The sequence below is a fragment of the Chenopodium quinoa genome, unplaced genomic scaffold (genome assembly GCF_001683475.1).
Source record: "Chenopodium quinoa cultivar QQ74 unplaced genomic scaffold, ASM168347v1, whole genome shotgun sequence".
Classification (NCBI taxonomy): domain Eukaryota; kingdom Viridiplantae; phylum Streptophyta; class Magnoliopsida; order Caryophyllales; family Amaranthaceae; genus Chenopodium; species Chenopodium quinoa.
Window position 1 is genome coordinate 958707 of NW_018744072.1, and position 72089 is coordinate 1030795.

At 37.2% G+C, this 72089-nt stretch overlaps 7 protein-coding genes across 7 annotated transcripts; 4 read left to right on the forward strand and 3 right to left on the reverse strand.

The window, feature by feature from the left end:
* The first annotated feature begins 6432 nt into the window (after window positions 1–6432).
* Window positions 6433–7594, forward strand: LOC110691204 (protein GLUTAMINE DUMPER 2-like). The gene has a single exon (XM_021868115.1). It carries the CDS (start codon window positions 6621–6623, stop codon window positions 7137–7139), a length of 519 nt encoding a protein of 172 aa, XP_021723807.1. The 5' UTR covers window positions 6433–6620; the 3' UTR covers window positions 7140–7594.
* A 7543-nt stretch (window positions 7595–15137) lies between these two features.
* LOC110691205 (PKS-NRPS hybrid synthetase CHGG_01239-like) lies at window positions 15138–17676 on the forward strand. Its single transcript, XM_021868116.1, has 2 exons — window positions 15138–16867; window positions 16956–17676. Exons 1-2 carry the CDS (start codon window positions 15334–15336, stop codon window positions 17570–17572), a joined length of 2151 nt encoding a protein of 716 aa, XP_021723808.1. The 5' UTR covers window positions 15138–15333; the 3' UTR covers window positions 17573–17676.
* A 67-nt stretch (window positions 17677–17743) lies between these two features.
* On the reverse strand, window positions 17744–18731 carry LOC110691206. The gene is made up of 3 exons (XM_021868117.1): window positions 18511–18731; window positions 18015–18431; window positions 17744–17930 (listed from the first exon to the last, which is right to left on the reverse strand). Exons 1-3 carry the CDS (start codon window positions 18523–18525, stop codon window positions 17790–17792), a joined length of 573 nt encoding a protein of 190 aa, XP_021723809.1. The 5' UTR covers window positions 18526–18731; the 3' UTR covers window positions 17744–17789.
* A 3378-nt stretch (window positions 18732–22109) lies between these two features.
* LOC110691286 (uncharacterized mitochondrial protein AtMg00810-like) lies at window positions 22110–22985 on the reverse strand. The gene has a single exon (XM_021868208.1). The coding sequence runs from the start codon at window positions 22983–22985 to the stop codon at window positions 22110–22112; it is 876 nt and encodes a 291-aa protein (XP_021723900.1).
* Window positions 22986–27244: 4259 nt separating this feature from the next.
* LOC110691207 (zinc finger protein CONSTANS-LIKE 4-like) lies at window positions 27245–29148 on the forward strand. Its single transcript, XM_021868118.1, has 2 exons — window positions 27245–28282; window positions 28565–29148. Exons 1-2 carry the CDS (start codon window positions 27491–27493, stop codon window positions 28889–28891), a joined length of 1119 nt encoding a protein of 372 aa, XP_021723810.1. The 5' UTR covers window positions 27245–27490; the 3' UTR covers window positions 28892–29148.
* Window positions 29149–32758: 3610 nt separating this feature from the next.
* On the forward strand, window positions 32759–33750 carry LOC110691209. Its single transcript, XM_021868120.1, has 3 exons — window positions 32759–32983; window positions 33063–33479; window positions 33564–33750. Exons 1-3 carry the CDS (start codon window positions 32969–32971, stop codon window positions 33702–33704), a joined length of 573 nt encoding a protein of 190 aa, XP_021723812.1. The 5' UTR covers window positions 32759–32968; the 3' UTR covers window positions 33705–33750.
* A 68-nt stretch (window positions 33751–33818) lies between these two features.
* LOC110691208 lies at window positions 33819–35806 on the reverse strand. Its single transcript, XM_021868119.1, has 2 exons — window positions 34627–35806; window positions 33819–34538 (listed from the first exon to the last, which is right to left on the reverse strand). The coding sequence occupies exons 1-2, from the start codon at window positions 35777–35779 to the stop codon at window positions 33922–33924; spliced, it is 1770 nt and encodes a 589-aa protein (XP_021723811.1). The 5' UTR covers window positions 35780–35806; the 3' UTR covers window positions 33819–33921.
* Window positions 35807–72089: the final 36283 nt, after the last annotated feature.

Below are 72089 nucleotides of genomic sequence, written 5' to 3' on the forward strand. Positions count from 1 at the left end.
AATTGAAAATTAGATTGTAATCGGTTTTACAATATAGTTCTCATTTTTATTTGTATTTTGGTCTTTTAGTCATTTTTTTTTACTATCAATATCTTCATTTTTACGTATTATAACAAAGTTATAAAAAATTATTATAAAACTACACATGAGACCATGTTTTTGTGTATATAACAATGAGAATCTTTAGTCAAAATTTTCAAAGTTCGACCATAAAATAGAAATGGTAACTTGCACCATAACTCTATAAGTCGTAACTATGTTATGGGACGAAAGAAGTAAATTGAATTGAACAGTTGTAGGTCTTGTTTTGGATCTGATTAGACTTCTTAATATATCATTTTTGCAACTATATTTCACTTATACTATTGATGAACTTAAAAACAATGATGCATGCTAATTTAGACAACATGTAAACTTAAAGACAATAAGAATTTAAACATATTAACGCTCAAAATTGTGCATTGACAAGCATAAAAGTTAACATGGTGCAATGAGGAAGCACATATTCACAATATAATGCATAGACGATTAGTGAATCAGATTCTTCTAACGCCAAATTGCCTTTACAACATTCTTGTCAATATAACCTCATAGTTTTTGTTACACTTTTTTAATCTGATAGAGAAAACTTTATTAAGTTACCATCATTTAAAATTTGTAATAGTGAAGTATTTTACAAGCATGTTAAATAAGGTCAATAGCTACAATTGTGTAATGTTTCTTATCAATTTGGGAACATATGCGCTACTTGTAAAGTTGTAAGAAGTAAGGATAATGACATATATAAAGGAAGCTAGTAAGCTCTAAAAATCAAAATTTATACGTAAAATGCATGGGTGGTTAATTTTGTTGGTACAATTAAAAAATGGAAGAAACTTCCATTAGAAAATACACAATTAATGAAGATTAAAAATAAAAGGAATTAATTAATATTGTTACTTAACAAAATTGGTAGGTCCAAGAATTAATTGACAAATGGGTGAGCCTAAAAATATTTTCTCCAATAAAAGCATCATATTCTAAAATGAAGCCTCAAGCAAGGAAGATAGAGAAATTGATTGGATTAAGACGGCATCAAATTAGACATACAGCAATGACAATATCTCACATCAAAAGTAAGAAAAAGAGGGCATTTAGCTAGCTAGAGTGCGTAATGGAATAGGTATAAATATAATTTATAAGGCCAGGTATACACCTTTGAATATTGCTATCAACTTTTATCTTCTTTTCTAGTCTTGTTTCCAAATGCTATTACTTGAGTAAAACAAAAGCAAGTGACAAACGTGAATTCAATACTACTAAACTAGATATAATTTAGGGTATATGGATAATTTAAAGATGACTTTTATCATTGCACTAAATTTGCAACTCTACACTCATTTATATTCTACTCTCTGCATGCTCTTGTGAGTATACAAAAAAAGAACGTGAAAACTTAGAAGGTATAATTTACACTCATTTAGATAGAGAGAAAGGGAAAGGGCGAAAGTCGGAATAGTTTTCTTTCATAATCACCATTTTATCAAGAAAATTGAGGTTAGTTTATCGATCTTCTACTTCTTATTTATCTACCCAAACAAATTAAAGTGTCAAAAGATTATAATATTATTTACATAATTAGTTAGTTTAGACTCTTTTTATTACCAAAATCTTATGCTTCAATCAATATTATTATTGAAAAATAACCATGTAGTCCATAATTTTTTTAAGAAAAAAAGGAGCGGACAATAGCTAGCACATCACATATATTGATATTTATCCTTGAAAAGGATTATTATATTCACAACATAGTTGCAACCATATTGGAGACAAGAGAATCTATGGTTAATAAGTTATTGCATCATAAATTTTTTCATACATCTTCTTGGCCCCCTTTTTTCTATTAATCCACTATCAAATGTCAAACCTAAGCAGATACATATTATATGTAAAATATATGCCATCACTGTTAATAAAAAAAGATACGGTACTTAATCAAATTCCATATGTTATTTTTATTTGTCTTAGGCTTATCCATTATTTATTTATAAGAATATTTCTATATATTCCATATTCATTTCACTTGATCATATGAAATGACTTCATACTAAGCTTCAAGATAATGATGATGGAATAATTGCCAAACCATCTTTTAGGAGTATCCAAATGACATAATTAATCTATGTTGTATAGATTTAAACTCCAAATCGAACCTTTATTGTATTGTCTAATCAAGGATTAAAACTAATAAAGTTATAAATGCTTCATATGTAATCTGATTAAGGTATAGTTATTTTTATATTTATGCTATCCAATTGTATTAGTCAATAAAACTATCAAATGATGGTTGAATTTGGTGCTCACGGCCCCCAGTGCTGATTAATCCTCCAATCAATTATTATAACAATAACTTTAATTTCATATTATACATATGGCCCCAGTAAAATTAAAGTAAAAGAGATATGATTATGTGAAATAGCAAAATTAATCAATATAAAGCTTAGGTCACACATCACTACCTGAAATAAACTAGACGAAAAATATGTAGCACTAGCTAGCTAGCACATCGTTTATTTTATGATGGTATCTTGCTCAAAATATGGAATATACTAGATTTCAACTAATCTGATATCAAGTAGCTAGGCTTAATTCTCAATTCAAGAGTTCAATTCACCTCGCACATGTTAAGTTGCGTTTTCAGATTCAAAACAGCTAATTAAGTCCGAATAACTTTCTTATCAGTTGATCATCATTTATATGATATATGCTAGAAATAACTAATGGGTTATAAATATGTAAAAAGCATATAGTTTTTTGTCATGATGTGCATTGAAATTGCACTAAAGGGGGAGAACAAATTGTTGTTGTTACTTTACCCACCATTCTATTCTTTATACATCTTCTTTGCAGGTTAATGAGTATGTATTGGATGATATCATCTTTGTTACTTTGCCCCCAAAACAGTATTTGAGTGCGTTCCACTATAACGTTTGAAATGGACTCGTGGGGGGAGATGATCAATCAAAGTTATAATATTGGAATCCGGATAAGATTTGCACCTAGCGTATGCTATACCTTTCATTTTTTTTAAAAGTACTTATGGATAATAGTTTGATTTTTGACATTATTTACAAATTCCATTGCTAATTACTACGTGGTAATTTATACATATAAAGATACATATACATTTGTATATATGAGGCCTGGTTGAATTTTTCTTAGCACTCGTATGCATTTTCTGAATATCAACTTTTTATAACTATAATATACATAAATACGTAATAGAGATAAAAATAATCAAAGTTTTTATTTTAACAAGCGCGAAAAGCAAGTGTTAAAAACTTTTTACTAGTAGATAGAAATGGAGTTCCTATACTATATATGGAGTAATTAAAAAAAATAATACTTATGTATATAATCTTTTATTCTTTCTCATTAAAAGTGTTATTGCTCTTATTGGTACATCTTGTACCTATATACATTATCAACATATTTTATGATGAGGCCCATTGTATATAATTAGTGGCGAATATGAAACTAACTGTCCTTTTAAGTAGTCATTAACAAACAAATATAAATTAAGGAATTTAAATATAATTATCTTACCATATAAGTGCATATTAGTTGTTAGGTTTAGCATTTTTATCGAATTAATAATTATGTGATTACTTCTGTTAAAATTGGCATATACCACTATTCTTTAGAAACTTCTGCAGAATGAAACACGTACTTATTATTTAATTTGCTAAAGATAACAAATCATCTTCTGACATTCATGTAATCACTATTTATGTGGTGAAATGATGAAACAAAAAAAGATATACGAATCAGTTCATGTGGCTAAGTTTCATACATTTAGTAATTAACAGAATAAATTAAAGTTAATAGATAGTAGTACTGTAATTAAAGCATGTTAAGTACACCTTTTGAAGCTTAATCAATTGGTTTGAAAAGTAACTAATAAGATATATCTATTGCTAGAAGTATGTATTGTATACACATTATCTTCACATTGTGGATGTCAATCAATGCATGGAAACTTTAGAATTTTTTAAGAGACATAGTTTTTAATAGTTAAAAAGTCATGTTTATCGGTCGAAGAGAATGAAAAAAGCCCGATTTAGGCTTTTAGTTTATTGGAGGGTTACTAACCAATTTAATCCCGTACATACGAGGGGAAGGGGATTAACTTGGACCTCATGGTTAATTATTACCAACTACGATCCTATTTATATTCTATACGATTAGATCAAATTTGCAATTGTTAATAATCATATGCATCTGAATTGGTATGATCTGATCATTATTTTATGTACTATCAATGTAGCTTGCGACATAATAATTTACTTTAAGCATCCTCATTTATGAATAATTAGTTTGCTAACTTAAGTGTTGAAAATTTAATTATAGGAAATTTTAGTTTAAGTTTTTTTGTAAAATAAAAAAAAAAAAAAAAAAATTAACCAAAACAAAACAAACTTGACATAGACGTTTGTGAGGAAAGTAAGGATGGTTGATTTAGGTGGTGTGACATTATTGGATACACAATCAAATTAATTACGTTGACATCACTGAGAAACAGAATAAAACATAAATGACGATGATGATCATGGTGATGAATGTATTTATCGGCCATATCATATGGGCTATTCCTCTTTGCAGATAAAAAGTTGTCATCAACGATCACACTGTTAAGTGCTAACTAAATTTGAGATAATTGACATCATAATTCATAAAATTGTTCATATGATGCCCATCCTAAACAAAAACTCTTAAAACAAATACGAACAACGTAGAGGATACGCAATATTTAATTTTACAATAATCTAAGTATAAAAAGTAGTATTTTCTTGTTTTACTACATTATATAGTACGGAATAAACTTTATTCATCTGAAAACATAATATTTGTTAAGAAAATAATTTATAAAAATCTCATAAATTTACAATTGCAAAAATTTAATGTTTGTTACGTAATAAACTCAGGTTTTTTGGAGCATTTTTCTAAAAATATCGCCTTAAGTTGCGAAATTACAATATTTTTTTATGTCTAATTAGGAAAAATAACAATCAAATTTTCAATATCAAATGGTGCAAAGGTTTTTTTTTAATGGAGGGGATATACCACATATGTATGCGTACATATATATTCTATTATTTGAAAATTATTTTGGCAAACAAGGTATTGCTCTCTATACTTTACAACTTTAGCATCGATTCTCTAGTTGTGTTCATCAACATTTCTTTTGAGTTGAGAGGCCTATAATTATATTAAATACAGAACTAACACTGTCTTTATTCTAATTAATTATAAATTTTACAGTCAATTTTATTGATTTCTTTATTTGTAGCTGTATGAAGGTATGGATTTTAGTGAAATCAGATAGTTAACGATTGGTATGGATTTTAGTGAAATCAAATAGTTAACTATCACTCGAGATTGAGTTGATTCGATTCAAAAGCAATTAAAATCATCAAATAATGACTTATAGAGTAGTTAATTAGTAATATAAGTTGAATGAACAAGTCAATACGATTGTTTTAAAAGCTCAACGAGCTAACTTGTATTTATGTGACACACACAGGCACTGAAATCATACACATTAAATGAAAACTCATAAATATACAGTACAAATATATTCACCTAATTGTGTATGTATAATTTCGACTCAAACTTGTCTACTTGTCTTAGTTAATTTGATCGTAGTAGAACACTAGTACGTTAGTGTGCATGCTCTGGTGGGACTTGGAGGTCTCTTCTTATTGTCCATTACTCGCACTCTAGTAGTCGTAGTAGTAGGTTGCCAAGCTTGCATGCAAGTGGTGAGTGAATCCCAATCTATTGCACCACAACTGATAAATCGAGGTATTGTTTGGTTACACAACTGATAGGTCAAGGTATTGTCGACTATAGAAAATTAGAATTCTGATGGAAAGATCTACTAAAGGGATTAATAAGGTAATCAAGTCACTTATGTCGTCTTGTAGGAAGTAGCACTGCCTACAAATTTAGACTTCCTATGCCCTATAATATACATGTCGACCAAAACATACGCCTCGATCATTTTTTTTTTTCAACTTCCGAAAAATTTAATTTTTCATGTATTTGGATGTCAACCAAACAACCACCAACCATTATAATAAATAACTATGCTGTTAGTGACCTGTAGTAGGGTGGAGACCACCCGTCGAAATCATTAGCTGAGGTATACAATGGACCTCCTATCATCTTTCACTAAATTGACACCATCTTGGTACATACATAGGTATACAAGATGGAATCAAAACAAAATTAAAAAGTTCCCTCTCAAATTAGTTTTAATTTTAATAATTTAACTTTTTTAGGCTTCTTTTGCACTAGTGCCCATCCTCCTAGGCTAGCTAACTCTTTCCAACAACATAACATCACTCTATCTGTGATCTTTTTAATTACTCCCTCAAATTATCTCTTTCATTTCTACTTTATTTTCTTTTCCTTTCTCCTATAAATACACCCTCACACCCTCATCATCCACACTCACATTCATAACCCACCACCTAACATTTAACCACAACATAACAACAACATCAACAACAACAACCAAAACAAAAAAAATAACACCTTTTCTCTCCTCTGTTATCTCCCAAAACCAATACTTAAAAATGAGGATGACAACTACCTTACACGCCACCCTAACCCCGGAGAAGACCTCATCATTTTCCATTGCCCCGGGAGCGACAACGGTGACTCCAAGATCGCCTTGGCACTCGCCGGTGCCTTACCTATTCGGAGGACTAGCGGCGATGCTCGGCCTCATAGCCTTTGCCCTCCTGATATTGGCTTGCTCTTATTGGAGATTGTCAAGAGATAATGATCCTCAACAACAAAGCAATGAAGGAGGTGATTTGGAGAGTGGTGAGAAAGGTGAAGGTGTTAGTAAGATAAATGGTGCTCCTGTTTTTGAAGAAAAGATTGTTGTTATTATGGCTGGCAATGATAAGCCTACTTTCTTGGCTACCCCTGCTTTAATGCTAATGCCTAAGAGCAATTTTAATGATGATCATCATCTTAATAAGGTTGGTAATAATGTTATTGCTAATGATGAGAATACTAGTGTTGGAAATGATGATGATGATGATGAGAAGCCTAAAGAAGATGAAACCTCTCACCCACATGATTAATAATAATAAGTCCATTACACCAAAAAAAAACGTACCCTTTTTTTTGGTGACACGGGTGAGGATTCTCTCCAGTTACTAGATCGTCGAGTTATTAGATTTAGAGAGTGGAAAAAAAAAAAGAGAATACGTGTGCCAAATAATTAAGCCTCCTCAGCTCTTAATTACCGATTACTGAAGCATCTGGTAACTTGAGACGAATCCAACCCATCAATTTTGAAGTTAGTTAGATAATGACCCATAATTCCATATAGATATATTCTTGTCCTTTACAATCTTGTTTTCCTTTTATTTTTTTGGTTGCTTTCTACTTCGTACATGGTAGAGTTTTGGTTTAATCTTGCGAGAGATGTATACAAGAGGAGAGACTATCATCGACTCCATTGTGCAATATTTCATGTCTCAGTTGATATATGGAATTATATCTTCATTAATTACTTAAAATGACTTGTTTTGTTCTTGATTTTCTAGCTAGCTCATATAGCCTTGAAAATAATCTTCTCTACTTGGAATTATTATATCAAATTAGAACCACTTCTAAATAAATGAGATTAATTAAAAAGAGTAAATTATTTATACAATAAGTTGGGTCCATGAAATGTATATGTAATCGTTAACATTTATATTGAAAGACGTAGCTTATGTTAAAAAAAATAAATAAAATGAAAAATAAAAACTTTTGTACCCTCTTGTATTAAAAGAAGGAAAAGGACAAATTATCACAAAACTAAATATGTAATTCCAATAATTCATTTCTTGGAAAGTAAGTTTGTTATGTAAAGTCAAAACCTAAGGCCATATATTTTAGCCTTTATATCTACTCATTGTACAAACCCTTAAAAGGGGAGAAGAAAGGAAAAAGGTCACAACAAAAATTACCATTTTTATTATATTTTTAATTATAAAATAATTATGAAACATATCAATAAAATTGAGAATTTCTTTATACTCCATATCCTACATACACGGTACTTAAAATATAAGAGTAGCCCATGTATCCTTAAATAATTTACTCATAAATCAATTGGTGCACAAAATAAACTCATAAATTTTTTAGATATTGGGTAAGTGGAGAATATATGTGTGCATTTATTTGTCTAGTGATTGCTTGAGTGACTGATTAGAAGTGGGGAAAGAAGGAACATATTCTTAACGCAATGAAATGAATAAAAGTAGTGTAAAGAAGCCAATTTGTGTTTAACTTTGCTGGGAAACGGATAACACACTGGGGGCGAAGAATTACGGGCTGGGTGTTGCGGAACCCCGACTGCCGGTAATAATATACGGAGTGCCCATTAGTAAGACTTGTCTAATAGAAAGATTTGCATGTTGAGGTGAGGGTTCTCTTACCCTTCTTCTTAAGCCACTCTCGTCTTTGTTCCTCTAAATTTAGATCAGGTTGACTCGCATAAAATTCCATTTATTTACGAAGTACAATTTGAAATACAGGTTTTACTTTAATTACAAGTTAGCACATCAATAAAAACATAAGCCCAAAGCAATACTAAAATTAAAGCCTTCGTAATACTGCAGTACAGCACTAAATATTTGTCCAGTGTGTTAATATTAAAGTAGGATTGTGGAGCCACGAGTTGAGCTCGTCAAACTTTAGTTAGAAAGCATGCCAAAATAAACTACAATCAACTTGTAAAAATTAAATTTTAAGTAAAAATTAATATTTTTTTTTTTTAGAAGTAAAAATAGTTAGTAATTTCAATTAATGTGTCAAATCTATATTATGGCTAAAACTCATGTTATGTGTTTAATTTTCCCTATTATTTTACAACATAACAAAAAATTAAGGTTCACAAATTTATAAAAGATTCAATACAAACTTTTAACAATCTACATCAAATACGAAATAAAAAAACATAATTAAAAACCTTAATTTATCTCTTAAGTATATATCCTTAGCCAAAGACACGCAAATAAGTCAGAAAGGTGCAATCCAACTAGATATCAAACAATAGGTATTGGTTTTTGTTATGGTACGAAAAGCGTACTACTACTCACTCAAGTACTCAACGAGACCCAACATAATGGAACACGTATGACTCAGCATACTTGCGGTCTTTTCATGGACTCCAAAATAAAACAAATATTAAAATTAAAAAATAACCTAAACTAAATTAAATACAACACACTGTCGGTTTTAATTTTTTTTTTTTCTCCATAATTAGTAGTCGATCACTGCTTCGTACTTGATACGGAATATAAATAAATTGTTCCATGACATAATATAATATGCATAATGTTGACAAAATAGTCCACGCTTTTACTTATTGCTTGGTAGGGATTATGGAAGATATGATTATATGAAGATATGAGAATTTCCCCTATCGTTAATGTATATAATCCTAAAACATCCAGTTGCAAGAACACACAGTATTTCTTCTGTTTCTTGTGCATAGATATAACAATATCTTAAGGCCAGGTTTACTCAAATATTCTAAAGAGGATTATAATAATATAAGAAATGGAATAATAAACTATATGTTGGGCCCGGGTCATCCAACAACTTGTTGAGTCGCATGCTCGTCTTCATCTCATATCATTATGATATTATCCGCTTTGGTATAATCCACAAATTTGTTTTTAGATACCTTTTCAAAAGACCACATATTAATGGAGTAAGTGGACGCTTAAGGTCGTCTGTATGTTCACCTTATTTTTACTATGTTAAGTCTAATAAAATTCAGCTAAATTCATATAAGATAAGTTTAGAAATATATAAGTTATAATAAGGATTACTCACGTTCAAGTTACAGTTAAAATAAGATTTAATAAGTTCAGATAATTAGTTGATATAAGTAAAAATTAGGTGAATAGAACACACGTACTGCACTCTTATAAGGAATGTAACCCATGATATTCTTATTCTTTCCATGTGGGACTTAAATTATATACCCCAAAAAATTTAAGAAAAATGGTTTCCACTTATGAGGAAAGTGTTTAGAAAAATGGAGAAATGAAACCTACATTAACCGGCTATTGTATGTGTTGTCTAAGTGATGTCCCTTGTTATTACTTTTGAATACAATCTTTAAATATACGTGTTTAATAGACGAGTTAGGCCCTTTTTAGTTCACCTTAAAAAATAATATTTAGTAAAAATAATTTCAGTTTAGTAAAAATAAGTTCAATTCAGTAAAATTAATTTCAGTTTAGTAAAAATAATTTCAGTTCAGCAAAAATCAGTAACTCTAAAAAGAAATATAATAGAGAATCAGTAAAAATAATTTCAGTTCAGCAAAATTAATTTCAGTTCAGTAAAAATAATTTAAGTTCAGCAAAAATAATTTCAATGCAGTAAAATTAATTTCAGTTCAGCAAAAATAAGGTGAAGTAAACGGGGCCTTAGTCAGATGATTTTGCAGACTTGAAATCATTTAACTTTGCTTGTGTGTATAGATCGAGTATATATATAGATTGCATAGGTTCATATATACTACAAACCATTTATACGTCCATCATACTATTTGTACGTCGTGGTTGATCGAATTTGAACACCTTATAGCAGATAAGAGATTAAGCTAAGAGTTTAGGCTCCGCCACATATATGAATCCGAGATTTAGAGTTTAGGCTCCTCCGCGTATACAAACCTCCATCCAACCTCCTCAAATTGAAGAAAATCGATCTCAAGCAAGAGATACTCGATCAATCATCAATATTTATTTTGGGGTATAAGATTCAATTCAATTATTCGTTGCATTTGCATATATGCATGATGGTTATGATGGGTAGGGCTTTGAATCTTTGATGTGTACAATAACTTATTAAAGAACATGTAATTTTGCAAGTAACATATGAATTGTAACTATCCATGTACCTTGATAAATAATATTTCCCCAAAACTTTGGACACTCTTTTCTAGTGGCTTATAGTGGTGGATAATGACGTGCACTTTCCTAGTATCCTGGCAAGACTGCTTTGAAAGATATGGGCAAACCTTTGAGAGATTAAGCATATATATAATTAACTTTGAGAGATGCATGTTTTTATTCCACTTCTTATATTATTATATAATCCTTCTCAGAATATTTGAGCAGACCTTAAGATCTTGTAATATCTACACACTAGAAACAGAAAATATATTGTGTTTTTGCAACTGGCTGTTTTAGGATTATATGCATTACAATAGGAGAAATTCTCATATCTTCATATAATTTACCAACCAACATATAAAAGCGAGGACTATTTTGTCAAATATGCATACTTTCATTATTATTATCAAATATTATCACCTCTTTGGCCTCTCTTGCCCCACATATTTGATAAAAAGAAAACATAATGTGAAGGTTTGGTAGTTTTGAATTGGCAGCTATGTTTCAACGCTAAAAGTGGTAAATTAAATGAGTTATTCAGAAGTATATATATATATATATATATATATATATATATATATATATATATATATATATATAAACTTATTGGCCTAGCTTGATCAACCACCACTTTATCATAGGGGTTCTACGCAACTCAATAATAATAAAATAGAGTTGGGGTTTTGATTTATGATCCAAATCAAAAGTAGAAACTGGACTTCCATTATTATCTTAAGGGGTGCATGAGAGGAAAGGAAAAAAAAATCGAAGATTATAAAATCACATGACACTTAAACACCATAATGCGACCAATTACCATTGTGTCTGAAATTTTTAAGTTAATTTACATACGGTCATTTATGTTGTAATTACTAATAATAATCGTCTTTATTTCTTATTATATTTTAGGAACCTTATTATTATGTGTAATTCATCTATTAAAGTCGGCAATGGAGTTGTCAAATCAACTAAATGATCCATTTATTCCATTTTCGGTGGCATCACACAATCCATGACTTTAATCAAGGAGGAAAAAAAATGCAAGAACAACTTGATAGCTGACAAATTCTATGTTCTAATAGTAATATAATCTAAGTTATCAAGTTATGTATACCTTTATACTAACGAGTAACCAAAAAGTCAACTCTATCCATGCTGATGAATCTAAATCCTGGAGTTGGAAATATTGGAATCAATACATGTTAGTAGATGCGACCTTTCATGTGTATCTTGAAACATAATACGATACTACAAGTTTACGTATTGCACTTTCAGTTACATTTCCACACTTTGAACAGGCATGTTAGCTCTTTTTAGTGCATGGCAACGATAATTGATTGTAGATTTTTTTTTTGGGGTTATCATGTTTTCAAGATAAAGATTCTCTTATGATGAGTAGTTATGATTCTCTAGCATGCTCACTCTTTAAGAGCTTAACTGGTATATAGTTGTAAATCATTGTAAGGAGCGTGTATGAAAAAAGTTTAGGAAAGATATACAAAAAGAATAGAAAGCTAATTAACCCCTTAATTAGATTTACGTGATTGAATTGGTTTAACCATATTGGCCCCTTCTTTACAACCACCACCACCACTACCACCACCCTTCCCCCTCAATCAAACCTGCCTCCAATCCCCTTATTAAATTCAACAATAACAACTTATTGTGAATTTAAATTACACATTTAATAAAAAGGACGACATATCACGTATGTTTGGATTCTAACTAGTAATTTTGATTTAAGTTAAACTTATACAAATTGTTGAAATTTATTTAGTATCACTTGTGAATGCCCCATATTAGAGTAAGAAGAGAGAAATTTTAAAAATTTGATAAATCACAACTTATGTGATTTATCAAATTTTTAAAATTTCCATTGGAAACGACATATTACATATTTGGTTATCAAAATTTTAAAATAATTTATTTGAAAAGGACAGTACATATCACAGATTTGGATACTAGCAACTACTTTGTATGATTTAAGTTGAAAGTCATATAAAATTAATTTTAGTATTAACAATATTTATAATCAAAGATGTTAACTGTTTTAAGGCCCCGTTCACTTTACCTTATTTTTACTGAACTAAAATTAATTTTACTGAACTTTAATTATTTTTGCTGAACTTAAATTATTTTTACTGAATTGAAATTGTTTTTACAGAACTGAAATTAATTTTGCTGAACTAAAATTATTTTTACTGATTCTCTATTATATTTCTTCTTTAGAGTTACTAATTTTTGCTGAACTAAAATTATTTTTATTAAACTGAAATTAATTTTACTGAACTAAACTTATTTTTGCTGAACTTAAATTATTTTTACTATTTTTTTTTAAGGTAAATTGAAAGAGGCCTAACTTCTAAACATGGTCTCGTGAAAAAAATGTGTTAAGACTATTGCAAATTTGCAACAAAAGGGAGTAACTTATTTATTCAACAAATTATTTGGTTTATTAATAGATTATCCACCTACTAGTATAGGGGACCAATGTCATGTATGCAATGACTTTGTAAGCCCAATGTATCGAAGTCCATAAACCTCAACCTAAACACTTTTTCCCTTTGAAGGACTATGGTAATAAATGAGGCTCACCCTCTTTCTCCTCTTCTCACTCTTATTCGACCTAACATGATATCATTCAAAAACGAACAAGATTATATTTATGGATTTATAGTTGATTAAATAAACTACTAATACATGATGAACATATATGAAATATATTATTTTTATATCATTTAAAATTTAGAATACTATACTCTGATTACTTGATTTCAACTTCTCAACATAAATAAATACTCTTTCCGTTTTTTTTTATCCTACCCACTTTTTATTTTAGGTTGTTCTTTTAAATCCTACTGACTTTGTTTTAATCTATTTATGCCATTTTTTTTAGCATCTTACCCCTCCAACCTCACAATAATTACACCTTTTTATACTATAGCTCTTATTTTATTCATTTTTTCTTATACAAACCCACCTTTTTACATTCATTCTCTTTTCAGATTCTTTAATTTTTAAATTTTGTGTTTATGGTAAGTGAGTAGAATATAAAAAAACGAAGGTAGTATCTATTTCCATTTTTTTTTAAAAAAAAAAAAAAAATAGAACAATAGCACAAAGAGATGGAAAGTTGAAGTACAATAATAAACCAAAAACAAAAGAATGTAAATTCTAATGAACATAAACTAGCTCCAATGAACATAAAATTATTTTAGTTATAGTTCTTATGTTTAATTAAAGTTTTATATTCATTGGAATAAATGTTTATGTTATCTTGATGTTCACTATGTACATAGTGAATATATATTGTGCATACGCCAACACTATCATACTTGCGGTTGACGAATTTGGTTTGATATGCGAAGTTAATGAATACCTGTATTCTCTTCAATTCAGCATAATTTTAAGGGACTTGTTATTCATCGCCCGCAAATCTCTACATAAAGCCCACATTTTATAATTTTTTGACAAATTTGCCCTTTTTATAATTTTAACGGAAGATAAATTTTTCGCACTAAAAAAATGTGGAGCAGCACCGGATCGCCGAGGATCACCGGAGAATCGCCGTCGTCATCGGAAAACGAGGTTCGTAACGCATCGTAAGGACGAAATGGTGGCTGGCGCCTAGCCAAAAGGCCATGCCGTGGTTGTGGCGCCTAGCCAGGACGCCGCCACCGTGGTCACGGCGCCTGGTGGAGAAGCCTCGACCATAGTAGTGGCGCGTGGCCAGGACGCCGCAGCCACGGCCAAGGCGCCTGGCCAGGACGCCGCCACCATGGCGGCGGCGTCCTGACCAGGCGCCCCGGCCGTGGCTCCGGCGTCCTGGCCAGGCGCCAGTAAGGGAATATTTTTTTTTTTTTTTTTTTTTTAATTTAATCCCTTTTTTTTTTTTGTTTGTTTTTGTTAATTTAATCTTGATGTAATTATATTTATACGTTATATGTTATTGTTACAGGATTATGGTGGAGACGGAAATGATTACAGTGGGATTTTTGTACATGATGGCCTGTTCGAAGATGCTCAACAAGCGATTGATTGGGCAAAACAGGTTGCAATTAGATCAGGCTTTTGTTTAGTAGTAGCAACTCATAAATCTCAACGGGATGGTAGAATGGATCGCATTTTGAGATGCGACCGTTATCGCAAAAGAGAAGAACGAGATTTCAGTAAAGCGATTCGGTTTGACTCAAAGCGGAAAGGTTGTGGGTGTCAGTTCCGAGTTAAGGTTCGACAACATCAAAGGCGTGACGGTTGGGAAGTGAAGGGTTACGGCAAATGGGGATATCACAACCATGAGCTGATAGCATACAAAGTGGGGCATCGGCAGTTAAGCGGCCTAAGTCCAGCTGCGAAACTAGTTGTAAAAGAAATGAGTGATGCTCAAGTGAAGCCCGCTAAAATATTAGCGTCTGTGTTAGAGAAATTCCCCGAAGACCAGCCAAACCGAAGACACATCTACAACGTCAGACAGAAATTGAGGTTTGAACGGTCAGAGGGAAGGAACCCTATACAGCAGCTTCTGCACCAGGCACAAGCACGTGGTTACCTTTACTGGTTTGAATCTGACGAAGACACATCGGAGGTAACTCATTTGTTCCTTGTCCATCCTGATTGTGCTGATATGATTTCGTCTTGGCCATCTGTGATTTTGATCGATTCAACGTACAAGACAAACAAGTACAAGTTCCCACTGGTTGAGATGGTTGGGATGGCTCCAACGAACCAGAACTTTCTGATTGGTTATGCAGTCATGAAGGATGAGACGGCTGCGAGTTACCGTTGGGTGTTGGAAAAGTTGAGAAACTACATCGGCCCAAATGTACAGCCATCGGCCATCGTAAGTGATTGTGAGGGAGGTCTTTTTGCCCCTATAGCGGAGCTGTTTCCGGAGTCGAGCCATTTACTGTGCACATGGCACATCAACAACTGCGTGAAAGTCAAAGCCTACAACCTTTTCAACAAGAACTTAGATTCAGCAGAGAGATTGGTAAATGGTAAGTGGCGGAAGATCCTGCAAGCTACCACGGAGGCAGAGTACGATCGAGCCTTGGAAAACTTAAAGGATGCGTACAAGTGGTGCCCGCCAATCGTAGACTATGTGATGCATCAGTGGGTACCTCAGAGGGAAAAGTTTGTCAAATATTGGACGAACCAAGTTCTTCATTTTGGGAACACTACGACATGCAGAGTCGAGAGCGCTCATAGAGCTTTGAAGGACTGGATTGATTCTTCCACGGCTGCTCTGGATACACTGTTCGAGAGAATAAACAAGGCTATTGATACTCAGAGGAACGGCATCAAGAACTATCTCGAGGACTCCAGACGACGACATGGCATGTTGTATGGCCATTTCATATTTAAGATTCTCCACGGTCGTGTGTCACACCACTGTTTGGGGTTGATTCTGAGCGAGTATACCAGGATGAGGGAGTTGGGCGATGAAGTGGCTATTCGGTGCGGATGTGCTATATCAATGACTCATGGATTACCTTGTGCATGCACCATTCACCGCGTAATTACGCAAGACAGGGCGTCGTTACATGTCGATCAGGTTCATCCATTCTGGCGGACGCTCGTTATCGGAGAGCATGCTGTTCCGCATACGGTTCACCGTGAACAGGAGGAGTTGGAGCAGTTTCAGATGATGTTTGACCAAGTGTCCTCCAGTCACCCTTCGATCATTCGTAGTGCTACACACATACTTCATGACATGTTCAATACATCGTGTTTGGATACCGAGGAACCGGAAGGGGTCGAGCGACCTAGGGGTCGACAACCACGGCGGAACAAGAGTGCGTTTGAGTACATTCGCGGTCGTGGCCGTGGCCGTGGCCGTGGCCGTGGTCGTACATCCTCATCAAGTGGCAGCCAATCATCGTCGTCGGTGAATATGCCCGGCACCGGTAAGACATTCGACTTCAATTTCTTTTGTTGACTGTTTGATTAGTTTACTGTTGACTTGTTTATTGTGTTTATTGATGTGTGTAACAGGGAGAATGGACATTGAACATTTTCCATATAAGGACAGGATCCCTAATATCATGATGCCATTCTTGGACGGGTGGAATGATGTCATTGCAGATGGTAACTGCGGATTTCGGGTTGTGGCGGATGTGTTTCAAATGGGTGAAGACAACTACGGTTTAGTGCGGCAGTTGATGTACAGTGAAATCGCATCAAACCGAGATGTGTATGGCCATGTGTACGGCGAGGACTTGGATAGGTCTCTGCAGCGTATCCGGTGGGGAGGGGGACCTTGCGGTCAAAATCATTGGTTCGATGCGCCACTTGATCTCTTTGCCGTTGCAAACATCTACAAGTGTGCAGTCATGCATTTCGGCCTTGGTTTACATAGTCGAGCCTATTATCCATGTACAACGGTTCTGCCCTGGTGTTCGCGCGAGACCGTCACCAGACCGGTAAGGGACGTTGCTATTGGATTTCTTGGGCCGTCATACAGACATTTTATCCGATTAGACATGTCACCCGATTTTCCGGTCCCAAATATCATACCGAAGTGGTATGAAATTCGTAGAGCAAGCGTGGAGGGTTGGGATGCTTTGTACCATGCTCGCGTGCAACAGTGGAACAATTTAATTGCCATGTAGTTTTTGTTGATGTACACCTACCTTTTACTATGAGGCCTTGTATTGTCAATACTATGTCATTTCTATGTGTTCATTTTTAAAAGATAATGTTTCATTTTAAAAACTAACAACAATAATTTCAAATATTACAAACTAAAAAGATAATATTGAATTTTAAAAACTAAGAACAATAATTTCAAATATTACAAACTAAAAAGATAATGTCTAATTTCAAATATCAGTAATCCCTCTGTGACGCCCACTGCCACTGCTCAAGGGTCCGTTCCAGATCGTCAATAACAGCTCTGCCTGATGCACTCGTCATGCAGTCCCTTTCCTCAAAAAGTCGGTGTCCCAACTGCATAATCTTGCCCATCCACTACACAAAACATAAAACATGAAACGACGTATTATACATATATATATTAAAATAAGAGAACAACAAATAAAAGATGAGACGTACCGCATAAGAGGCAGTGGCAGGTGGCACATCGTCATCATCTGCGTCGTCGATGTCTTTGATCAACCTCGGGTGCGAGTGCCGGATGTACCATTCCATGTAGTGCTGGTCACACATGGCAGTCACCCCACTTGGCGGCCGCTGCAGCTCCGCCGTCCATAGGCGGGCAACCATCGGAAACTGCTCCCACATGGATATCATGTTTGACGGCCATTGGACGACGTACTCCTTCGACGACGCAGATCGTACCGCCTTACTGGGCCATGCCGGTGGAGGTGGGACAACTTGGACAAATCCAAGCTGGCGAAGACAGCGCTGCGGCATGTACGCCTCTACGATCTCGCGATACTGAATCAGTCCAGTGTAGAGGGTCCTGGGTACCCTATTACTAGGGTTCTGGCCGAAAGGCATCCAGTTCACCTGCACATTATTTAAAATCAGTAACAGTCATAAAATAAAGCATCAGATTGTAAAAGTAGAAATAATTTAATCACTGTACCTCTAAGGGGGACATCCTGTCAAGCGATAACCGTATGGAGCGCAGGCGGTCAACGGACTTCTTCTCGACACGCGGACTCCACGCACAGGCACGTGGCTGGCCATCACCAATGGGAACCGGGTCGCGGTGTGGTCGAAACGCAGGAAAATACTCGTATATCCAGGTCTGTAACAACGTCAGACATCCAGTGATACCTGCTGCATCAGCCCGGCTCGAGAATCCTAACTGGCGATACAGATACGCCAGCGTAGCCGACCCCCAAGAAAACTGGCCTACTCTGTCGGGATCACACGCGTCAACTATGTCGCGTGGCCTGAGCTTGTTCCCGCTCTTATCCGGAAACAAGGTACACCCGAGAAGAAGAAAAACATATGCAGCCAGCTGTGTGTCCTGCGTCCTACGTGCCGTAGGGTGCAAACATCGCTGCAAGACGGCTGCGATCTTAACGCCGCCGTGATCCCACACACCAAGTGCCGATGTGTACAGCGCAGCCCTATCCACCGCCAACAGCTCCGCTAGTAAATCTGCCTGATCCGCATCAGTGACGACAGATGCTCGGTTTCCCTCCACGGGAATCCCAAGGATGGCCTCGACGTCATGCAACATGATCGTCATCTCACCGAACGGAAGGTGGAACGAGTTCGTATCCGGCTGCCATCGCTCAACGAAAGCCGTGATCAGCGTCCAGTCAATCCTGTCGTGCATGGTGGCAGGAAGGTGACTCACTCTAGTGGCCCTCAATCGCCTGACCATCTCGCTCTCCTCCGGCCAAGCATCAGCCCAGCTACACAAAAACCTACAAGTCTTTTCCCGGGTTTGGCATTTCAAAATGCCTGTATCCAAAGCCCTCTCCTGGTCCTCCCAAATACGGGTAGCGATGTGTCCTAAAAAGCTAGGAATCACACTCCCGTCTATAGGTCCCCCGGCCACCTCACCCCTCACCATCCAAGAATCATTAACGGCCCTCGACCGTTTTCTGCTACCCGCAGACACAGTGGACGCAGATGATGTGCCAGATCTACTAACAAACCTACCATCTCGACCCTTACGCACATCTACCCTATGCGTCTCATACGTATCATCAAGTCTCTGACTGAATGGACCGTAATCATCATATGGTCCACTCTGATCGTCGACATCCTCATCTGCATCATCCTCGTCCTCGACCTCCTCCTCCTCGACCTCCTCCTCCTCCTCCTCATCATCATCATCATCATCTTGATCGTCCGCAGAACAGTGCACCCGTTCTCTGCGGGCCGATGCCGAAATACCACGGGATCTAACGTGTCTGGGCCCCGAGCTCTCCATTGAGTAGATCGTACTCCTCACGACGTCAATACTCTTCCCCGCACCAGGTCTAAATTGCGATGCCTAACTCCAAGTAAATAACGAAACATAATAACGAAAACAAATTAAAAAAAGTCGAAAATAAACACAAAAGCAAATAAACAAGTCACGGAAATAAAATTATAAACATAAAAAATATAAAATTAAAACAAATAAAAAAACAAAATTTAAAAAAAAAAGATAAAAAAAAAAAGGGAACATACAATTTAAAAAAAAGAAAAACAAATTTTTTAAAAAAAAAAAAAAAATCGAAAATAAAATTTAAAATTAAAAAAAAACAAAAAAAAAATTTAAAAAAAAAAAAAAGAACGAAGCGCCTAGGCAAGGCGCCCGTACGGTGGTGTCGGCGCCTAGCCCAGACGCCACTACCACGGCCGTGGCGCCTAGCCTCTGCGCCGCTGCCGTGGTAGTGGCGTCTGGGCTAGGCGCCGCCACCACCGTACGGGCGCCTTGCCTAGGCGCCTCCTCCGTGGTGATGGCGTCTCGCCTTGGCGCCCCACCGTCGCCGGAGGTTTTTTTTTTTAAAAAAAATTACAAAAATTAAAAAAATTACCTTCTGGCCGGCAAACCGCCTTCCGCCCACCGCCGGTGCCGCCACTTCCTTGCCGGGCCGCCTCGACATAGCTCTGGAAATAATTTAGAGAGAGAAAGTGGAAGTAGAGAGTAGAGAGAGAAATTGTGTGTTTTTTAGTATGAGGGCAAAAGTGTCATTTCACTCTTATTTTGTGGGCTTTATGTAGGAATTTGCGGGCGATGTTTAACAATTCACAATTTTAATCCCATTTAGAATTTTTTGACTAGTAAAAATAAAAGGAAATATATAAAATTTCTCTCTATATATAAGAACAAACATAGTCATATGAGATCTATTTTTATTCGTTTAGATGAATACATTATTAATATTTACTTCCTCCGTTCGTAATAATCGCAATAGTAAGGAGGACACAAAGTTTTAGGAAATCATAGGGTAGGGACCAAAAGGAGATTTTATAAATATAAATCATAGTTAATGGGGATATATTTAATTATTATTATTGGTGTTCCATCCGCTTCACCTTTTGAGCTAATTCAGATTCGGGGATCAGTTCTGGGTGGTTAGGTTCCAGTCCCCTCCCAATTATTGTTGCGGGGGATCGAACACGCGGTCCTCCCTACCAAGTGTAGTCTCAATCACCATCACACCAACAGCCAATTGGTATATTTAATTATTAATATGAGAGAGAAATCATAAAAAAGTAGTGTAAGTGGGGTTGATAGGAAAGAAACATAATAAAATAATTGTAGAGTTTTACTAAATAAGGAAGTGTTACAACTATTATAAAACAGATGAAAAAAAAAGTGTTGCGACTAATACGAAATAGAAGGAATAATTTTTATACTAATTTTATTTCATATTATTTGCAATGTTTTAACATTAAGTATGAGTAAAAAAAACTATCTAATTATTACAAATAATATAAACAGATATAGACATTATTGCTGCCGTAAAACGGGGTATTTGTTAAGCTTAACACCCATCATTTTACGAAACGAAACTCAAAAATCGAGGCGGGACCCACAGTGGATAATTGAAATGATAATACAGCTCCTTCAGTTTTCGAAAGGCCAGCCCAAACAAATGAGCGGCCCAAAGCCTCTAACTTCAATTATGTACGTATGTATCCCGTGGTCTCCAACCCTCATCCTTGTCCCTGTCAACTGTCAACAGCCATTCCCAAAAATCTAGTACCAACTACTGTTATTACTGTACTAATACACGATGCATTATTTCCATCATTACTTTAGACCTTGTTTGGTTGACAAATAAATTCATAGAAAGTTTGATTTCTTAGGAAATGAATATATACATACTTGTTTGGTTGACAATAATGTAGGAATTGGAAGTCCTTAGGAATTTCTACTTCCTATAAAATGGGGGAAATAACTTACCTAGTCTTCCCTAGGTAAGTGAAACTTTCCATGAAAAGTAGAAATTCTTACATCCAAACAAATAATTTTTGGGAATTCCTAGGAATTAAAATTTCATAGGAATTGAGATTTCATGGTGATAAATTAGATATAAAATAGAATTGAATGTCCTGAATTTCTCATTGATCGTAATGTCAAATATATAATATTTACACCTCCTAACAATAGACTTAAAAGATATGCTAGAATCCTAGGAAGTTAACTAAAATACAATAGATAATATTTGCCAAAAGATATCCTCACAAAAATATATTATACGATATCTCATTACCCCCTTCCCCCCCTCAAGTTGGAACGTGAGGATTGGAAACGCCCAACTTGGAAAGAAGATAATCAAACTGAGATTTGCCAAGAGACTTGATGAAGATATCCGCGAGCTGTGAGTTGGTTGGAACATGAGAGGGAGAGATCAAGCCTTTAGTAATTGCATCTCGAACAAAGTGACAATCGACTTTAATGTGCTTCGTTTGTTCATGAAAAATCGGGTTCTTAGCTATGTGCAGAGCTGACTCACTATCACAAAATAATTTAATTGTCTTCGGATGCTGAACACCTAGACTCAACAGTAGAGCTTTTAACCATTTAAGTTCACAAGTAATAGCTGCCATGGACCTGTATTCGGCTTCTGCCGATGATGTTGACACTATGTGCTGCTTTTTAGTTTTCCATGAAATAGGTGACTTGCCAAGAAATACTAGCCACCCAGACAAAGACCTCCGCGTAAGAGGACAGGTGGCCCAATCTGAGTCACACCAACCTTGCAGATTTAAGTCACAATCAGAGTTCAAAAGAATACCATGTCCCGAAGTGGCCTTTAAATAGCGCACTACTCTCAATGTTGCTTTCCAATTTTCACTACGGGGTTCTTGCATAAATTGAGATAGTATGTGAACTGAATAGGCTAAGTCAGGTCGTGTTACCGCAAGGTATATCAGACGACCAACCAGCCTTCTATATTGCTCTAGATCCGAAAGTGGCACACCACTTGCTAGGCCGAGCTTGTGATTTTGTTCCATCGGAAACCCACTTGGCTTTGCACCCAATAAATCTGATTCAGAGATGATATCCAAAGTATATTTTCCTTGACTTAAAAATAAGCCTGCAGAGCTACGAGCAACCTCAATACCCAAAAAATATTTCAAAGGACCAAGATCCTTCATCTTGAAACAATCACTAAGATAAGCTTTAAAAACAATAAGTGCAACGGAATTATTCCCAGAAATAATGAGATCATCGACATATACTAAGACATTTATTTGAATGTTAGTCTTAGTGTATGTAAATAATGAATAATCAGAGTAGGATTATAGGAAACCATATTGTTTCAAAGCCTTGACAAGCTTTGTGAACCAAAATCTGGGAGCTTGCTTCAAACCATATAGGGAGACTTGCGTAATCTGCTACCCAAGTTGGGATCCTTACTTTCAAACCCGGGAGGTAGCTTCATGTATACCTCCTCATCAAGGTAAAAAAATTTAACCTGCTCTGATACCATGATAAATTAGATAAAAAATAAAATTGAATGGTTTGAATTTCTCATTGATCGTAATGTCAGATATATAATAGTTACACCTTCTAATAATAGAATCAAAAGATATGCTAGAATCCTAGGAGGTTAACTAAAATACAATAGATAATATTTGCCAAAAGATATCCTCACAAAAATATATTATAAGATATCTCATTACATGGGAATTTCTACTTCCTACATCCAACCAAAAAAGGTCTAAATTACCTTTTTTTTGCTATAGGGTACTATAAAACATTAATATTCGTGCTCCATACTTGTATAAATTAGGAATTACAGTGGACCATTAATATAAATGATTATATGGAGTACGAGAGGTGATCATGTTTAACCCGAGTATTTTTCGAATCGAGTTAGGCATGATTCAATATGGTGTACTATTATGTGTATTACAAAATACATTTTTTTGAATTTTGACATGATTCAAAATGGGTATGATAAAGACATTTTCTGTAAATTTGACATATCTTATCAAATTTTGTAACATGTAGGCTGTTTGATTTCCTACTCTTATTGCCTCGCATACAAAAATTGTTCAGGCGACACTAAATATAGTAATAAACTAATAATTATAAATCTTATGCTATTGATTATATTGAATTTCTCTTTAGTTTGTGGTTTTATGCACGTTTAAAAGACCAATTGAATTGCCACTATAGAATAATTACCATGGTACGAGGAGGGGACGAACGAAGGAGGCCGATGAAGGGGTAGATGGTAATATGGTATGCACACAAAAGTTTGAAGATAAATTCAAAATCCAGTGAAAGACTCATCTTAAGAAACTTGTATATTAGTCGAGATCTGTATTTGATTTGGCTTATTAGAAGCATGTAGCAGGCAACATGCCAAATCTATTCATAAATTTGCTTGTGCTCAAAAGAAAGAGAGAACACGTTGTTGGGGGCTAAAAGCTATAGCATATACCATGTGACGAAATTCATACCCTAGAAAATGTTACTATCACCAGAATCTTCATATCAATTATTGCAAGATTTGCAGCTTTATCAACGTGTGTGTATTTCGTATGTATTAATAAACAAAGAGGGTTATAAGTGATCAAAGTATGTAGTCCAAATAAAAATCGAATTTTTACTATTTACATGTACTCCATATTTTGATATTGTGCTTGTAATATGGTAATGAGGATCTAAAACGGAGGAAGTATATAGCTTTATTAGCTAATTAAGTTAAATTTTAGTTATATGATTTAATTAATATAAATTCTTGTTTGCTAGTTAAGTTTAAAATAATGAGCGAATACATGTTGTTACACCCTCATGAAATAAGTGAATAAACCTTGCTTAGCTTCACCCTCATGTCTCATCAACCGCATCCATTAATTCTTTGTATATTATTGTTAATGTCATGCAACAATCGATCCCAACACTTGCATGCAATGCTAAGCTAGAGCCTGGCCTCTCTTCCTGAACGAATTTTACCTGAGCAAGTTAGTGAGTTACTAATCATCCACTGTACGCCTTCATTCAAGGTATATATGTGCAATGCTAGAGCCTCTTCCTGAACGATTTTCACCCGGGCAAGTTACTAATCATACGTGCGTGCCTTCATTCAAGGTATATATATGCATCATATCAATCAATACAACTATACATGCTCGTGGAAATTAACACTTTGTTTGGATAGAAGGAAATGAAAGGAAAAGAAAGGAAGAGAAAGGGAGGGGGACAAATTCTTTTGTTTGGGTAAAGGATTGGGGAAAGGAAGGGAAATGAGAGGAAGGGATCCATTTTCCCTCTCTCTTTAATAAGCATAATCTCTCCAATTTGGAGAGATTTGGAGTAAAAATGGAGCTCATCTTTCCCTTCCTTTCTTCTCTCTTCCCTTCCTCTTCTATCCCTCCCCTTCCTTTCCTTTCTTGTTTCCTATCCAAATAAAGCGTAAAGTAATTAAGGTTTTCATAAAATTACTGAAAACTTACGGATTGGAAAAAGTCTTTGCCAATAACTATCATTGTCCTCTAGAAGCCCACATACTGGTTAAGGTGGTCTAGGTTACTAATCATAAATCGAAACACCAATGGGACACTATAATCTATACTATTGTTATAGGTTACAATTCCAATAATCATAATAATAATGATAATAAAAATACAATTCCTTAGTTTTTGTTTTTATTACAATACTTAGAGTTGTCTTGATATCTTTGATTTTTAATTATAAAAAAATATAAAATATTGATATTTTGACTATATGTATTCAATAAGATTAATTCAACAAAAATTTATGTAAAAAGTCACAAGTAAATAAATTATTAATAATTAGAACTAATTAACTCAATAAAATATTAGTGGTCCCTTGTCATAAAAGGTAATGATAATGTCTAATGCTATTAATTAACTTAAAATGGATCGGAATATGAAACGGATTATAAGGCAGATAAGTTGTCAATTATTGTGAGATGGAGGGAGTAACGACTAACGTAATGACTTGTTGCCGTTGTGTGTTAAAGATAACAATAAGAGCTTAAGTTTCTTGTTTTAATTATACTCAAGTTTCTTGTTGTCATTGTGTATGTGTATGTGTTAAAGTTAATAATAAGAGATTAGGTTTCTTATTTATAGTAGATCATATTAACAAAAGTATTGAGTTTAAGAATTGTTACCATAATCTAGTTTTGCTCTTTAATTTTTTTCAATACATACAATTATATCTAATAAAGATTTAAATGATGTAAGATAGTGTTAGTACATTATAAAATGTTATACGAGTACTTTTTTTTTAATTGTAATTGTAATAAATTAATTTATGTAGTGGGTAAAGTTGAGCATGGGTTGCACTGATACAAGAATCAATCATGATTTACACAAAAATGGTTTGAATGGAAGGAATTTGTCACAAATGCAACACTGCGTGAGAGACAACACATGCTGGTGGCCTAGGCCATGGGTCGTGCTTGGCCGCATATACATCATTTCCAAAATCTAGCACAAGCACAACAGGCTAACCCACATATTTTTATCAATAATTCACATAAATATAAAAATTGTTAAGCAGGATCCGTCGACAAACCATGAACAATACATGAGTTAATTTATGTGTAGCTTTATTTATGAAAAATCGACACAAGTTTGATATGATATATTATTTTCTTGACTTATTTCAAAAACACAACACTTAAGCATGAGTTTTGCTGACACAACACATGAGCTTGCACTAGACCTGAAAAACGTGTCATTTTGGTCGGGTCAATTTCGGGTCAGCTAACATTCGGGTTGAGTTTGAATCGAGTCAATTCAGGTTTCGGGTATATTTCGAGTCAGGTTTCTGGTCGGGTCAATTTCAGGTTAGGTTTGTTAAGGTCGGGTCAATTTCAGATCGAGTATGTTCGGGTCATGTTCAAAATCGGGTCAAGTCATGTTCCGGCCATTCATTTTGTGTTGGTATTGTGGAACAAGCTCAAATCGATAATTTTATTCGGTTTGTGAATTCAATTACAGTTGGAGTTGAAACAGTTTGAGTCATTTATGGCACCATGCATTTTAAGTTCAGGTATTAAGATATTTTAGTTTGGGACATTTTAGGTTTTGGGTCTGTTCGGGTCAAGTAATTTGGATTAAAATCAGATAAGGTCGACTTCGGGTTAGATCATTTTGGGTATCAAGTCAATTTCATATCGAGTCTGGTCATTTCAAATGTCGGATAGATTTCAAATTTTTTTATCATGAATTGAGTTATTCGAGTCGAGTTAGATTTGTCAGGTCCAGCTTGGATAGTCCCATCTATACGGACTATACCCAGCTACATTGCTACTTCTATTATTAGAACGATGAATGAGATAACAAGGACCACCAAGTAAGCAAAGGAGGGTAAGGGGAGAGAAAAAAACGATTTTCTCATCCTCTTTTTGTCTTCCCAAGTAAGTGGCTAAGGCTGATCCACATGTCACCCTCCCATTTGTCCAACTTAGATCTCCTCTCTCTCCTGATCAGATAATTGATTGACTCTACTCACCCTTCACTCTCATCCTTTTCCTACTACACTAAATACTTCCCACCTAAAAAAAAAAATATATTCAAAAATTAAATTATTATTTCCACAAACAAGGAGAGAGAAATCAAAGATATTGCTGTAAGAGAAAATTCCCCAAAAAAAAAATAATTGAAAACGCCAAATAATGGGAGGAGGTCTTATGGCAGCAAAACTATGCGACTCGTGCAAATCCGCTTCCGCCACCGTGTTCTGCCGCGCTGACACGGCCTACCTGTGCATCTCGTGCGACGCCAAAGTCCACGCCGCCAACAAGCTCGCATCTCGGCACGCCCGTGTCTGGGTCTGCGAGGTCTGCGAGCACGCGCCCGCCACTGTCACCTGCAAAGCTGACGCCGCACATATCTGCGCCACTTGCGACCGTGATATTCACTCTGCTAACCCTCTTGCTCGTCGGCACGATCGTGTCCCTCTTTCCCCTTTTTACGACCCTCTCTCCCCTCCTCCTCCTGGCGAGCAAAACTCTTCCTCAACCGCCGCAGCCGCCGCCGCTAAGTCGGCGGCTATTAACAAGCTCTTCGGCGATGATTACTACTCCGACGCCGATGAAGCCGAAGCGGCTTCGTGGCTTCTTCCGAATCCGAACAAGCAAGATGAGCCGAAGTCGATTGATTATTTGTTTTCCGGTGCTGCTGATGAAGCTGATGCTATTGACCCGTATTTGGATTTGGACTTCGGAGCTGAACCCAAACCGGATCCGGATCTTAGCGCTGATGGGGTTGTTCCAGATCCGGATCAGAAAATGAGCCACCATCACCATGAACTGCAACATCATCATCATCATCATCAGCCGTCGATGTTTTCTCTCTCCTCTTTTCATCCCACTAATCATTTTGATGGCTTTGAGAATAATCCTTCTGCTGCTTGCAAGCCTTTTTCTCTCTCCTCTTTCAGCAACCAGCCTTCTCTCAGTCACAGTGTAAGCTCATCTTTACTCATCTTGGCTTTCCAGGTTGTTTACCTTATACAAGTACCTTTCTAATCAATTTTTAGCTCAGGCGTTGCTCCTTTTTTTTTTTTTTTTTTTTTTTTAATAACATTTTAATCTATTTTAGGTTCTCCTTGCTCGGACGATGTTTCGGGTTGTTTATTTTAGAATCGGTTTAATCTAGCTTTAGCCAAGTAATATGGATGCGATTGATTATTATAATATACATACAGACTAAAATTATGTATATTTTGTGTAAATGATGATTTTCAGGTGTCGTCATCGTCGTTGGACTATGGAGTGGTGCCGGATGCGGGTGCGATGGCAGACGTGGCGTCGACCGGATTCGACAAGCAGCAGCAGATGAAAATGATTGGAATGGATAGGGAAGCTAGGGTATTAAGGTACAGGGAGAAGAGGAAGAATCGCAAGTTTGAAAAAACCATCCGCTATGCATCTAGGAAGGCATATGCTGAAACTAGGCCTCGCATCAAGGGCCGCTTTGCTAAGCGGACTGATGTCGAGGCCGAGGTTTCTGCAGCCTCTGTTGACGGCCTCTTCGCCACCGACCCCGGTTACGGTGTCGTGCCGTCCTTCTAAGGCTTCCAACAAGATAAAAAAAAAAAAAAAAAAAAAGAAGCTAATTAATTATAATTATTATTGTAATGGTGGGTGTAGTAGTATATGTGATGTTTTGTTATTTCTGTACAGGTAGTAGTTTTTCTTTGATCTTGTATGTAGCAGAAGTTTTAGTGCTACTTTACTGATCTCTCCTATGTGTTTTTAAGGAGTAATTTGTAGTTGTTGTTAATTAATTAAGAATTAATGAATGATGATGATGATCAAAGTTTTGTTGTGATGATTTTCTAAACTACGTTAATTCAGTTAGTTAAATTAGTTGTTCTAATTGATTATTATTATTATTGAATCTCTCTTTTTGATGAGGTTTCTGTTGGTGCATGTTGAGATTAAATTATATGGGTCATTTTTGATTTTTATGTTTGTTTAATCTTCAACGTATCAAATTCTAATAGCTTATTGGCTCTTTTTATAACCTTAAACTTATTAAATTATGGTTCAAGGTTTGTAATTAGATAAGAATAGATCATGCATGATATGATCCACCGGTATTATTTTAATAATGCTAATTATATATGTTTACTGCTGTATATGTTAAAGCAGTAAGGCTACCTTTTGTGTAATACATGAGAATAATTGAAAAATCAGCTGTTTAGTTCAATCCTTGGTTTGTGGATGAACTATATATAATCAATTTATTAACAATGTATATGCACAATGCATTGGATTTAAGACAAATAACTCTGATTATGTACGTAATATATATACCAAGCAAGGCTTGTTGTAATTGGTGAGGAGTTCACCCTATACTGACCTAAGCTTCTCTTGTTTGATAGTAATCAATAACTATATACTAAATGACACATCAGCAATGACACATGTCATCTCTTGGTATGTCCTTTTTTTTTGTTGAATAAAATTTTATTAAAAAAAAATCTTATAGAATATAATTAATTAAAATAAAAAAAGATTTGACATATCTCATATCTTTAGCATAAATATTACATAGCTATAAAAATAAATTTCTTAACATAATTTATATTATTTTCTATATCATTTTATATCTAACATATCTTTTGTAATATTTTATTTTGATTAAAATTTGTCAACTATATTTTTTTTTATATAAAAAGCTAATTATAATGAATGGTTTAAACGGTTATTGAAAATTACTGTGCATGACACAGAAACTAACTATAAAAATAATAATAATAATATAACTATAATAATAATAATAATAATATAATAATAATAATAATAATAATAATAATAATAATAACTATATACTAAAAGACACACCAGCAAAGACACGCGTCATCTTATGGTGTGTCTTTGGTTTTTTTTTTATTTTTTTTTTTGAAATAAGGAAATTAGAAAAAAAATATTATAGGAATATAATGATCTATCTTTTTTAAAAAATACAGTAAAGAGTATTACTTAAAAAAAAAATTGACAAAATCTACAATTATTTGTTTGTCAAGTTTTCTACAAAATAAATATTATTCCATATACTACGTACATACATGTTACGTTTCAATCTATTTTATTTCATTCTACTTTGCAATCATATTTCTTAACTAAAATTTCAACTCAATTTTGCTTTAAATATATAACATATCTTTTATTATGTGGAAGAGAATATTAAGGGAAAAAAATATTTTATTTAACTTAAGTGGATCAAACAATTGTGATATATAATATTTTTAGAATTTTTAAACAAAATCTAATCATACCTCTATTACATATTATTGGAACTTTGAAATATTTTATATATATTTTACAAATAAACCCCAAAGTTACTATAAAAAAAATAAAAAAAAATTGCAAATATTATAAAATAGAGAATTGTTAAAATTCGTTGTTACACAAGTTTTGTTCTCATTGGCTTAAAATAAAAGTTTTATGACAATGGAAAATAACAACAAAAACAATTCTTATGCATAAAATTACATATGTATATCATATCGTAATAGTTATATCTACGAAAAGCAAAGTGAATTGTTAAACATCGCCCGCAAATTCCTACATAAAGCCCACAAAATAAGAGTGAAATGACACTTTTGCCCTCATACTAAAAAACACACAATTTCTCTCTCTACTCTCTACTTCCACTTTCTCTCTCTAAATTATTTCCAGAGCTATGTCGAGGCGGCCCGGCAAGGAAGTGGCGGCACCGGCGGTGGGCGGAAGGCGGTTTGCCGGCCAGAAGGTAATTTTTTTTAATTTTTGTAATTTTTTTTTAAAAAAAAAACCTCCGGCGACGGTGGGGCGCCAAGGCGAGACGCCATCACCACGGAGGAGGCGCCTAGGCAAGGCGCCCGTACGGTGGTGGCGGCGCCTAGCCCAGACGCCACTACCACGGCAGCGGCGCAGAGGCTAGGCGCCACGGCCGTGGTAGTGGCGTCTGGGCTAGGCGCCGACACCACCGTACGGGCGCCTTGCCTAGGCGCTTCGTTCTTTTTTTTTTTTTTTAAATTTTTTTTTTGTTTTTTTTTAATTTTAAATTTTATTTTCGATTTTTTTTTTTTTTTTTAAAAAATTTGTTTTTCTTTTTTTTAAATTGTATGTTCCCTTTTTTTTTTTATCTTTTTTTTTTTAAATTTTGTTTTTTTATTTGTTTTAATTTTATATTTTTTATGTTTATAATTTTATTTCCGTGACTTGTTTATTTGCTTTTGTGTTTATTTTCGACTTTTTTTAATTTGTTTTCGTTATTATGTTTCGTTATTTACTTGGAGTTAGGCATCGCAATTTAGACCTGGTGCGGGGAAGAGTATTGACGTCGTGAGGAGTACGATCTACTCAATGGAGAGCTCGGGGCCCAGACACGTTAGATCCCGTGGTATTTCGGCATCGGCCCGCAGAGAACGGGTGCACTGTTCTGCGGACGATCAAGATGATGATGATGATGATGAGGAGGAGGAGGAGGAGGTCGAGGAGGAGGAGGTCGAGGACGAGGATGATGCAGATGAGGATGTCGACGATCAGAGTGGACCATATGATGATTACGGTCCATTCAGTCAGAGACTTGATGATACGTATGAGACGCATAGGGTAGATGTGCGTAAGGGTCGAGATGGTAGGTTTGTTAGTAGATCTGGCACATCATCTGCGTCCACTGTGTCTGCGGGTAGCAGAAAACGGTCGAGGGCCGTTAATGATTCTTGGATGGTGAGGGGTGAGGTGGCCGGGGGACCTATAGACGGGAGTGTGATTCCTAGCTTTTTAGGACACATCGCTACCCGTATTTGGGAGGACCAGGAGAGGGCTTTGGATACAGGCATTTTGAAATGCCAAACCCGGGAAAAGACTTGTAGGTTTTTGTGTAGCTGGGCTGATGCTTGGCCGGAGGAGAGCGAGATGGTCAGGCGATTGAGGGCCACTAGAGTGAGTCACCTTCCTGCCACCATGCACGACAGGATTGACTGGACGCTGATCACGGCTTTCGTTGAGCGATGGCAGCCGGATACGAACTCGTTCCACCTTCCGTTCGGTGAGATGACGATCATGTTGCATGACGTCGAGGCCATCCTTGGGATTCCCGTGGAGGGAAACCGAGCATCTGTCGTCACTGATGCGGATCAGGCAGATTTACTAGCGGAGCTGTTGGCGGTGGATAGGGCTGCGCTGTACACATCGGCACTTGGTGTGTGGGATCACGGCGGCGTTAAGATCGCAGCCGTCTTGCAGCGATGTTTGCACCCTACGGCACGTAGGACGCAGGACACACAGCTGGCTGCATATGTTTTTCTTCTTCTCGGGTGTACCTTGTTTCCGGATAAGAGCGGGAACAAGCTCAGGCCACGCGACATAGTTGACGCGTGTGATCCCGACAGAGTAGGCCAGTTTTCTTGGGGGTCGGCTACGCTGGCGTATCTGTATCGCCAGTTAGGATTCTCGAGCCGGGCTGATGCAGCAGGTATCACTGGATGTCTGACGTTGTTACAGACCTGGATATACGAGTATTTTCCTGCGTTTCGACCACACCGCGACCCGGTTCCCATTGGTGATGGCCAGCCACGTGCCTGTGCGTGGAGTCCGCGTGTCGAGAAGAAGTCCGTTGACCGCCTGCGCTCCATACGGTTATCGCTTGACAGGATGTCCCCCTTAGAGGTACAGTGATTAAATTATTTCTACTTTTACAATCTGATGCTTTATTTTATGACTGTTACTGATTTTAAATAATGTGCAGGTGAACTGGATGCCTTTCGGCCAGAACCCTAGTAATAGGGTACCCAGGACCCTCTACACTGGACTGATTCAGTATCGCGAGATCGTAGAGGCGTACATGCCGCAGCGCTGTCTTCGCCAGCTTGGATTTGTCCAAGTTGTCCCACCTCCACCGGCATGGCCCAGTAAGGCGGTACGATCTGCGTCGTCGAAGGAGTACGTCGTCCAATGGCCGTCAAACATGATATCCATGTGGGAGCAGTTTCCGATGGTTGCCCGCCTATGGACGGCGGAGCTGCAGCGGCCGCCAAGTGGGGTGACTGCCATGTGTGACCAGCACTACATGGAATGGTACATCCGGCACTCGCACCCGAGGTTGATCAAAGACATCGACGACGCAGATGATGACGATGTGCCACCTGCCACTGCCTCTTATGCGGTACGTCTCATCTTTTATTTGTTGTTCTCTTATTTTAATATATATATGTATAATACGTCGTTTCATGTTTTATGTTTTGTGTAGTGGATGGGCAAGATTATGCAGTTGGGACACCGACTTTTTGAGGAAAGGGACTGCATGACGAGTGCATCAGGCAGAGCTGTTATTGACGATCTGGAACGGACCCTTGAGCAGTGGCAGTGGGCGTCACAGAGGGATTACTGATATTTGAAATTAGACATTATCTTTTTAGTTTGTAATATTTGAAATTATTGTTCTTAGTTTTTAAAATTCAATATTATCTTTTTAGTTTGTAATATTTGAAATTATTGTTGTTAGTTTTTAAAATGAAACATTATCTTTTAAAAATGAACACATAGAAATGACATAGTATTGACAATACAAGGCCTCATAGTAAAAGGTAGGTGTACATCAACAAAAACTACATGGCAATTAAATTGTTCCACTGTTGCACGCGAGCATGGTACAAAGCATCCCAACCCTCCACGCTTGCTCTACGAATTTCATACCACTTCGGTATGATATTTGGGACCGGAAAATCGGGTGACATGTCTAATCGGATAAAATGTCTGTATGACGGCCCAAGAAATCCAATAGCAACGTCCCTTACCGGTCTGGTGACGGTCTCGCGCGAACACCAGGGCAGAACCGTTGTACATGGATAATAGGCTCGACTATGTAAACCAAGGCCGAAATGCATGACTGCACACTTGTAGATGTTTGCAACGGCAAAGAGATCAAGTGGCGCATCGAACCAATGATTTTGACCGCAAGGTCCCCCTCCCCACCGGATACGTTGCAGAGACCTATCCAAGTCCTCGCCGTACACATGGCCATACACATCTCGGTTTGATGCGATTTCACTGTACATCAACTGCCGCACTAAACCGTAGTTGTCTTCACCCATTTGAAACACATCCGCCACAACCCGAAATCCGCAGTTACCATCTGCAATGACATCATTCCACCCGTCCAAGAATGGCATCATGATATTAGGGATCCTGTCCTTATATGGAAAATGTTCAATGTCCATTCTCCCTGTTACACACATCAATAAACACAATAAACAAGTCAACAGTAAACTAATCAAACAGTCAACAAAAGAAATTGAAGTCGAATGTCTTACCGGTGCCGGGCATATTCACCGACGACGATGATTGGCTGCCACTTGATGAGGATGTACGACCACGGCCACGGCCACGGCCACGGCCACGACCGCGAATGTACTCAAACGCACTCTTGTTCCGCCGTGGTTGTCGACCCCTAGGTCGCTCGACCCCTTCCGGTTCCTCGGTATCCAAACACGATGTATTGAACATGTCATGAAGTATGTGTGTAGCACTACGAATGATCGAAGGGTGACTGGAGGACACTTGGTCAAACATCATCTGAAACTGCTCCAACTCCTCCTGTTCACGGTGAACCGTATGCGGAACAGCATGCTCTCCGATAACGAGCGTCCGCCAGAATGGATGAACCTGATCGACATGTAACGACGCCCTGTCTTGCGTAATTACGCGGTGAATGGTGCATGCACAAGGTAATCCATGAGTCATTGATATAGCACATCCGCACCGAATAGCCACTTCATCGCCCAACTCCCTCATCCTGGTATACTCGCTCAGAATCAACCCCAAACAGTGGTGTGACACACGACCGTGGAGAATCTTAAATATGAAATGGCCATACAACATGCCATGTCGTCGTCTGGAGTCCTCGAGATAGTTCTTGATGCCGTTCCTCTGAGTATCAATAGCCTTGTTTATTCTCTCGAACAGTGTATCCAGAGCAGCCGTGGAAGAATCAATCCAGTCCTTCAAAGCTCTATGAGCGCTCTCGACTCTGCATGTCGTAGTGTTCCCAAAATGAAGAACTTGGTTCGTCCAATATTTGACAAACTTTTCCCTCTGAGGTACCCACTGATGCATCACATAGTCTACGATTGGCGGGCACCACTTGTACGCATCCTTTAAGTTTTCCAAGGCTCGATCGTACTCTGCCTCCGTGGTAGCTTGCAGGATCTTCCGCCACTTACCATTTACCAATCTCTCTGCTGAATCTAAGTTCTTGTTGAAAAGGTTGTAGGCTTTGACTTTCACGCAGTTGTTGATGTGCCATGTGCACAGTAAATGGCTCGACTCCGGAAACAGCTCCGCTATAGGGGCAAAAAGACCTCCCTCACAATCACTTACGATGGCCGATGGCTGTACATTTGGGCCGATGTAGTTTCTCAACTTTTCCAACACCCAACGGTAACTCGCAGCCGTCTCATCCTTCATGACTGCATAACCAATCAGAAAGTTCTGGTTCGTTGGAGCCATCCCAACCAGTGGGAACTTGTACTTGTTTGTCTTGTACGTTGAATCGATCAAAATCACAGATGGCCAAGACGAAATCATATCAGCACAATCAGGATGGACAAGGAACAAATGAGTTACCTCCGATGTGTCTTCGTCAGATTCAAACCAGTAAAGGTAACCACGTGCTTGTGCCTGGTGCAGAAGCTGCTGTATAGGGTTCCTTCCCTCTGACCGTTCAAACCTCAATTTCTGTCTGACGTTGTAGATGTGTCTTCGGTTTGGCTGGTCTTCGGGGAATTTCTCTAACACAGACGCTAATATTTTAGCGGGCTTCACTTGAGCATCACTCATTTCTTTTACAACTAGTTTCGCAGCTGGACTTAGGCCGCTTAACTGCCGATGCCCCACTTTGTATGCTATCAGCTCATGGTTGTGATATCCCCATTTGCCGTAACCCTTCACTTCCCAACCGTCACGCCTTTGATGTTGTCGAACCTTAACTCGGAACTGACACCCACAACCTTTCCGCTTTGAGTCAAACCGAATCGCTTTACTGAAATCTCGTTCTTCTCTTTTGCGATAACGGTCGCATCTCAAAATGCGATCCATTCTACCATCCCGTTGAGATTTATGAGTTGCTACTACTAAACAAAAGCCTGATCTAATTGCAACCTGTTTTGCCCAATCAATCGCTTGTTGAGCATCTTCGAACAGGCCATCATGTACAAAAATCCCACTGTAATCATTTCCGTCTCCACCATAATCCTGTAACAATAACATATAACGTATAAATATAATTACATCAAGATTAAATTAACAAAAACAAACAAAAAAAAAAAAAGGGATTAAATTAAAAAAAAAAAAAAAAAAATATTCCCTTACTGGCGCCTGGCCAGGCGCCTTGGCCGTGGCTGCGGCGTCCTGGCCACGCGCCACTACTATGGTCGAGGCTTCTCCACCAGGCGCCGTGACCACGGTGGCGGCGTCCTGGCTAGGCGCCACAACCACGGCATGGCCTTTTGGCTAGGCGCCAGCCACCATTTCGTCCTTACGATGCGTTACGAACCTCGTTTTCCGATGACGACGGCGATTCTCCGGTGATCCTCGGCGATCCGGTGCTGCTCCACATTTTTTTAGTGCGAAAAATTTATCTTCCGTTAAAATTATAAAAAGGGCAAATTTGTCAAAAAATTATAAAATGTGGGCTTTATGTAGAGATTTGCGGGCGATGAATAACAAGTCCCAAAGCAAATCAGGTAAAATGGCACATGAAAAAAAAAAAACTTATTTCAATTCTTTATACTTCATATTTTATTAGTAATTATCGTGCGTTCGCACAAAACCTAAATTAGTCAGTTTAATAAGTTAATACTACAATATTGTCAAGCCTAAACCTGATGTTGGCACGCTCGAAAAAAGATTTTTTTTTAAAGAAGGTATTGATCTCTTGCAATAGAAAAAAAAAAGTTTTTATATCCTTGCACTAAATTACGATTTTTCATATGATTTTTAATTTTAACATGTATTTATTCTTATATATATGTGCGACAAACTGAATAATAGTAAATAAAGTAATTATTTTTAAATTTATCGCATGCATTGCATTCTAAATAGGAACTGACTTTGATAACATACTCCCAATCCAATATTGTTGCATAACAAAATCAATCGGTACTAGGTAGAGTATTCCATCAAACTTATCCATTTATTCTTTAATACATAGGACAACAAACTAATATAAACTTATACATGATTTCTTAATAAGTGATGTTTTTATTTATTGTATTCTACCCAATCAAAGGAGGTGAATATGGAGATATGGGTGGGTTTAGGCCAGTAGGAATGAGCCTATCTATATCATCCTTTTCCTTCAAAGGAGGACTTTCCGGGGATGTTGCGGGGTTTGGCCCTGTTGGGGTGAGCCTATTTGTATCATTTTTCTCCTTCGATGGAGATGTTGCTGGGTTTGGCCCAGTGGGAATGAATCTATTCGTATCATCTTTCTCCTTTGAAGGAGGACTTTCCGGAGATGTCGTCGGGTTTGGCCCTGTAGGGGTGAGCCTATTTTTATCATCTTTCTCCTTCGATGGAGGTGTTTTTGGAGATGTTGCTGATGAGTTTAGCCCAATGGGAACGAGCCTATTTGTTGCATCTTTTTTCTTTTGAATGAGGACTTTCCGGAGATGTCGCCGGATTTGGCCCTGTGGGGATGAGCCTATTTGTATCATCTTTCTCTACCAAAGGTGGTGCTTCTGGAGATGTTGCACGGTTCTTCGCTGTGGGGGTGAGCTTACTTGTATCATCTTTCTCCTCCAAGGATTGCCTTCCATGCACTTTTTCCTTCAAGTTTATATATCTAAGATTTTTATGAATGTGATCATTGTTTCCTCTAAACTTAATGGATGAAAAACTAGGATCAACTCTTGCATTTGCAGCAATTGCGAAGCCTATGATAAGAACAACTTTCAACATCAACTTTTCCATTTTCATATAGAGTTGATGATTTCTTTGGTCTAGGTCAAAATTTTTAGGATATTTATAGCTGATTGGCTAAACTGAATATCGGCCATAAAGACAAAAAAAGATCCTTGATATCATCATGATTGGATAGATTATGTAATATTATTATTTCTTTACTAATTTGATTAAGGTATAAATGTTCCCTTTCTATGTACATACATCGAAATACAATAAAAATATATGAAGTATTAAGGACTATGTTCATTCCCCTTGATATCATACCAAATTTAAGCTTTTTACTCGTTTACCAAAATTGACAAATTATATACCTTTATTGACAAATTGATAAGAATATATTATTTATGGTATAAATTATACTCCCCACATAAGATGCAACTCACATATAATTTTTTTACTATAATATAAAATATTTTAGAAATTATCACATATGAAGTACTACCTAATATAAATATCCTAAAGATATGTTTTCTTTTATCCCATATATAAATCTGTAATTAAGAAATATAAACTAATAATCTAATGTAATTTAAAGATTAATTAATTTTACAATATTTGTTAATAAGTGAAATAGCCATTTAGTGAAATAGCCGTTTTTTTAATAAGTGAAATAGCCATTTAGTGAAATGCTATTATAGGGATCCCATGCAAACATGTGCTTAGGGTCATTTACCACCGAAGGCTACAAGCTGTTGCATTTGTGTCTCCTTATTTCAAAGGGAGTGCATACAAATTAACTTATGCAGAGCACATGCACCCTATGTCTGACCCAATTCAATGGCCATCATTCAATCTTCCTGTAATACAGCCAGCACTGGTTAAAAGATCTGCCATAAGACCTAAGAAGCAAAGAATTGAAGAAGAGAGCCAAATGAAGCTAGGAAAGGGAAGAGGCATAGCACAGATAAGTGCAGCAACTGCAATGAGTAGTTGGGTCATAACATGTTGATGTGTGTTGTAAAGAAAAGGGCAGCTCCATGTGAAGCAAGCACTTCAAACACCTCCTCTAAAACCAAGAAGAAAAGGGCAGCCGCATGAACTATAACCCATTTCTTTTGAATGCACGACCATAATATGTAATATATTTTTTGCACATGAATACTCTAATGTTTGTTGTGTTGTCTATTGTTTTTGGACATATGATGTGGATTTGAATGATGGTTAAATCAACCTGTAATTTTGGGCACATTTTGTAAACATAAACTAATTTTCAGAATGAATTTTCCATTTTATTTAATTTCATTGAAATTACATTAATTCACTTCATCATTACAAATACAACTATTACAAACATAACTAGCCCTAATTTTATAAGTGCATTGACTACTTTTTGTTGCAACTTCATCTTCTTCTTCAATTGCTTCAATTCTTCATGTAATTTGCTTTGTCCTGCCTCATCCATTTCATAAAAGCTTCCCCTACTTTGACCTTCATCATGATGCCTGATTAGCACCTCATTAGTAGCTCCTTTGCCCCATTTGAAGCTATTGCATGAATCGCACTTATAGTAAAGCCTTTGTGTATTTGAGGTTGACTCCGAGCTTCTAATTGCATATTTTCTACTAGAATTTTCAAAATTTATTTGGAACTCTCACATATGAATACTCATGTGCTGAGGAAGATGTGTTTGATATCAAACTCATAATTATACAATTAGGGCTGCTATGAGTGTTTTGAGTGTAATATTTATAGAAAAAGTTGGGTGAGATTCAAACATAACGGGCTAGTTTTTCCAAAAAAAATACTAGCCGTTACACCTTACAAAAATAGAGGTATATTGTGTATTAATTTTAAAAAGTAATGGCATTTGGTGAAATAATTTTCTAAAATAATGACATTTGGTGAAATAAGAATCGCATTAACGGAGAACTAACTTCCATATGCAATTAATGGCACGAGGTTCCATTGTACTGTTTTGTCAGTGGCATTTGGTGAATTTTGAAAACCTTGATGGCATTTGGTGAATTTTTTAATTACTCAGTGGTATTTGGTGAAATAGCCGTTAAAAAAAGCTTAAATATTTTTTTATATAAAATCTTTAAGTAATTGACCATATCAATAATCAATAAAATAATACTAAAACAAACACCAGGATTGACATGTGTCACTTTCTGGTGCTGTTTTTTCTCTCCAAAACTCCTTCTCCCTTTTTAGCAAAAATCTTTTATTTTAGGAATAATTGTGTAACACAAATATAATAATATTATACCTAATCTTATACATTATATTTATAATAATTGTATAACTTTCTATTTCGTGTTCTATTTACTTAAAAATAGTTACACAATATTTTGAGACCTTTAAATTAAGGTAGAATAAGCTATAATTTAATTAGAAGGATGAAATAATATGGTGGAGAGTATAAATAACGGAGCCAAAAATACAATACTAACAGTTAAATTACCATTATATATATAGTTGTACAATAGTGGGGTTCAATGGGAAAAAAAGCATTTCTATTCATGGTGTTGATTTGAAATCGATGTTATAATTGAGTTAGTTTTCATTTAAATATTTTTGTAGTAATTTTACCAACTAATAACTTTTTTTTTTCGAAAAATATTAATTATTATTGAAACATGTCATGATTACATTGATCTTTTGGACATATGTCCAGCTATCATTTTGGACATACATTATTTTCAAAATATTTTCAACACAACTTATTAATAATAATTTTTTCTTTCTTTCTCAATTGTAGTTTTAATATTTTTTTGCCTTGTTATTTCACCTTTCTTATATGCATTTGTTTATACATTCAACATGAGTTGCCTCATATTTATATTATATTACAAATTAATTATGGAAAAAAAATTTATTACTACCACGCATCGCACTAGCACTAATCTAGTAACTTAACACTAAAAAAGATACCAGAAGTAACACGTGTCACATCATGGTGCTGTTTTTTCCCCTCCAGAACTCACCTTTCGTTTTTAACCTTTTTTTTTATTTGTTAATATTTGATTTTTTCTATAATAATATCATTCCAAATTTTTTATAGAAAATTTTGCAAAATAACACCACAAAAAAGCCATGATTTTGATTATAACACAAAAAAAAAAAAAAAAAAAAAAAAAAAAAAAAAAAAAAAAACTTTTATTATAACACCACAAAAAAAACCAAAAATTTGATTTTACCACCACATAACGGATTCTTGGATGGAATCCGTTAGTGGGGCCTAAAAGACACGTGTCAGGTGTATATTTGTTTAAATGAATAAATTAATTAAAAAAAAAAAAAACTTACCCCTAACCCAACCATCCCCACCACCGACACCACCTGCCCCAGCCGCCGCCGGAACCTCATGTCTCCACTAACACCGGCGAACCAGTCCAACTTCCACCCTATAACCGCCGACTCCATTACTTCTCCCCTCCCCGAAAACCACCTCAAGCCCATCAAACCACCGCAAAACCAACCTGACCACTGCTCAAACCCCCCTTTCCTCCACCCTTGAAATGGCCAAATCGACCAATTTGGGTTTCCATGGTCGACTTCGGCCGTTTGAGGGTGAAGGGTTCTCATGGTCCGTTTTCTTAGTCGGTTTCCGAGATCGATTTCGGTGGTTTTCGATCATTGTTTTCGGCTTCCATGGGTTTTAGCGTCGATTTTGCGATGGTGGCTGGGGCTGGGGTGTTTCAGGGTCGGCTGGAGATCGGCTGGAGATGCCGGTGGTGGGGATGGGATATGGATCTGGGTCGCCGGCGGTGGGTGTTAGGATCGCCAGTTGTGGTGGTTGGGTGGGGTTAGGTTTTTTTTGTCTTTTTTATTAATTTATTCATTTAAATAAGTAGACAATTGACACGTGTCTTCAAGGGGTCCCACTAACGGATTCCATCCAAGAATCTGTTATGGTGGTGAAATCAAATTTTTGGTTTTTTTTTGTGGTGTTATAATAAAAGTTTTATTTTTTTTTATTTTTTTTTTGTGGTGTTATTTTGCAAAATATATTCCTTTTTACTAAGTGTTCATAATTTTTCTATATACATTTACCTAAAAGTTATTCCAACTCCTTTTTAATTATCTTTTAAATGGATTATTATAAGATTTTGCCAAAAAAGTAATGATAAATTGATTCATATAATAGATGTTAAAGAAATTACTTTAAAACATCACTTAAATTTTTGTTTTTTAAAATACCTCTAGCTAATATTATATTTCAATTTTAATATAACTATATATCCAAATTAATTACAATTTTGTTTCTGAAATTTTACTACTGCATATATATTATCACAAATTAAAAATTAATTGAGGTATAGTATAACTATAAAATAAATGTTGTGTTTTACAATTATATCATATGTCTAATTTTAGGGTAAGGTAAAACATCAATTAATTTTTTTTGTAAATTAAGTAATTAAAAAAATCAATATCTTATTAAAAGCAAAAAAAAGTATTATCTTTTGCCGAGACACTTGATTAAGATGATAAATTTATTACATTCGACATTCATAAATAATTTGCACACTGAAAGACACGTCAGACGTAGTGGCAATTGACATCTCCTTTTGTATATTTTTTTTGATATATATCTATTATCTACAATTAAACTTTTAAGACCATAAACAAAAATGATTAAACAACAATTATTGGTTAGCTTCAAACACATTTTTTATAGCAACAAAGAATGACTATATCTTATATGTAGAGCATCAATCCATAAACTAAAAATGTAATAACATAAATTAGTGTTGCCCAATTATTGATTGTTCTTGATTGCCTTCAATGATATGAGTAGTATTTATTTCCATTGCAATGTTTTTTTAGGTATAAAAGGTGAAATGTGTGTGTGTGCGCGTACGCGCACACACACTTTTGCTAAGAGATTTTAGCCTGTTGTTTGATTAATTTTTTATGTTTATTACAAAGTAATTTATAAATAAGTATTTACTAATATGGCCACTAGACCTGATCAAACCATGCCTATTTGAAAAAATTCTCAGGTTTGGGCAGCCTAAAAAATCCATTTTTGTTTAATTTTTTGCTTTGCCTATTAATATAGATTATGACGTTATAATTTTCATATATTTGATCTATATGTTTTATTAAATTTTATTTGTTGGATATAATCAATTTTCTTTTCAAAAATTAAACTAACCGTGCATGGCACGGGCCTTAAGCTAGTTGCATTGCTTATATATGTAACATTACTATACACTACTATCAGTCTATCATACTATGGGATATTGTAGACATTTACTTTTGGTCCCTTCTCCCGAACGGAAATGCAATGACGATATATATAGTGGCGATTTACTACGTAGTGTTATCATTAAATTAAAAGAATAGTTGGGGTTTTTTTTTTAAAAAAAGTTTTTTATGATTAAGTTTAATCGATAAATTTTTTTGACGTCTAGTTTAACCAATTATTCCAAACTTATAAAAAGTATAAGATTACTCTTGTAAATAGTGTAATGCCAATTATACCCTTCAAAATGTATATTTACATATATACACTCATTAATAAGTACAATTGTTTTTAAAAATAAATAGTATTTGGACATGTATATAATCTAAATTGTTTATTTATTTATTTACCTTAATTAATAATGATTAACTTTTTTTTTTGAACTTTTAAGAATAGTGCGTGGACAATCATACCCCTTAATATATTTATTTATATATTTTTCACTTCTCGTTAATGATGTTAATAACTAAATAGTCAAACAGAAAGAGATTCCGGATATGGCTAGATATGGCACGCTCATCGTGCGCGTTAGCTGCCCTGGTTATGTTAAAAGAATAGATGTTTGGAAAATTGATTCGTTCAAACAAAATACGGAAAGAAAAAGTGTTTCATCAAGAACACTATCAACATAATAATAATGATCAACTAGATAAAACCCGTTTGATGCACGCTTTGTTTGTATTTTTTAAAATATATATTTTTTGTACTTGTGTGGTAAAATTAAATTTGTTATTTTATTCGTTGTACATAGTATATCATTTAATATTTTTATTTTAAAATAAATTGTGAATTTAATTTCCTCTTATTCGTTATATATTAAGATAAAATCCCTAGTCTCAAAAGATAATATTTTATATATAATTTATTTAAATTTTAAAATCTCATTCGCCAATTTTGTCTATGTGGCATTTGAATTATTTAATTTTAATAGAAATTACAAATCTCTTATTTAATTGTCTAAAACTAAAATTTGTAATTGCGAGACCGGCTTTGTATATTAGTGATATGATATGATATATTAGATTTAGTCAACTAGCACAAATACAACCTTAGGTCTATAGATAATATATATCGAACGTTGTACACCTTTTTCATTGCTCCAACATTAAAAAGAACGGCTATTTCACCAAATGCCACTGAGTAATTTCAAAATTCACCAAATGCCATCAACTTTTTCAAAATTCACCAAATACCACTGAGGTTTAGTTGACCGTTAGTACAATATCACCAAATGCCATTTCCGTTAGTTGACCGTCAGTTGACCCCACCACTTGCCACGTGTCACCTTATGATCGGACTGTTTAAAAAAAACTTAAACTAAAATAAAAAAAATTAAATAAAAAACAAAAATATTTAAAAAATTTTTAAAAAAATAATAATAATAAAAAGGAAATTTTAGAAAATAACACCACAAAAAAAAACCCAAATTTTGATTATAACACCACAAAAAAAACTCAAAAAATTGATTTCACCACCACTTAACTTTACCATCCAAAAAAAACCGTTAAGTGGGGCCCATAATTGACACGTGTCAATAATCTATTGGTTTAAAAATTAAAATAAAAAAAAGAAAAAAAAATAAAAAAAAATCTATCCCCTAACCCAGCCAACCCCACCGCCGGAGCCACCTGCCCCAGTCGCCGACACCCTAACCTAGGCCGTCGACATCCCCTGTCCCCACCTAAAACCGACGAAAACCAGCCCCACCACCCATTCTTGCCTCCACACTCCCTGAAAACCACCCCCACAGCGCAAACCCAACCAAGCCGTTGGAACTCCATCCCCAGTCTCCTACCACCGCAACATCACGCCACCACCACCTACCCAGCAACATCACTGAACTCCCCTCCCTTACCCAGATCCGTCACCGAAACCCCAACCCACACCCAAACCCAAACCCAAACCCAAATATCGCTTTACATCTCTCACCCTCACCGTCACCGTCACCCTCACTTGAACCCAAACCCGCACCCAAACCAAATCGAATCGGGGCTGAGGCTGGATACGTGTGGTGCGTTATTCTGGTGGTTAGCTAGGCTGGCCTGGTTTCGTCAGTCGGCTAAGGGGAGTCGGCAGCGTGGGTTGGGGTAACGACGGTGGGCCGGGGAAACCGGCGCCGGTGGTGGCTAGGTTATTAAGGGTTTTTTTTTAAAATTTTTTTTTCTTTTTTAATCCTGTAGATAATTGACACGTGTATAATGTGGGGCCCACTAACGATTTTTTGGATGGCGTTAATAATTGGTGGTGAAATCAATTTTTTGAGTTTTTTTGTGGTGTTATAATAAAAAGTTTTTTTTTGTGGTGTTATGATCAAAATTTGGGTTTTTTTGTGGTGTTATTTTCTAAAATTTCCTTATTTTAATTATAAAAGAAAGAACTAAAATCCACTAAACCATACATTGCTAAGTCAAATCCTTAAGAAATCCATTTACAGTGTCACTGTCAGCTAGGAGGGGAGGTCCGTGTAGATTATAAGAAAAAAAAAATAGCACAAAATAAAACAACTCAGTTCTTTATTTGATTAAAGACTAAAAGTTTATACCCTTTTAAAGTTTCAAGAGGACTTACAAAGGCATCATTGAAAATTCAGGGCTTTGATAATGACTATGCATATATATCATGCCTCAAAAAGTATCAAAAGAGCTTAACAACAAACTATAAATGAGATTGAGCTACTCATTCTAATATATAACAATAGAATACAACATAGACTTTGTAGGATAAAATGGATAAATCAGGGTACTCTAGAGTTTCTAAAAGAGCAACATCCCCACTTTAATGAATCTCCATCCTTTCGTGAGGGCACATGTGAGTATAGGCAAGAAGTTTGAGTTCAATAGCGGCAAACTAGAGTTAAGTAATTTCTTAATAGTTTTCAATAATTTGAGGCCCAAACTAAAAATAAATCAATTAATAAATATTGTAGTACTCAAAATTGTAGAGCACCTGTTATATAGGTGAAAAATTATCTAAAATATCACCAATCAATTAAACCCCACAACAATTCTTAACAGGAAACAAGTACAATTCTATAACACAATCAGGATATATTATGAGCTGAGTACAATAAGAAGCAGCTTCCGTTGTATTAGGCTTATTGTAGTAGTGTTAATTTTGTTTATTTCAATAGAAATATTGATTTAAAAAACAATTTCATCAAAAATAAAATTGAATTTTTTTTGTTTTTTCTTGTTTAGTTGACATTGAGGCTTTCACGCGACGACCAGGGTCTTTTTTTTGGTCGTCTGACTTTTAGACCACGTCGATTATCCATACCGCGGTCTAGACAGACACTAGTGCAGGCTATGACAGATCTGATACGACTTGGTTTCACCTTTTTTAGACTTGGACGGTTAGCCGTTCCACGGTCCAGGCAGCAGACACAGACATATACATGCCTGACCCTAGCAGCGTTCTTGCATACCCAACCCAAATACTTCCAAAGTGAGCGTGTGGGTGTGGATATAGTATTGTCTTTCAACTTTGACCTGTGGATCTATTGTATCAGTCAATCTCAGTCGTCCGGTTTCAGGCTTATGTAGAGTTTAATTTTATTTCTATAAGTAATTTTTCTATCAATTTATTGCTTACTCTACTTGCCATTAATAAATTCTTTATGTTTAAACTTTAAACTTGTATTTAGCTCGTGCGATGCACAGGTTAAGTTCTACTCGTAATTTTTTTCGAAAATAAAAGTTCATCTAAAAGATAAGCATGTCATGTTTATCAAGGGTTTAAATGACATTTCCTTCATTATTTTAGGAGTATTGTGGTACATTTACATTTTAATTTTTATGGGATTATTACATGTAAAACCCTTAATTTAAACTAATAATAAATATGAATTAAAGGAAAAACAAGCAACCTTTGAATAAAAATTTTGTTTGTTTATAATTGATTATTATGGGCTTTTGCATTTTTCTAAACTTATTAATAAATTTTGGGATCGCATGCAAAGTTTGATGGATCCGATTTTACTAAATATTAAGTTTTATTCCTTAAACATTGGATAGATAATTACACATAACCTGAGGAACTCTTGCTACAAATCAGGATTTTACCACATATTTATAAGAGCTACATATATAGCTTAATCTAGATTACTCTACATTATACTATACAATAACTTGATATTATCTAAATCTAGATTATTCTAGAACTAATATTTTACTTTCTAGGTATTATCTAGCTAGAGTTTTCTAGACTATATATTCTAGATTTACATAAGATTTTTCTAAATGAACTTTAAATTTTTTAACAATTATTTCAAAATAATGCAATAATGCTTATTTATCATTGTTTTTGAAATGATTTGTCTTTTTGAATCCAATAACAATTCAGATATTATACCTTAAATTTCAGTAGATTATACTTTTATCGGAATATTTAAAGTCTTATATATATATATATATATATATATATATATATATATATATATATATATATATATATATATATATATATATATTCAATATTAAAGGCCTTCATTTTCCATAGTTCCTCAATATTAATGAAATATGGGATCAGGACATTAATCCATGATATATTATTATAGAATTTTGATACATGTTGAAAATTGAGGCATGTAAGCCTTATGTTCCAATTTTGAAGTATTTTATCTAGTTTTCGTTGGATATCTTGTGTCATTGTACATATAACGTAGAATGAAACACAACTAGTTTATTTGTGATATCTTCATTCTCAAGAGCCCATAAGACGGAAATTTTAACTACTCTTTTAATTTGAAGGTGGTAGTTAAGGTTTTTAAGAAACCTGGTTTAATTTTTTAAATAATAAGTTAATTAATAGGGTCTTTTCCCAAAATTTCCTTAAAAAAAAACCCTAAATTAATCATTCTTACAATATACGAAAGTACAATATACAACTTGTTTTTTTTTTTTGTAAGAAGTCCTAGAGGACATTATATATTATTAATAAAAGTCATACGACATCTACAATTGACAATCAACAAAATCTAACAAAATCAAACAAGAATTGATCGGGGAAGGGCTAAGAATCCAAATACATAATTACAACAATTCGGCACATTTTCGATTCGTTGTCTCATACAATTTTTTGAATGGATCCGTCGTCGCTTCATACTTTTGTGAAAAAGAAAATTCTTGTGCCAATTTTGTAACCCGTATCCGAGCAATAACCAATCGCAGCTCTGCACAACTGGAGACCAAATTAAATTCAAATAATAACTTATCTTTTAAAGAAGTTCGAAAAACCTTGTCTTTCGAAGGAGATCGAAAAAACCTTGTCTTTCGAAGGAGATCGAAAAAACCTTGTCTTTCGAAGGAGATCGAAAAAACCTTGTCTTTTTAAGGAGATAAACCCTTTCTTTCGAGAAAGACAATATACAACTTGTTAATATACAATACTCCGTATTAATCATCATTTGCTAATATCATACGAGTCTCCAACAACAATATACAACTTGTTAGAACGACATTCAAATAATTTTTTAGTAGTAGATTACCATTTTAAGAGAGAAAATAAATTGATAATCATTCTTCTAAAACGAAAAAGAAAAGTCAAGGCCAGGTTATGGAAGTACTTTACCCCCATTTTTCTTCAATGTCTTCCTCATGGGAGTACTTTACTCCCATTTTTCTTCAATGTTTCCCCTGGAGGGAGCCCTAGTTAATCTCTGAGATTAACATTTTAGTTTATCTCCGACCTCTCACACTTTTTTGCATTAATTTTTATGTCGCTTTATTATTTCACTTTTATAATTTATAAAATAAAAGAAAAACGTTATATTGTGAGAGGAGTGTTATGAAATATCTAAATGTGGATGACTATTATCCCATGTACAATCTAGAATATTCTAGAGTTGGGTATTTGATCTTATCCGATGATGGAACCCTAGATAATATACATGTATATATATCCCATACTAGATGGAATAATATACAGAACGTAACAAAATTTCCCTCATCTCTCTATATGATATGATATATTAGATTTAGTCAACTAGCACAAATACAACCTCGGGTCTATAGATAATATATATCGAACGTTGTACACCTTATTCCTTGCTCCAACATTAAAAAGAACGACTATTTCTGACAGGCTAAAGTCGTATCACCTAATCAAAAGTAATTCCTAAAACCACTAACTAATATAGATAGGGAAGTAGGGTCGAATCCAGAGAAATAAATCCTTCTATTCCTAATTAATTAATATAATCTAAATTATCAAGTAACCAAATTATTTTTGTGAGAATTAAACTAATAACTAAACTAAAGCAAATTAAATAAGGGAGGAAACCAATAATAAAATGCCTAGGGTATAGGTTCACCAATGAATAATATTCCAGGGTAAAACATAACAATCAATTATCAATGCAGCAATTAATCAGATCATAAAGGGCTTTCGCTACGTATTACAATCACATAATTAATCTATTGGTATTAAATCGCATCTCTCGAATCTTGACTTAACCATTTATAAATTAACCTGCCTTTTGAAACTAAGCCTAAACATCAATTCTCATCTCTCGAATCAATATTGCATAACTCATACAATTAAACCAGGCCCAATCTAATTGCATAGCATTAAATCAATCAATAGGAAATCAATTAAACATGGACAATCAACAATAATAAACTACCCTTTCATATTATTTATGGATCCCCACAAACCCTAGAATTAAACTACTCACACATAATTAAATCTAAACTAATCAAAGCAATTAAGCAAGACATAATTAATCAAAGCAATTAAATTACTGAAAATAAAAAGGGAAGAAATCGTTAACAAAATAAACGGAAATGATAAATTGTATAAATCTCAAGAGTGTAGAGAGAGAAAGTAAGAGTGTTCACCAAAAGCTTAAAACTAAAATCTAGAAATTAACTAATGAGAATAATCCGTCTTCGTTACTTGCCAAAAATGTATTTATACTACAACTAAAAAAAATCCTAAAAAAAATAACAAATTAAATCGTCAAAACACTCTCATAAACATGCGCTCGGTCGGGCGAAGCTTCACCCAGCCGGACTTGCCTTTTTGATCCTTTAGTCTTCACTCGCGCTCTATCGGGCGCGCCTTAGGGCGAAGCCTCTTTTTCTTCTATATGCCTCGCCCGGCCGGGAGCACCTACAGGCGAGGGCTTGCCCAGTCGGGCGAGTTCTCGGGTAAGCTGAACCTTTTCACTTTTGGGCTATTTCTCTTGGCCCAATTCCAAATTTCCTCTTGGGTCTTGAATACTTAGTCCCCCGATCTCTTCTTTGTCGAGCCCTTAATCACCGATTTGACGACTTCAACCGGTCCTGGGCTATGAAATATGGTCATAATTCTCCAATGCTCGTAGTGGCTTATCATAAGTCCGGAAAAATGCTCCAAATCTGCAATTTCCTATAAAATAGTACCAAAACTACGAAAACACTAGAAAACGTATATTAGTAATAAAAGTGACTCCAAAGAGACCATAATACTCCTAAAAATGACCAAGGGATGGGGGTAAATCACTATATAAAATAAACATATCAAGCTCCCCCAAGCCAAATTTTTGCTTGTCCCAAAGCAAAGAGCTCCTCAATGAACAAATAAAACATACTTCACCCCAAAAAATCAATTAAAACCAAACATAACCAATTCAAGGCAAATCTAACAAATATGCATCAAAATCAACCAATCAACTCCATCCAACTACTCGTCCTCCCTAACAATTGTCAAATAGAGCAAACCACAAGTGTATATGGAATTCAAGACTAGTGCTCACGCACTCTTCACTCTTTTATGTGGCGGATATAAAATGTATCCGATCACTCTTCATCCAACCCCTTTAATGTGAACAATGCCCTCCCAAACTCACAATACTCGTGTGTTTAAAAGACATACACTTAACTTAGTAGTCGACTCGATATATATCAAATCATTCTTTGCATTGATAAGCAACTAATTTCACATTCATACAACTCTATGCACAAAGGTCGGAAGGTCTTCAAAGCTTGTAATGTAAGGCTTAGGTAAAGGGTAGGAAATATTTGGGAAAATGTGAGAGTAAAGCCATGCTTAGGGGAGCCAAAATCCTAAATATAAAACCAAGGTCAAAATTAAATAATGACCAAATCATCTCCAACACTACTCAACTCTACCAAAAATTCACCAAACATCCAATTGTATTAAAAATTCCCAACACTTACAACTTCACTCGTGTATACAAAATATAACATTATAGAACTTGAGTGAAAAAACAAAATTTGAACTCTTTTTTTTTCTTTTTCATTTCATCAACGTTCACTTAGAACATTTGAACATTGAAACAATTTTTTTTATTTTTGCTCTTTTTTTTTCCTTTTTATCTCACATTGGAATTTTTCAACTTTTGAACACCTTTTTCAATTTTTTTTCCAATTCACAAAAATAAGAACAAATAAATAACTTCTCAAATCCACCAAAAATTGTGCAAATTATGTGCACACTACAACTCCCTCACCTCACTCACTATTAGCTCCCCCAAGCCAAGCTTGGGACTAGTAACCAATGGGGCTTAAATAGGCTTGTAATGTGGCTAAATAAACAATGAAAGGGCACGAGCAACAACATGGGTAGCAAGAAGGGAACAAATGCCTTCGTCCTCCTCAATGTGCATAATAATGAGTCATACAAACATTACTCAAAGTTGCAAACCAATACTCAACTTCATTAACATAGCAGGAACTAACACACATTCCTAACCAAATCAACTAGTCAAGCACCAAATCCACAAATAGTTGGACAAAATTGACTCACGTTAGGGCATTCAAGCAATCAAACATCAAATTATGGCTAACCTATCCACAATACTCATCATCATATACCAAGAATCAAAACAATTTTCATGAATAGGGCACAGGAAAGCATGATTTATCATTCATTGGATCGTATTTTTGTATTTTTTTTTTTATTTTTTCAAAGCAATAAAATCTAACCTAAAAAAACAATAAAACTAAACTATACACAAAACAAAAAGAGAGAAAAGAAAGATACCACAATCCAAAAATCTCCCCCAAGCCAAAATCAGACAATGTCCTCATTGACTCGGGAATTAGCCCAGCATGGCTAATCATCACCATCACCATCACCATCCTCATCCATCACACCACCTCCACTACCACCTGCACCACCAGAAGTACTACCACCAAAATAGTTAGGGTTAACATTCCCCCCCATCCCCTCAAAAGGAAAGTCTCGGCCATAGCCAGCAAATGCGGAATAGTCAGTGTAAATGCCATGGGAGGTGGGATCCACATATCCCCGGGGTGGTGGCTGGTACCAGTCAGGGTAAACAACATCGTCGGGAATAGCACCCCAACGAGCATAGTCATCATAAATAGGAAAAAGGGCCCTACCCTGGTTCCTCTCAACGTACCCTAACCTCTGATCAAGAGAGCCCACCATCCTCCTAAGGTCTCCCTAGGCCTGCTCTACGCGACCTATAGCCTGACCTATGTTCTGAAGGTCCCAAATGGTCTCGGGGTCTGGTCTAGGCTGGTGTGGGGGTGGCTGAGGCACATGGGGTGGTGGTGGTGGTACCTCAAGGTGTGGCTGTGGTGGTGATGGTGCACGTGGTCGGGGCAAGGCGCGCCTGGCAGGGCGAGTTCTCGGGCAAGCTAAACCTTTCACTTTTGGGCTATTTCTCTTGGCCCAATTCCAAATTTCCTCTTAGGTCTTGAATACTTGGTCCATTGCCTAATCTCTTCTTTGCCGAGCCCTTAATCACCGATTTGACAACTCCAACCGGTCCTGGCTATGAAATATGGTCATAATTCTCCAATGCTCGTAATGGCTTATCATAAGTCCGGGAAAATGCCCCAAATCTGCAATTTCGTATAAAATAACACCAAAACTACGAAAACACTAGAAAACGCATATTAGTAATAAAAGTGATTCCGAAGAGCCCATAATACTCCTAAAAATGACCAAGGGACGGGGGTAAATCACTATATAAAATATACATATCAATTTCACCAAATGCCACTGAGTAATTTCAAAATTTACCAAATGCCATCAACTTTTTCAAAATTCACTAAATACCGCTGAGGTTTAGTACAATATCACCAAATGCCATTACCGTTAGTTGACCGTCAGTGACCGTTAGTTGACCCACCACTTGCCATGTGTCACCTTCTGATTGGTCTGTTTTTAAAAAAAATTTAAAAAAAATATTTAAAAAAATTAAATAATAATAATAATAATAATAATAATAATAATAATAATAATAACCTTCATCCTCTCCATCCCCCTTCCCTGTACAGCCCACCACCACCTCTCCATCGACCACCCCACCCTACCCAACCCCACCACCTTCACCCAGCTACCACCACCTCTACCCCACAGTCCAGACCCAACCCCAACCACCTCTACCCCCTTCCTTTTGCTCTATTCTTCATTTTTTCAAGAAAAATCAAAACTTTTACAGAAATTCAACTGATTTTCTCTCTCCTCCATTTTGAAGCTTCTTGTACTGAGTGATGGGGGTGCGAATTCCGGGTTCTCACACTTCCCACATCACTGAACTCATTATCACTAGCTTTTTCCGTCATAAGCTCTGAAAATCCCTTCATCTTCATCTTCTTCTTTTTCCCCCATGAAATCGAAATTTCCAGATTCTTCATAGAATCCTTTAATTAATCGATCAAGGTTACTTAGAATTCCCAAGTTTTTTAGCTAAATTCTTACTTAGAAGGCAGAAGTTATGGCAGGCGCCGGTGTTGGAAGGGTCTTTGGTGGTGGTTCTTCCGGCGGTGTTGGTGTTGGAGCTTCTTTGTTGTTTAATTAGAGGCTACCTCGTTCTTCTCAGTCTCGATGGGGGGTGGGGTTTTGGATTTTGTGTTAAAGCTCCGGTGGGGCGCGACGGGGGAAGAGGAGGGGAAAGGGATGGGGGCCGACGACCGCCGATACGCCTGCCGATGCAAGTGGGCTGGTGGCTGCTGGGGTGGTGGCTGGGGTTTGGGGTTTTTTTTTAATTTTTTTTTTTATTATTTTTAAATATTTTTGGTTTTTTTATTTAATTTTTTTAATTTTTGTTTATTTTTTTTAAACGGACCAATCAGAAGGTTACACGTGGCAAGTGGTGGGGTCAACTGACGGTCACTGACGATCAACTAACGGAAATGACATTTGGTGATTTTGTACTAAATCTCAGTGGCATTTGATGAATTTTGAAAAAGTTGGTGACATTTGGTGAATTTTGAAATTACTCAACGCCATTTGGTGAAATAATTGTAAAAAGAAACTGAATAACCTAATAAAATGATATGACAACATTTAAAAAATATATTAATGAGCTAAAGTAGCCCAATAATTTATCCTTCATAAAAAACCGCGCGGTAATTAAAGCCACAATTCCTAAAGTCTAATAATAATAAGAAAAATACATTAATAAAAACCGCAAAGTTAAAAAATAGTCACTAGCTAGTAGATAAGTTTTATCAACTTTTTAATAGATATGTTCCGCCTGCCCTTCACTATTCTTGATGTTGCATTTCTACTTGTTGAACTTGTGGTACTCTTTCATTTAACTGTCATTCCTGTAAACCTATAAATAAATACTATTAATATATTAATTACTCAAAATTTTATCATCTTAAAATATTTTAAGACTGATGATCAAGTAAAAAATAAAAAAAATTTAGGAAAAATTGCCAAAAATAATACAACTTTTGACTGATTCTTTTTTAATAATACAATTTTTGGATTATTTTGTAATAATACAATCTTTAGGGGGTGCTTATTTTAAACAAGACAAAATCTAATCTTCGATGGAGTTTTAGGTTAGGAAAGGGATGGGGATGGTTTTTTGGTGGTGGGGAATTGGGGATGGGGAAGGGGAGAATATCCCCTCCCGTTCTCTCACCTCAAATTCCACCAAAAACTCGATTTTGTCTTGTTTAAAATTAACACCCCTAAAGGTTGTATTATTACAAAAAAAATCAAAAGGTTGTATTATTAAAAAAGAATGGGCCAAAGATTGTAATATTTTTGGCAATTTTTCCAAAAAGTTATGATCAGTTATGTATTAACCCTATTGATCATCGTAAATTGCTTCCAATACATATTATACTCTTAAATGTTGATATTTTGCTTGGTTTTCCATTCATAAAAAATTTTTAAATCTTGATCAATGGAAGAGGTTGGAAATAAATGAAAATGCCCATCATTATTCTCTCCTGTCGTTCCCAAACGAGCGACATGATACAACTCGTTTTCGATTAATGCATTTCTTCTTTGTTCTATTTTCCTCCCATCGTCCAAACACGTAAATACAATACGTTTAGGGGGTGTTTGGTTCAATATATTGGAATGAAATCTCATACTAGAAAGATATGGATTCTAAAACCCATACTAGCCTAAAGTTGTTCGGCTTAATGTTGGAATGGATTGTATTCTTCATTAAAAGAATGGATTGTAAATCTTAGGGAGGGAGGTGGGTATGAGATTCTGTTAGATTATGTAAATAATCTTGTGTAATTTAGTTTGTAAATTACTGATGTATCCTTAGTCATTAGCCCTACAATACGCTTGTATGATTAATTAATGAGAAAGGGACGACAAATATTCTCATATTCTCTTATGTTATCACGAGCTTAGGTTTTTCGATCCGAAACCTTATTCTCTTTCCGCTCTTCTTCTCTTCTTCTTCTTCCCCTCCTCTTCTTGTTCGGTTGAACCTCCATGGCCGACACTCAGAAACTTCATCCTGCTACTCTTGTCACCAACATTAAGACCTGTATACTTGTCGTTCTTGACTATGATGGCACCCAATACAACACTTGGTCTACCTTGTTCGAACTCCATTGCCGCACGAATTTGGTGCTCGATCATATATTGTTAAACATCGCCCACAAATTACTACATAAAGCCCGCATTTTATAATTTTTTGACAAATTTGCCCTTTTTATAATTTTAACCGAAAACAAATTTTTCGCACTAAAAAAATGTGGATCACCGAAGAGACGTCGTCGGCGGCGATAAGCACCGGAGAGTCGCCATCGTCGCCGGAACACGAGGTTCGTAACGTATCGTAAGGACGAAATGGTGGCTGGCGCCTAGCCGAGAAGGCCATGCCGTGGTTGTGGCGCCTAGCCAGGACGCCGCCACCGTGGCATAGGCGCCTGGTGGGGAAGCCTCACCAATGGGAGTGGCGCGTGGCCAGGACGCCGGAGCCACGGCCGGGGCGCCTGGCCAGGACGCCGCCACCATGGCGGCGGCGTCCTAGCCAGGCGCCCCCACCGTGGCTCCGGCGTCCTGGCCAGGCGCCACTATGGGCTGCTTTAAAATTTTTTTTTTTTAAATTTAATTTCTCTTTTTTTTTCTTTTTTTTTGTTTTGAATTTTTTTTTTGTTTATTTGTTTGTTTTTGTTTTTTTTTTATTTGTTTTTTATAATTATGTTTTTTTTTATGGATTTTTGTTTGCGTTTGTTTAATTTTGTTTTAATTTTTTTTTGAATTAAATTTTTTTTAATAAAGTTTTTTTAATGCATCTTTTAAACCAAAACAAAAAACTCACAAAACTTAAAAAATATAAAATTATAAAAACTTAAAAAAAGAAGAACGTCAAAATTTTAAAAAAAAATTATAAAAAAAAAGGGAACATAAAATTTTTTTTAAGTAAAAAAACAAATCCAAAAAAAAAAAAAACAAAAACAATAAACAAGAACATAAAATTAAAAATTAAAAAAAAAAAAAGAGGAACATAAATTTTTTTTAAAAAAAAGCAACAAAATTTAAAACAAAATAAAAAAAAAATCAGAAACATAAAATTTAAAATTAAAAAAAAGAAAAACAAATTTAAAAAAAAATTAAAAAAAAAATATATAACGAGGCGCCTCGCCCAGACGCCGTAACGGTGGCGGCGGCGCCTAGCCCAGACGCCACTACCACGGCGGCGGCGCATTGGCCAGACGCTGGTGCCGTGGTGGTGGCGTATGGGCTAGGCGCCGCCGCCACCGTCACGGCGTCTGGCCTAGGCGCCTCCGCCGTGGTGGTGGCGTCTGGCCTTGGCGCCGCCACCGCCTCCGAACTTTTTTTTTTTTATTTTTTAAAAACAAAATTAATAAAAAATACCTTCTCGCCGGAAAACCGCTGTCCACCCGCCGCCGGTGCCGCCACTTCCTTGCCGGGCCGCCTCGACATCGCTCGGAAAGTTTTTTAGAGAGAGAAAGTGGAAGTAGAGAATAGAGAGAAGAAATTGTGTTTTTTACTTTGAGGGCAAAAGTGTCATTTCACTCTAATTTTGTGGGCTTTATGTGGAGATTTGCGGGCGATGTTTAGCAATCCACTCATATAAATCCCCTTGTTGTTAATGAGACAGAAAAGGATTTTGAACTTTCTGAGAATGCTCAATGGCAATGACTTGATGACATATTTCGTCAATGGATTTACAATACTATCTCCACTGACCTTCTTAATTCCATAATCGATCCCGATGACAAGGCTATCGATGCTTGGAACCGTTTGAAGGAATTTTTCCTCAACAACAAGTCGACTCGAGCATTACATCTTGATGCGCAATTCACCAACACCAAGCTCGACCATTTCGATGGTGTAAAACCCTATTGTACTTGCCTCAAAACCTTGGCTGACAGTTTGAGGAATGTTGGAGACAAGGTCTCAAACAATAGGATGGCGCTTCAACTCTTGAAAAGGCTCTCGGAGGAATACAAGCCCTTTCGGACTTCTGTACGACATCTCAATCCTTTACCCTCTTTTGACACTTTGAGATTGATGCTTGAACTTGAGGAACAAGGCAACGCTGCTGATGTTGTTGTTGACTCTCATGAGGAGGCTCATGTCTCTCAATCACCATCCTTGCTTCAAAAATCAAGCAGCGAACAAGCACAACCTTCTGGGAATTTTCGAAGTGCTACAACTCGCAATGGTGGTCGCAAGAACAATAAGGGCAAAGGGGGTGGCGGAAAAGGGAAGTCTGCCGCCTGGAACGGTGGCCGGAACACCCAGCCGCAACAGTAGCAACACCAAAGCGGTGTGTCATAGCTGCAGCAGGGCCAAAAAGCTGGATGTTCCAACCTCAATCGCCATATTGGGGTTACTGGACTCAGCCTCCTCGGAAAACTCCACCATGTCCGTACCCAAGTCAGGGCCCAGGCCCACTTTCTTGGTCTCCAAGGCCGAATCAGAAGGCTTCTCAAGGTGTCCTTGGGCCGCGTTCGCAACAGGCCTATGTTCTGTCAACACGTGCCCAAACTTGTTAAAAATCTCATTTCTGTTAGAAAGTTCACTAATGATAATAATGTGTCAATTGAGTTTGATCCGTTTGGGTTTTCCATGAAGGATTTGTAGACGGGGAGCAAAATAGTGAGATGTAATAGAAGTGGCAATCTCTATCCCTTCTTCATCGATTGTCACCTCATTTCCACTTCAAATCCGTCAGCTTTTGCAGTTGTGTCTCCCGTTTAGGCCATCCGGGAAATGTGATTCTTAGTTCCTTGAGTAGTAGTAATCTCATAAATTGTTATAAGGTTTCAAAACATGTTTGTCATTCTTGTCCTTTGGGAAAATTAATGAAATTGCCATTTAATGATTCTATGTCTCATACTACGATGCCCTTTGATATTGTTCACAGTGATTTATGGACTTCTCCCATTATTAGCTCTAGCTCTTGGTCACAAATATTATGTTCTATTTTTTGACAATTACACGAATTTTCTATGGACTTTTCCTATCTCATCTAAGTCCTAAGTTTACAAATTATTTCTTCGTGTTCGAACATATATTAAGACTCAATTTGAAAGGGAAGTAAAAGCCTTCCAATGTGACAATGAAATGGAATTTACCAATACTCCATTTCAAAAATTTTGTGAACAACATGGCATGGCTTTCCGCTTCTCTTGTCCATACTCCTCTCCTCAAAATGGCAAAGCTGAAAGAAAAATAAAAAGGATCAACAATGTTGTTCGTACTCTTCTTAGTCATGCCTCTATGCCACCTACCTTTTGGCATCATGCCTTAGAAATGGCCACATTCCTCTGCAACATCCTTCCTACAAAGATTCTAGGCTACAAATCTCCGACTCACATTCTATATCAAAAGCATCCTGATTATTCTCACCTTCGGGTGTTCGGCTGTCTATGTTACCCTCTCTTTCCCTCCTCTAGAATACACACGCTTCAATCTCGTTCTACTCCTTGTGTTTTTCTTGGCTATCCATCTAGTCATCGGGGTTACAAGTGCTATGATATATCGAGTCGAAAGATTATAATAGCTAGACATGTTTGGTTTGATGAGTCGGTTTTTCCATTTTCTAACATTCACACTCCAAATGATCATACTTATGATTTTTTGGGTGATGCCTTAAGCCCCCTCCATCATCCCCTAGTGCGAAAGCATATCGCACCCACCACCACGCCTAGGCAGCTTGCTGCTACCTCACCCACACGAGATCCAGCAGGGTCTGGAGTGGGGAGGGTACAACATACTGCACAGCCGCATCATACACAGCCCACTGCTCATCACAGGCTGGGCGAGGCAGTGCAGCAGCCACATGCGTTCTCCTCACCCCCCTTTCTCCTAGTGTGGCCTCTTCACTGCCGCATATCTCACCTCCCTCCTTACAACCGCCTATCACACCTCCCTCCCATGTTACCGCCCCAAAAACTCACCATCCTATGGCTACTCGTAGCAAACATGGAATAGTCAAGCCTAACCCAAAATACTAGGATCGAGCTCTTCATGCCACTCCCTCCATATCACCTATTCCAAAGAACCCGGTTCATGCCATTTGTGACCATAATTGGAAAATTGCTATGCAGGAAGAATATGATACTCTCATTGCTAATGGTACTTGGGGGATTTAGTTCCGAGACCGTCTAATGTAAATGTTATCCGCTCTTTGTGGATTTTTCGGCATAAGACCTGATGGCTCGTTTGAAAGACATAAGGCTCATCTTGTTGGTGATGGTAAATCTCAAAGGGAAGGAATTGATTGTGATGAAACTTTCAGTTCGGTTGTCAAACCGGCAACCATTCGGGTGGTTCTTAGCATTGCTTTGTCTCGCTCTTGGCCAATTCATCAATTGGACGTAAAAAATGCATTCTTGCATGGTAACTTGAATGAAACGGTTTATATGTATCACCATTGGGTTTCAAGGATCCCGCTCCCCCCAATCATGTCTGTTTACTCCGAAAGTCTCTATATGGTCTCAAACAGGCGCCCAGGGCTTGGTATCAATGATTTGCTAATATTGTGACTGCTACTGGTTTTTCTAATAGCAAATCTGATACCTCTTTGTTCATTTATCACCATGGTCATGACATTGCATATTTATTGTTATATGTTGATGATATTGTACTAACAACTTCTATAGAGTCTCTTCGTCACCAAATCATCTCCGGGCTCAGTTCAGAATTTGCCATGAAAGATTTTGGCAACCTGAGTTATTTCTTAGGTATTGCAGTGACTTGTAACAAGAATGGTTTATTTTTGTCTTAGAAAAAATATGCGAAGGAATTCCTAGAGACTGCAGGCATGGCTAACTGCAATTCTTCCCCCACTCCGGTTGATTCTAAAGGGAAAATGTGCACGGACTCCGGTGAGTTATATGCGGATCCGACCATGTATCATCAATTGTATGGTGCTCTGCAATACCTCACTTTCACTCGACCTGAGATTTCATATGCGGTTCAAAAAGTGTGCTTATTTATGCATTCTCCCAGAGTTGCTCATATATATGGATGCTCTGAAACGCATTCTGCGTTATATTCAAGGTACGACTGATTTTGGTTTGCGCTTGTGTAAATCATCTATCACCTCTATCTTGTCTTACACGGATTCTGACTGGGCCGGCTGCCCTAACACTCGTCGTTCCACATCCGGTTACTGTATTTTTCTTGGTGATAATTTGATCTCTTGGTCCTCAAAACGTCAACCTACTTTGTCGAAGTCTAGTGCAGAAGCAGAATACAGAGGGGTTGCTAATGTTGTTTCTGAGTCCTGTTGGATTCGGAATTTATTACTAGAGCTACATTGTCTGGTCTCTAAAGCTACATTAGTTTATTGTGACAATATCAGTGCTATCTATCTCTCGGGCAATCCTGTTCAACATCAGCGCACAAAGCACATTGAACTGGATATTCACTTTGTTCGTGAGAAGGTACATCGCAGTGAGGTCCGTGTATGTCCCGTCTCAGTATCAGATTGCGAACATTTTCACTAAAGGTCTGCTGAAAATTTTATTAATGATTTCAGCGACAGTCTCAACTTTCGCAATCCTCCCGTTTTCGACTGCGGGGGTGTGTTAGATTATGTAAATAATCTTGTGTAATTTAGTTTGTAAATTACTGATGTATCCTTAGTCATTAGCCCTACAATACGCTTGTATATATATTGATGATTAATTAATGAGAAAGGGACGGCAAATATTCTCATATTCTCTTAGATTCCATAGGTATGGGGTGGAGTTAGAATCCTTTGGGTGTAAGATTCCGTTACTAAAAGACTCAATCAAACAAAAAAAATAAATGGAATGGATTCTAACTCTATTCCAACCATTCCAAATGATCCAACCAAACGACCCCTTAATACTACTTCTTGGATCTTGAAAACGAAGATGAATTTCATATTAGGTTAGTTTAGAATAATAGTAAAATAAACCAGTAATGAAAAAAAATCCTCCAAAAACTATTAAGTCTTTTCAACATGTAGGTTCACATTGAACTATATTCGTAAAAATATTAAACACCGCAAACGAAGTCCCAAATCAGATTTTTTTTGTAAGAAAATTTGAAAGCAAAAGCTCCATAAAACAACAAAAAATCCTACAATATAACTTTCAAATATGTGGTTTTTGAAAGCACTTGGTACAACCAACAATATTGTAGTAATTATTGAAAAGGCTATAATCATAAATAATGGGGGGAGAGGTTTGTTCACAAAATTAGATGCTAAAGCTTTGTTAGCAAATTCTGGAATCAACAGAACTTGTGCAAGTAAAAATAATAGGAAAAATTCACATAATTAATCTCAACTATTGATAGTCTTTCCAAATTAATCCCAACTATGGGTTATTAATTTATAGGAAATTCTATATGATGGCCTCATGGTTTTTGAGTTTTCTACGTGGAAGACAAGTTTTTTTCAACTCTCTTTAGTGGCACCAAGGTTTAGAAAAATTGACCATAGTGACCTTTTTTAGGTTTATGGCTAACCTTTTTTGTTAAAATGGTTAACCTTTGATTTTTTTTATTAAAAAATTATTTAAATTATATTTTAAAATAATAAAAAATTTTAAAAAATATAATTATAAAAAAAACACAAAAAAATTAGAAATCCAAGCCCCACCCTTCTTCCCTTCCCTTGCCTGACCACCCCATCCCCACCGCCCACCGACCAACCCACACTGCACCTCCCCTTTCCGTCACTCCAGCAACCCCGCTCACCCACCGTCAAATCCCCTAACTCCCGAAAACCTCCCTACCTAAAACCTAGCCCATAAAACCTCCCCGACCTGCCTGTAACAAAGCCCGAAACAACCGCACGCACAACCGACAACACCAAACAACCACCATCACAACCAGCCTAATCATCAATTCGCCTAATCTCCGCACCAATCTCCGCCTAATCATCAATTCGCCACCCACAATCACCAAACAACCACCATCACCACCAACCTAAACTTCGAATTATGCTTCAATTTGAATACAGGGATGGTGAGTTCACGAGGGTGTTGGTTCAAGGGGGAAGGGGAAGGGCCGGTCAAGGGGTGCGACCGACCAATTTTCATCGAATTTAGGGTTTCGCGGTGGGAGTGGCGGTGGTTCGTTGGACTTCGTAGTTGTTTTGGGGATCGGGGTGGCGGTTTTGGGGGTCGGGGCTAGGTCAGGTGGGGTTGTGGGAAGGCCGGCCGACCAGTTTTGGTGGTTTCAGTGGTCGGGGGTTGGGCTAGAAGGTGGTTTCGGTGGTCGAGAGTGGCCGAATTCCGGCAAGGTTAGGGTTTGTGGGGTGGCTGGGAATGTTTGGGATTTTTTTTGTTTTTTTTTAAGTTTAATTATTTTAAAATATAATTTAAATAATTTTTTAATAAAAAATCAAAAGTTAACCATTTTAACTAAAAAATTAGTCATAAACCTAAAAAAGATCACTATGGTCAATTTTTCTAAACCTTGGTGCTACTGAAGAGAGTTAGAAAAAAGTTTGTCTTCCACGTAGAAAAGTTAAATTCATGAGGCTACCATGTAGAATTTCCCTTAATTTATTATGGAATAATCCCAACTATGAAAGGTGTCTTCCAAAAATGATCCGGTATGACTTGTAATCGGTTAAGCAGGTAAAGTTTTATTTTAAACATCACTCTCTCTCCTCCCCTTGCCCTGCTCCATAACTACGATCCACCACTCCTAGTCTACTCCCCTCCACCACTCAGCCACCTACGTACGTGCACCATTCTTTTGCTTGCCCTCAATCTCTCCTTCGCTGCCTCTCTCCTCCTCAATGCCATTGTTGACCACTGTCGACCTCGGTGTATTACTACTCCTTTCACTCAACACTGATCAAGTTCAGCTCTTCCCTCATATCTCCATTGCAATCTCACTCCCCTGCTTCATCTTGCCCCTGATTTCTCTCCTCTTCATTCAAAACTAATGATTGTTGTTTTTTCATTTAAAATCAATGAACAAACTACAATAATTTATATAATGAACAATCATAAACGACATTCATAGTATAAGTAGTATAGATATATTATTGCAAATTTGTTAAAAATAAAAAAGTATAAGCCAATCACAATATGCCACCTCATCCAAATAACCAGTTAAAACAGGTCATAAATCATCAATTTTAGAAGACACCCTCAATAATTTGGATTATTTTAGAATAATTCATAGTTGGGATTAATATGAGAAGACATCCAATAGTTGAGATTAATGTTATGAATTTTTTCAAAATAATAATCCAAAAAACACGAACGAAAAGAAAAACCTTTTGAAATTCGTACTACCATCAATTAATTTAACAACATTGTTTTCATTTTTGAAAAATTATAGCCAAAACACACATCTTAAACGGCATTTAGGGGCGGATCCAAGGTCAAACTTATGGGGTCAATTGACCCCACTTAATTTCTTTTAAATATCTAAAAGATGATTGATTTAATATGTGAAAGATAATATAAAAATTATGAGTTATCTAATATCTACTCTGTATCAATACACTTCATTATTATATATATATAGTTTCATATAATTTTTTAATTATTGAATAATTTCTATATAATTTATTTATATTATTTAAACCCATTTATAAAAAATGTTAGATTTGTCATTGACGATTAGGGTAAGATCTATGGTCGAAAATATCGCGATGAATGCAATGACCAGACTACAACGGACTAATACAACTCTTGCCTTCCAACTATTATTAGTATTTGAAGCATTTTTTATTTTCTCACTTAAATTTGAGTAATTGAAAAGCTGAAAATAACGAGAACAAGGATTTTTAGAGATAGTATGCTAAGAAAAATAGAGGGATATGAATATATGTTGAAGCACGTAGAAAGTGAGACAGAAATATAATGTTGATATATATATGAAATTTTTCTGTGGAGTATTTTTAAATTTTTTTTTTGAAACAAACGAAACGGGATTAGATTAAACGAGGTCAAGTTCCGTCAAAGTTAGTAGTCTTTGAGGGAACGGACCTAAACAAACGTACTCATTACTGTTTCGGGGTTTTTTATGTGTCCTGCGGGAGAGTTACAATTCCGAGACTGGCTTGCTGACCGGCTGTGTACCTGCAAAACAACGAAACTCCGGTTGGGTGGAGCTCCGCCTCCGACGATCAAGTTAGGATTCGTACGAAGTGAATAGTGCGGAAATAAATGGTTTTCTCTCTGATTCAGAGAGAATAAATGCTAGTTGGTGTTTGTGTTTTGTGTTTGGGAATTTGTGAATACCCAATAAATGAGGTATTTTCCTCTATTTATAGGGTTGGGGAACTGTATTCCCTCAAATAAGGACGTGCCACGTGTCAGCTTGGGATTGGCTCCCACTTGCCCTTTCTGGAGCTGACACGTGGCGCCTTCTGATTGGGCCACGTGGCTAGGGTATTTTTACCCTAATCATTTTCCCCTCACAGATGACACGTGGCGTGCCACGTGGCATCTGTGACATGGCCTGCCATGCAATGAGGGAAGGGGACGGTTGGTCTCCTTCCCGCCATTTTTTTTTTTTTTTTTTTTTTGAAAGGGGGGTGACGGTTCGTCATCCTCCCAGTTTTTGAATTTTGAATCAGAGAGTTGGCGATTCGTCTTCCATGACCCCTATATAAGGAACCCCTCCTCAATCATTTGCAACATTTGCAAACTTCCAAAAAATCAAGAGAGCTCTGGTACCGGCTGAGAGAAGTCAACAAGCGTTTCTTGCTTTTTCACATCCGGCTTTGCGTCAATTCCTGAATCAGAGCACCCGCACTCTTCCGGCTGAGGTAAATTTCAATTTCCTTTTGCATACTCAACCGGGGAGGGTTAGCTTGCCATAGAGTAGGATAGCAACTGGTTTTATGGGTTTCTACACAACCGGCAATCCTTGGGAAATTTCACATCCGCTCAACAGACCCTCATCCGGTATAATCCGCCTGGGGTGCTGTTGAGAGATGCATGGGTTGCTTCTTCAAAGCTACCAAAGGGCCCCCATCCGGTTATGACCGGCTGAGGGATCTTTGAATGACCGTATTTTTTCCAAGACTCCCCAATGTACCCCCAACCGGTTTTAACCGTCTGAGGACATTTGGGGGGATTCTGAATTTTTTCAAAGAGCATTCGATAGACCCCCATCCGGTTTTAACCGTCTGGGGTGCTTTTGAGCCATTGCAATTTTTGCTTGAAAGCTTTCAATACACCCCATCCGGCTTTAAGCCGTCTGGGGTGCTTTTGAGTTTGTAATTTTTCTCAAAAGCATTCAATAGACCCCCATCCGATTTTAACCGTCTGGGGGGCTTTTGAGTCATTGTAATTTTTCTCAAAAGCATTCAATAGACCCCTATCCGGCTTTAAGCCGTCTGGGGTGCTTTTGAGTCATTGTAATTTTTCTCAAAAGCATTCAATAGACCCCTATCCGGCTTTAAGCCGTCTGGGGTGCTTTTGAGTTTGTAGTTTTTCTCAAAAGCATTCAATAGACCCCCATCCGGCTTTAAGCCGTCTGGGGTGCTTTTGACTTTGTAGTTTTTTCTCAAAAGCATTCAATAGACCCCCATCCGGTTTTAACCGTCTGGTGGGCTTTTGAGTTGTAATTTTTCTCAAAAGCATTCAATAGACCCTCATCCGGCTTTAAGCCGTCTGGGGTGCTTTTGAGTTTGTAGTTTTTCTCAAAAGCATTCAATAGACCCCCATCCGGTTTTAACCGTCTGGGGGGCTTTTGATTCTTGTAATTTTTCTCAAAAGCATTCAATAGACCCCCATCCGGCTTTAAGCCGTCTGGGGTGCTTTTGAGTTTGTAGTTTTTCTCAAAAGCATTCAATAGACCCCCATCCGGTTTTAACCGTCTGGGGGGCTTTTGAGTCTTGTAATTTTTCTCAAAAGCATTCAATAGACCCCCATCCGGCTTTAAGCCGTTTGGGGGGCTTTTGAGTAAGTTTGACCAAAAACGTTGACCAAACCGGATGGGGGGTTTTTGGGTAAGTTTGACCAAAAACGTTGACCAAACCGGATGGGGTGTTTTTGGGTAAGTTTGACCAAAAAGGTTGACCAAACCGGATGCGGTGTTTTTGGGTGAGTTTGACCAAAAACGTTGACCAAACCGGATGGGGTGTTTTTGGGTGAGTTTGACCAAAAACGTTGACCAAACCGGATGGGGTGTTTTTGGGTGAGCTTCTAAATTTTGATCACTTGGATCTTTTTTGCAGGTATCTGAAACCGTCTGCTGTGCTTCCAATCAACCTTCAATCTTTCAAATTACATCAGTATCAAGGTACCGCCTGTAACCCTTTCACTCTCTTTGTCAATTTTCCGGCTGACTAGGTAGTTAAATGGACTCACCCAACACACACTTGGCCCAACCTTGAACTGATGGCAACCGGTCACCAAGTACGGCTGAGTCTAGGACTGGGGATGCCGCCTGGAGGTGTTTGGTCCATTCTTGTGATAGAAATCCGACCATCTCTGCTCATGTGCAGGACAGAATGGCCAGAACAAGATGGACGGCGGTAGATCCGGATTACCAGTCTGAGGATTCAGCCGGACCTCCGGTTGAAGACGTTCCTTATGACCAACCGGGTGCACCCAGTACCTCAAGTGATAGAATATTGGAAATGTCTGGGTCTGGTGAGGAGGATACTGCTCAAAGATCCGCCTCTTCCTCTTCTGCCACAACATCCGGGGAGCCGGATGTACAAGAAGTTGACAAGGAGGCCTTCAAATGGACTTCTATAAATAATCCCTATGAAGCGTCAATGAGCGCCAGGGACATCGTCACATTAACCGCCACCCTGCCGGCTTTCATGGCAAAGAAACCAATAGGACCCGGCTGGGATCTTGTTGTGCCGCCGGCTGAGGCAACGGTTGTCTGGGATGACAACCGGGACCATGCAGACAACTATTTCGGCTGCTATGAGGCGGCCTTCAAAGCCGGTCTCCGGTTCCCCCTGCATCGAGCAATTAGAGCCATACTGAGGGGGTATGACTTGGGTGTCTGGAAACTCACCCCCAACTCATGGGTAAACATATTAGGATATATTGCCGCCTGCGAGATGCAGGATGTAACGCCTAGCTGATAGGCGTTTGCACATATGCACTATATGAGTCGTGCCCCAGGCGGCTGGAATGCGTTGTATACCCTGACCACGCACCCGGAATACATGATGATCCTGGACAAGCCGTCCAAGTGGTCGAGCTGGAAAAGCAAATTCTATCTGGTGTCATCACCGTCTCTTCAGCAGAACCGGAGGCTGCGCACATATAACAAGCAGCCGACACTTCTTGGAAGGAAGTGCGCCCTCCCAAGATACCGGGAGAGGCATGGGATCAGATCATGGGGCCGGGGCTCTTCAAAAAGACAACCATGCCTTTGGATGACGGGACACATATCATAGTGCCCAAGTTTTGGGTCCCTCATCCGGACTGGTTTGGAGACGAGGCGTTTCTCTCCGCCTGCGGTCTGAGTACGATGTTTACCAAACGTACGTCATAGACAACCGGCCCTTTAGTCCGTCTGCATTATCTTTTGGTTTCTAACCCTTTTCTTTTGTTTTGCAGAACAAGGTAGAGAGATGGTTTCTCCGGATATGACACCGGCTAAATCAGCGGCTGAGCTCCGCAAAGAAAAGCTCGACAAGAAAAGGGCTCAGGTTGCAGCCCGGAACGAAGGGGTAAGTACCGGATGCTTTTATTATTTTTACCGGTTTCATGAGTTGAAGCTCATGCCTTTTACTCCGGATGCATATTAACTTGCTAATATTTGTATCTTTTCCTTCGCAGTCTGGGAGCAGGGGGGTTCCCAGGTCCCTCCGGAAGATGACCAAGAGGCCCGGCGGGGATCTCCCTCAGCCGGCCTCTTCCCGCCAAAGAACCAACCCCATTCCTCCTCCTACCCCTGGGGCCAGACCGCCTGCTCAACAGCAGCGATCTACTTCCGGAGGAAAAAGCCTTCGTGGCCTAACTCCTGGCTCCCAGGCGGGAGATAATGAAACTGAGGAGCCGGAGGCTCTCTCTGGCCGGGTGCTTGCTATAGCATCCGGCTCAAATGCGGCTGGGGGTGCTTCAACCCCTCAGCAACAATCTCAAGGTATGGTCTCGCACTTTGAACACCCCTGGCCGCTTGGACCTGTCAGAGTCAAGTCCCAGGCTACCCAGTTAGGCGATTCTGCAGCCAGCCGACAAAACATAGGCGGTGCTTATGCCCGTTACTTAACCGGTCGATTTGTTAATGCAGAGACTTCTCGTTGACCTGACTTGCAAAATTACGCCAAGAGAATGGTCCGGACCCTCACCCGGTCTGAGAGGGAGGCAATCCCGAGTGTAGGGCAGGTCAACATTGACCAACTGCAATCTCTTGCGGCTGAGGTAAGTGCCGGCTGAGTTACTTTCATACAAGCTTTCATTTTGCCGGATGCTAACTTGTCTTTTGCCGGCTGTTTTGCAGTTGATGCTCCGGATAGATGGGCTCCGGGGCCCTCTCCGCCGCAAGCAAGAGGAGGTAAGGGATGCCCAACGAAGGGCAGCCGACTTAATAGACGTCCATCAGTATAATTCTATTATGTATGAAGTTGAATCTAAAGCCTGGGAGATGAAACAGGAGGAGCTTCTCCAAAATGTTACGGCTGCTGCTGAGGCTGCTAATAAGAAAGCAGCCGAGTTCGAGCAAAAGGCATCTGATGCCGAGCTGAAAATCAAGTCCCTTGAGGCAGACGTCCAGAAGTTGACGGATGCCCAAAAGGGCTATGATGAGCTGAAGGAAGAGGCGGCCAAGGCCAAGAAAGAGCTTGCTGAAGCTCAGGAGGTCTTCAAAAGCAAGCTGGAGGCTGAGCAGACCCGCCTGATCGACGAAAATGAGCGGGACTGTGAGGCCCGGATGAAGATGGCATGGGGAATGCTCTACCCGGGGACGGATTACGCGTGCTTCGACTTGCGTTATAGATACGTAAGTGAAGTATACGACGCCCAAGTTCTCGGGTTAGACCAGCCGGCACCTTTTGACGACTGGGTGCAGGCGGAGCTGGAGGAGGAGGAAGAAGAAGAAGTGCTGGATGAGGGTGCTGAAACCCAAGGCCAGGCCATTGAAGCTCCCCCAGCCGGCGATAGCCAGCCGTCTGTTGACCAGCCTGAGCAACCTCAACCTTCTCAGCAGCAGCAATAGTTTTTCTTTTCATCTTTTGTTGTTTCATCTCCGGCTTGTATGCCATGTACTGATTCAACATTTATTAATATATATTTAACCGGTACAATCGGTTTTTCTCAAGTTATCTTTGCTTTCAATTCTTTCAATTTTTGCAAAAATTTTACAACTGTTGGGTACGTTTGCCCCTGGACGGGTGCATGCTTCAAGTCTTTCTAACTTGAAGGAGGCAGCCGTCCACAATGCTAACCGGCTGTATAAAAGCATCTGCCGGGTGCATAGAATTTTATATTGGTTGAGTATAAATCCGCCTGCAGGGTCCTCAGATGAAGACCGGCTGCAGGGGCATTTGGCCAAAACACCGCCTGTAGGGTCTTCAAATGAAAACCGGCTACAGGGGCTATTTGTAAGTTACCGCATGTAGGGTCTTTGAGCAAAGACCGGCTGCAGGGGCCTTTTGGAAAATTACCGCCTGTAGGGTCTTTTCGTAAAGACCGGCTACAGGGCTTTTGGTAAAATGTCGCCTGTAGGGTCTTTGAGTAAAGACCGGCTACAGGGCCTTTTTGGCAAATTACCGCCTGTAGTGTCTTTTAGTAAAGACCGGCTGCAGGGCCTTTGGTAAATTGCCGCCTGTAGGGTCTTTGAGTAAAGACCGGCTACAGGGCCTTTTGGCAAATTACCGATTGTAGGGTCTTTTAGTAAAGACCGGCTGCAGGGCCTTTGGTAAATTGCCGCCTGTTGGGTCTTTGAGTAAAGACCGGCTACAGGGCCTTTTGGCAAAATTACCGCCTGTAGGGTCTTTTAGTAAAGACCGGCTACAGGGCTTTTGGGCATTCATTGGTGCATAGAGTTACGGCTTCTTTGGAAGCCGGCTGTCTGCCTCTTTTTGGACAGTGAGGTAGGTTGTAATTATTGCGCGCTGTTGTTTCGCGTTGCCCCTGTAGGGCTTCAAGATTTTAGGCGCCGCCTGTATCACCTTTGGGTAATAGGCGCATGTATCTTGAATTCGAAGGATCATTCAACTGGCGTTGAGTTATGATCTTAGAACAATGTACCACCCGGATGGGAGATGTTCTCTTCGACGTTTGAAGCCAAATTCAGATCGCCGGATGCCTGCCTTTTTGGACAGGCGGTTTAAAATTTTAAAGGCAATTTATGCGCATGCCCCTGTAGGACTTTCTTTGAAAGCCGACTACGTTGGGGGCTCCAAGATTTAAAGCGCCGTCTGTATTACCTTTGGGTAATAGACGGCTGTATCTTGGATTTGGGGAATCATTCAACTGAGTGTTGAGTTATGATCCTAGAACAATGTACCACCCGGATGGGAGATGTTCTCTTCGACGACTGAAGCCAAATTCAGATCGCCGGATGTCTGCCTTTTTGGACAGACGGTTTAATTTCATAAGTGCCCGGTTGCGTATTACGCATGGGATCTTTGAAGGATCCGGATGAGTATCCGGTTGTTCTTTGCACAATTACAAACAAAGATATATACAAGTATTTTGACCAATAAATGCCGGCTGCGCATTGCACAGCTGCGGCATGATACAAATTGAGAATAAAGTTTTTATTAATACTCTATTACAATTTATCAAAAGTAGTACTTTTTTAAGTTATCTACATTCCAAGTTCTGGGTAGCTGTCTACCGTCTGGAGTTTCCAGGCGGTAGGTACCACCTCTGACTTCTTCGTGATCCGGTAGGGCCCTTCCCAATTTGGGGTTAGTTTTCCTTGCTCATTTACCCTACCGGTTGCCTCCATTTTTCTCAAAACAAAGTCACCCACTTTAAGAGGCCGCTTGTGCACCCGTTTGTTGTGGGCTCTCGTCATTCTCAGACG

What these genes read in the sequence shown, in the direction of transcription:
- LOC110691204 (XM_021868115.1), top strand. Translation starts at nt 6,621, where the DNA reads ATGAGGATGACAACTACCTTACACGCCACCCTAACCCCGGAGAAGACC.
- LOC110691205 (XM_021868116.1), top strand. Translation starts at nt 15,334, where the DNA reads ATGAGTGATGCTCAAGTGAAGCCCGCTAAAATATTAGCGTCTGTGTTA. An exon ending in GGTGAATATGCCCGGCACCG is followed by an intron (nt 16,868 to 16,955) that starts GTAAGACATTCG and finishes TGTGTGTAACAG; the next exon opens with GGAGAATGGACATTGAACAT.
- LOC110691206 (XM_021868117.1), bottom strand. An exon ending in CTGCCACTGCCTCTTATGCG is followed by an intron (nt 17,931 to 18,014) that starts GTACGTCTCATC and finishes TGTTTTGTGTAG; the next exon opens with TGGATGGGCAAGATTATGCA.
- LOC110691286 (XM_021868208.1), bottom strand. Translation starts at nt 22,985, where the DNA reads ATGAAGGATCTTGGTCCTTTGAAATATTTTTTGGGTATTGAGGTTGCT.
- LOC110691207 (XM_021868118.1), top strand. Translation starts at nt 27,491, where the DNA reads ATGGGAGGAGGTCTTATGGCAGCAAAACTATGCGACTCGTGCAAATCC. An exon ending in AGCCTTCTCTCAGTCACAGT is followed by an intron (nt 28,283 to 28,564) that starts GTAAGCTCATCT and finishes GATGATTTTCAG; the next exon opens with GTGTCGTCATCGTCGTTGGA.
- LOC110691209 (XM_021868120.1), top strand. An exon ending in CTGCCACTGCCTCTTATGCG is followed by an intron (nt 33,480 to 33,563) that starts GTACGTCTCATC and finishes TGTTTTGTGTAG; the next exon opens with TGGATGGGCAAGATTATGCA.
- LOC110691208 (XM_021868119.1), bottom strand. Translation starts at nt 35,779, where the DNA reads ATGAAGGATGAGACGGCTGCGAGTTACCGTTGGGTGTTGGAAAAGTTG. An exon ending in GGTGAATATGCCCGGCACCG is followed by an intron (nt 34,539 to 34,626) that starts GTAAGACATTCG and finishes TGTGTGTAACAG; the next exon opens with GGAGAATGGACATTGAACAT.